The sequence below is a fragment of the Haliotis rufescens genome, unplaced genomic scaffold, assembly GCF_023055435.1.
Source record: "Haliotis rufescens isolate VD_foot unplaced genomic scaffold, xgHalRufe1.0.p SCAF_20, whole genome shotgun sequence".
NCBI lineage: Eukaryota > Metazoa > Mollusca > Gastropoda > Lepetellida > Haliotidae > Haliotis > Haliotis rufescens.
In genome coordinates, this window is record NW_025963891.1 from 1,885,444 (window position 1) to 1,947,040 (window position 61,597).

The 61,597-nt window shown below is 42.9% G+C and overlaps 1 protein-coding gene across 2 annotated transcripts; it reads left to right on the forward strand.

Moving 5' to 3' along the window:
- Positions 1–15,320: 15,320 nt before the first annotated feature.
- On the forward strand, positions 15,321–40,718 carry LOC124151035. 2 transcript variants are annotated; one of them, XM_046523277.2, is made up of 2 exons: positions 15,321–16,312; positions 39,015–40,718. In XM_046523277.2, exon 2 carries the CDS (start codon positions 39,059–39,061, stop codon positions 39,482–39,484), a length of 426 nt encoding a protein of 141 aa, XP_046379233.1. In that variant the 5' UTR covers positions 15,321–16,312; positions 39,015–39,058; the 3' UTR covers positions 39,485–40,718. The 2 variants fall into 2 exon arrangements, with proteins under 2 accessions (XP_046379233.1, XP_048256690.1); XM_048400733.1 differs by lacking the exon at positions 15,321–16,312 and adding an exon at positions 30,463–30,649.
- Positions 40,719–61,597: the final 20,879 nt, after the last annotated feature.

A 61,597-nucleotide genomic window follows, 5' to 3' on the forward strand; every position in this document is an offset into this window, starting at 1 on the left:
CAAATGACGTTATGGCAAATGGACAGGGGCTTCTGGGGGATCGTTTTTTGACAAATGCAAATTGTTCCTGAAAATGCAAAAGAAATATTTGTCCTCGGTTTTACCCCAAAAATGAAACAATATTGTTCACTGGACTTGCTGTATGTGATAAATAATATATTGCCAAAAAAATGTTTGGTTCTTTCTTTTGGAGACAAAAAAAGAATGGTATGTCCTGAAGCGCTGACTGATATTTCCTTCATGCTATTATGGGGAATGCCACTCCTAGCACATGCTGTCAATCCATCAATAGGTTAAATACTGAACGATTGTCCTAAAAGATCTGTGCCAGCAGGCAGTTGCCTCAACAGACCTTATTCCAGGCTATACCTATCACGACTGTGTGTCCAATATACTGGCTGGTGACAACAAACACTTCTGTGTGCCCCAAGACCTTGCTGTGTTGACAACACACTCTTTTGTGTGCCCCAAGACCTTGCTGTGTTGACAACAAACTCGTTTGCGTGCCCCAAGACCTTGCTGTGTTGACAACACACTCTTTTGCGTGCCCCAAGACCTTGCTGTGTTGACAACAAACTCTTCTGTGTGCCCCAAGACCTTGCTGTGTTGACAACACACTCTTTTGCGTGCCCCAAGACCTTGCTGTGTTGACAACACACTCTTTTGCGTGCCCTTAGACCTTGCTGTGTTGAAAACAAACTCGTTTGCGTGCCCCAAGACCTTGCTGTGTTGACAACACACTCTTTTGTGTGCCCCAAGACCTTGCTGTGTTGACAACACACTCTTTTGCGTGCCCCAAGACCTTGCTGTGTTGACAACACACTCTTCTGTGTGCCCCAAGACCTTGCTGTGTTGACAACACACTCTTTTGTGTGCCCCAAGACCTTGCTGTGTTGACAACACACTCTTCTGTGTGCCCCAAGACCTTGCTGTGTTGACAACACACTCTTTTGCGTGCCCCAAGACCTTGCTGTGTTGAAAACAAACTCGTTTGCGTGCCCCAAGACCTTGCTGTGTTGACAACACACTCTTTTGTGTGCTCCAAGACCTTGCTGTGTTGACAACACACTCTTTTGCGTGCCCCAAGACCTTGCTGTGTTGACAACACACTCTTCTGTGTGCCCCAAGACCTTGCTGTGTTGACAACAAACTCTTTTGCGTGCCCCAAGACCTTGCTGTGTTGACAACACACTCTTCTGTGTGCCCCAAGACCTTGCTGTGTTGACAACACACTCTTTTGCGTGCCCCAAGACCTTGCTGTGTTGACAACACACTCTTTTGCGTGCCCCAAGACCTTGCTGTGTTGACAACACACTCTTTTGCGTGCCCCAAGACCTTGCTGTGTTGACAACAAACTCTTTGTGTGCCCCAAGACATTTCTGTGTTGACAACAAACTCTTTTGCGTGCCCCAAGACCTTGCTGTGTTGACAACAAACTCTTTTTGTGCCCCAAGACCTTTCTGTGTCGACAACACACTCTTTTGCGTGCCCCAAGACCTTGCTGTGTTGACAACAAACTCTTTGTGTGCCCCAAGACATTTCTGTGTTGACAACAAACTCTTTGTGTGGCCAAGGGCCAGGATGTTGACATGGCACTCTTTTGTGTGCCCAATGTCCTTCCTGAGCGAGGGACACAAATCTTTCTGTGTTTCACATCCTGGTTGTGATGACAACAATAACTCTTGTCAGCTCCATGTCCTGGCTTTGTTGACCGGTGGGTGGTTTCTACATGAGAATAAAGGTTAAATGAGGTTGATTGACAACAAACTCTTGAGTGTGCCCAATGTATCACCTGTGGTAACAACAGGGTCTCTCGTGTGCTCAATGCACTCTAATCAACACGATCGTTGATCCCAAGGGTCAAACATGCTTTACATCAATGCATGACAAATCCAATCCATCACACAACCACCTCATCACCTTCTGATACACATCAAAATTCACTTAGTCACATAAATGTTTTAACAATAATACTTTCGTTGAGCGAAATATGTGTTTTTAGTTAATATTTCCATTCAATGTGAAAATGCATATGTGGACCTAACAATATATTTCTGATGTATTACGGTTACCGTATGTTCGATACTGTGGCATAATTCATACATATCTTGAAGTGGGGTGTGGGGATGTGCTAACATAGCCTTTTACGTCCAATGGAATCTATTCCGGCAGATAATCTCGTGAGTTCGTGAGTGATTGAGTGAGTTTGTGATTGAGTGATTGATTTCGAGAGTGAGTTCGTGAGTTTGCGAGTGAGTGAGGTTTTATTTTGTTGTTTTTTAGCAATATTCTAGGAATACATCGGCGGGAGAAACCAGAACTGAACTTCACACTTTGTACCCATGTAACGAATACAACTCGGGCCTTCAGCTTGGCGAGCATTTTGTACATCACCGGCCAGCGCCGTCCCTATGTGACTAAAGATTCATTCTTTCAACGTAGTGCCAAAACAGATACATCAGATCAATGTGACATGTATAGTGTAAGACGTCATGCTCCCCTTGAACAAAGTGTCACCGACATTGTATTTCACTGCACACATTTGACCATTTTGACATTTTCCACATGCGTCGTCTGTAACAGCTTTTTATCCGTTGTTTTGATAACTGTGCAGTGCCTGTCACCTTACGTGGGCGTAATGTGCCAAAGGCGTATCCGACCAGTTGCTAGATTTGAGAACGTTTTTTATCATCTGCAGCCCAGCAATACAGCTGCTAATTTGGACACACTTTCAGCGTCCACAAATTACTTCAGAGAGCTCTATTTCCTGCACCTCGACGGTCGTGGAATTATTTCTGGCCCAACAGTAAAGTCACACTGACCTTCACGCACGAAAGAAGCTACTGGTAGAGCAGGGTACATTTCACTTTGCGAACTCCTGGTGTCAACGTTGAAATTTTTGCAGTGAGTCAACATTATCTTCTTTGATTCCTTTTTTTTTGCGTGCTTGTGTGTGCGGGGGTGGGGGATGGGGATGGGGGAGGGGGCTGGGTCATTCGAGAGAGACACCAACATGAAAACCCCATTGGCATTGCTTGTTTTGAATAGGTATTTTTTATTGAATATCGCTGATAATACGCTCTGGGACGTTTCCATTTGTTATATGCGATAGTGTCTTTGCTCTAGGTTTAAAGCGATGTCATTGAATTAAAAATATCTGATTATCCATGGCCACTGCAGGCAGTCAGCGCTTCTGTGGTGATTTATGATTTCACCCCTATCTGTGGAACCTGCTCGGAGGATTGGTGCGTGATGCAAGTATATTATGCGCGGATATATCCGTCCTGTGTAATTAACGAGCCTGCCGCACCTGGGAACCTACCCACCACCCCGATATTGCAGGAAGTCTGAGTCAACCTTACATAAAACATTAATTTGATAAACTGTGAGGAGAATACTGTATTGAACATATTCTTCATGTCACGACCAAGGGAGCGTCCATTCGATTAGTATGGGGAGATTGGAAATTGTTTTGGGAACAAATTTATTTTTTCCTCAGCTGTATCCAACAAAATATTTTTTTGGTGCGCCTCATTAAACTATCTATTTTTTTTTTACTATTAACGTAAACACGTTTGGGTATTTTCCACAAAACAAACTATTTATTTGTTACATCCCCGCCAACAAACTACTGGGCCCACTTGCATAAAGCGATCTTAGCGCTAAACTGATCTTAACTCCCATACCTTAACATAGGCTTACAATGGTCTTAGCGCTAAGATCGTTTTGCGCAAGTGGGCACTGGTTTTCATTATGGGCGCATTAACCCCCGCCGAATGTTCGAGTCGTTCCGTGATTCCCCGACATTCACCCGACCCGACTCGGCATAACGCAATTGAGAGGGAAGATTACAGGTACACGGAGTCAGGTTGGTTTAACACCCCTTTGAACAGTATTCCATTATATCACAGCTTGTCTTAGATGTTTACCACATTGGTGAAACCCACGAGCACTAGTATAGTGCTGGCAAACCTAGAAAAATAATCAAGGTGATCAAGGATTCGAACCCACAATCACAGGTTTTTAGCAAACCTAAGGGTTGCAATTCTGCATGTTGCAGCATCCCAGACGAATGTCAGTAACATCTGCGTACTTTCGAAAGGTGGTTTTATTGTTTTCGGAAAGTACAAGGACAGATAAAAAGAAATAAAAGCGACAAAACCCTGTCCAAATTCATAAGAAATCTTTTGATTTGTTCCACATATTATACTACTGACAATGAGAAATGCATATAAAACTTTTCGAACTGATCTTGAAGAATTTGGAAAAATACAAGCAATAAAATACAACATTAGCAGAGCGTTGTGGACCATTTCGAAGGCATATTGTCATTAACCTTTGCTCTTATTCCCCATCACCACATCTTTGGTCTGTTTTTGCTAAATGGGCTGAATTCGTGTGTACTTAAAGCTTTGAATCAAGCCCTTCCATGTTCCGTTGAACGTTCGAGTGCGAACGTTATTTGGATTTGTTAGCCACTGAGACGAACACAGCCGTCTACATTTCAATCAAATTAAACATGTTCTTCGGACGGGAAGAGATAACAGAAAGCTAATCGATAAGTACAAATACGAAACGCGATCTTTTTGCCCGCTTTACGTCCCCAAATGAATTGTGGCCAATAAGAGCATCAAAAAACTTTATTAATTGTGTCTCTCTTTATAACTCTTCTTTACAATTGAGAGTTTGTAGCGGTACTTTCGTAGCTCCATCGTGTGGTCTGTTCGGCTTAGAGGCAGCCTCTGAGATGAACCTCGCTGATTTCCCGAGAGAGAATGTCACGTGGTCAGGTGTATTCTGGATCAAAGACCCAACTGATTGACTTATTGTCGTTAATCACTCATGTTTTCGCTTTTAATCTGATATCCAAGGTAAACTCAGACAAGACACAATATAAATAATTCATAATCTGATCATGTAATAGGTTGTCGTCAATACTGCTCAAAGATTAATAGGTACAACACGGGCAGGATGATGTACAGCACCCAGCGTGGAATAACAACAAACAAGAACAAACAGTTCTCCTTTTTCTGGGGCTTGTGGGAGGTAGCGTTATTGACAGAGGAGAAGTTGACTTGTAAGCTGTATATAGACAAAAGCGACATTAACATTTCCATAATCATAATAAAAGCGACACAAAAATCATAATCTCAAGAAATCCATGGTACGATTCCGACAATATCATGAATATATGAATCACAAGGTAGTTTTGTTCAAGGTGACGTCAGGAATGCAGGCAATGGATTTAGGTTTGTTTCTGAAAATTGTCAGGAATGTAAGCAGAGGAGTGTTTTGTTCTTTGAATTGTCAAGAATGTATGCAGCGGATTGTGTTTTGTTCTAGGAATTGTCAGGAATGTATGTAGCGGATTGTGTTTTGTACTAGGAATTGTCAGGAATGTATGCAGCGGATTGTGTTTTGTTCTAGTTAGTGTCGGGAATGTATGCAGCGGATTGTGTTTTGTACTAGGAATTGTCAGGAATGTATGCAGCGGATTGTGTTTTGTACTAGGAATTGTCAGGAATGTATGCAGCGGATTGTGTTTTGTACTAGGAATTGTCAGGAATGTATGCAGCGGATTGTGTTTCGTTCTAGGTAGTGTCGTAAATGCAGGCAACGGATTGTGTTTTGTTAATGTGTGTAGTGGATTTTGTTATTGTTATAGGAAGTAATGAGGGACTTCTGCAATGGCGACTCTTTTGCAATGCGACACGATATACGTAGTGGAAGGTTATGGTAAATGGTTATAAACGCGACTTAACCCTTTCCCTAATCTTAAAAGGCCAACGCCAATAGCCAGTCTCGATGAACCGCCGAAACAGATTACATTTGGCGTAAAAGGCGAAATAGCGATGGAACTTATATGAACGGATCACTGAAAATCAGTGACACCAGATGTTCGCAAAAACGTAAGCATGTCCCCTGCCCGATAGGAATTCTGTGAAATCAGAGTCCATTGTACAATTACAACTCAATAATTATTAGATAGTGATGATACCGGGTGTTCGTAATCCTAGTTGGAAATGTCTTCCATATGTCTTCCTTAAAACCTTTTAACAGCATTACTGAGGCATTGATAGTTGTGCTCCTGATCAAACAACTTCTAAGCAAGAGTCGTAGGATGATTTTTGAAACCTTGTTAGAAAGAGCATGCTCGATTGTGCCTCAAACGTTTTGAAAAGTAGACACCAAAGAATATTAATGATCTGCTGCAATATTGCTCGTCACGAAGGGAAAGTCATTTAACTGACTCTCACAGTCCAGTTTCCACCCTTGCCGAACTAGGCTGGATTTTCTGGGTTCGACCGTAGCGCCACCAGTGGCTATTACGAGTTATGTCCCTTCTATGCCCCTCCTATTGACCATTCAGATTCCACCTCTCATATTACTTGCATTAGCTCCAAACAAAATGGCGGCCCCGAGTCAAGACGATCTGATCGATGATCAAGATATATATTGTAATAAAACGGGGCTTACTTCGTGAAGTGCATCAACTCACGTGAGCACCTTGATTAAAAACATGAAAAGGTTTGGAAAATATCTGTCGACGCCCAGTTAACAGTACACATCATGTGCAAATCTTGCAGTCTACCGAAATCTGTACGTTGAAAGCCATGTTGTTTACGAACCGGATGTCGTTTTGGTTACTCGGTTTTGATTGGTCTATGCATAGACTCGTTAGTCCAGCCAAAATTAACTCTATAACTGCTACCTAGTTCGGCAAGGGTGAAAACTGCAATTTACAGTCAGTTAACTCCCTTGCCTCGTGAAGATGAGGGAAAGCTGACTATTGGAAAGTTGATGTAATCCCTCTTGTCATCCGGTTTTGTGGATAGGGTTTGGCACTCTGAAGCTTTATGCATAGATGTGGTGGTTTCTGTTGATGTTTTAACGAAATATGTCTTGATTATACACAGGACATTGCTGAACATATCCTTTGGCTGAAGATAGAGCTGAGTTGTTTGAGGTTTGTTGATGTAGGACTCATGAAAACATTCCTAAATCTTGCTTTAGGGTTTACCCAGTGTGTAAACACATGGTGATCAATGTTCAACTTGATAGCTGGCATTACTCCTGAGTCATCTCGCATAGCAAGATACATGCACTGCAGCATTATACAAACAAACAAGCATTAAATATACACAGTAGTTAAGGTCTTGACACGTTCAATCCTAGATTCCCTGCTCATGAAAAACACGCAGTTGTCTGATGTATTGAAAATTAACGCTGGATGAAGATTTTGTCGTTTACGGATTCTGACTACATGATAATTTTCTGCTGCACAGGAACTGGTCTCTGAAGGTACTGGGTAATATGGGGATGCGGTCCACACTTAGCACAGATTCTCAAGCAAGTCCTCTGGTGGTGTCGTGATGTGGAGCTATTAAACAGCAGCGGATATGAAGGTGTTACCTGTGTCTTTGGTGACCTTCCACTTCTATTATTCATTAAGCAAGGTCATGCCCTTATAAACAATTGCTGCCATGCTCATCCCGATCGTAAAGTAACGCCAGGTACATGATACAAACATGAGCTCGTATTTGGCATGAAACCAACATGGCTCTATTTAATGTATATAACATGTGAATCCAAAGTAAACTCGTATTACTGTCAAAGTGGGTTGTTTTACGATGTTACCCAACTGACCAATGTATATAGTTTAGAAGTAGTGTGTAATTTATTCTAAAAGACGTTTTGGCCACCTTAACAAAATTTATTCAACTTTCAAAATGGTGTTTGAGATTAGGCCATACCACAAAGGCCCGCAGCTTTACATTATCTCATTGTCACTGAGAGTAAAACTAAATCGACATATATACCATTGTCCATCCATTTCAGTATTAAGGCAAATATTAATAAAGTCATGAGGCACCTGATTAGTGGAATGTTATATCTTTAATTCCAGTAAATAGCAACCAAACCAGAAAGAGGCTGTCCAAATCGGTCGAATCATATCTTGTGGCTTAACCCTGCCAGAGTTTATTTTACTACACAGGGGTTTTGCATTTGGCTAGGTCGTCAATGACACGTTCACCAGTCACAAGATAGAACCTCTCGTGTTTCTATTTCCTGTCTTAATAATCAACTAAGGGCACACTCTTGTGGTAATGTGTTGTATCGGACATGTCTCCGATTACCTGCATATTCTCTGAGTTGTCGCTTTGATGAGGAGATTAACTGCTCGTTCGGTTCCAAATACAGTTCAGTACTCTAGCTCCACATTTAAAAAATAAATATGTTTGTCTCCATTCTACCACGGCCAAAGTAAAAGAGTGAGTGAAGCGGCGTTGGTTTAAGTCCAACGTTGTGTGTGGAAATTCGAGTTGAAAAGAAATTGAAAGCAACAAAAACCTGCATTATTATACCATTATTATCGCCATCATGGCCTTGTGTTTAAGAATTACTATCAAATAGTGACGATAAAACAAAAAATAGTTGTGTAACACCGATAATAGCCTTTAAAAAGGTATGTCGCCATCACGGCCTTGTGTTTATGAATTACTATCAAATAGTGACGATAAAACAAAAAATAGTTGTGTAACACCGATAATAGCCTTCAAAAAGGTATGTCGCCATCAGGGCCTTGTGTTTAAGAATTACTATCAAATAGTGACGATAAAACAGAAAATAGTTGTGTAACACCGATAATAGCCTTTAAAAAGGTATGTCGCCATCACGGCCTTATGTTTATGAATTACTATCAAATAGTGTCGATAAAACAAAAAATAGTTGTGTAACACCGATAATAGACTTCAAAAAGGTATGTCGCCATCACGGCCTTGTGTTTATGAATTACTATCAAATAGTGACGATAAAACAGAAAATAGTTGTGTAACACCGATAATAGCCTTCAAAAAGGTATGTCGCCATCATGGCCTTGTGTTTATGAATTACTTTCAAATAGTGACGATAACACAGAAAATAGTTGGGTAACACCGATAATAGCCTTTAAAAAGGTATGTCGCCATCAGGGCCTTGTGTTCATGAATTACTATCAATTAGTGACGATAACACAGAAAATAGTTGTGTAACACCGATAATAGCCTTTAAAAAGGTGTGCCGCTTTATATGTTGAAACATTATTAGTTTATACATTATACCTCACCTACATAAATTGCAGCAGCTGAATGTGTGACGCGCAGTTACTTCGTAAGCCATCATGAAGTGGGCACCCCTAAATGACATTAAAGGGCGAGTTCACACGGAAATGAACCTATTTTTCTTGTACTTTTTCCACATTAAAAGTGTTAACATAGAAGTGTCATAGACAAAAATATAAAAATATCACAATTAATTAACATATTTTTCGCATTAAAACGATTTATATTTTTCACATTTACCAAGTGTTCTATTTCCACAACAAAAACACCATGGCTTATGCCCCTTGCAATATGACGTCATTGGTGCCAATTGATAAACATTATGACGTCATCATTTTCACACTATTGTGAGCTTCCTACGTTCACTGTGAAAAAAATGAGTGTATATTGTCAAACACAGATACTAATTAATTCTAAAATTGCGTTTTGTTTAGAAAAAGAAAGAAAGTGATTTTTGCGTGTACACTTCCCCTTTAAGTAAGGATTGAGCGATTAGGTTCCACAACGTTCGTCGCTACTATGACGTCATACTAATTATTGTGACGCAAGAGATATGACGTCAGAGTCGGATACAGAAAAGCAACAACTTCCTCAAAACCTGAATACACTCACTGTGTTGATATGAATCGAGTATTTTCCCCCAGCATGTACTGCCAAATATAATTACTGAAAGTGTAGTCACCTCAACTGTATTTTGTAACATACTAGTGAACACGTCATTATGTCAAAATGCTTTTCGACACAGAAGACCTTATGATGCGAGTGTCAAACCAGTGGTTTCCATCAGAGGTGGTTATTGTGACTTGAAACCTCTTATTGACAAATATTCTGGGTTGGGGATGTCTAAGTCTACATAAATACATTGATAGCTTTACCAAGGCCTTGAATGCTGTAAACCTGATCAAACAATTGTGAGTAAGAACCACATGATGCTCTTTGAAATATTATTTGTAAAACATTTCCATAATCATAAGAAATGTCTGCTAAAAAGAGGTTCCATTATACAAATCCGACTATATCATAAGGATGAGTTTATGAACCACCATCACATATTAATGACAGCATCTATACGCGAACAGGCGAACGTATCCTGCCCCACCAGTAGTTCCCGTCGCAAACACATGCAAAGTCAATTGTTCCCCTGAAAAAAAACACGGAAATATATCGTATTCATCAAAAAACATCATTGTGTGACTGTTGCGTCAAATTTGGAAAAGTCCTCCACACGGCTTAAAACGTTTTGAAGCTTTACAGAGGCCTTGAATGTTGTAGCCCTGATCAAACAACTTTTGAGCAAGAGTCATTATTATGACGCTATTTGAAATCTTCGTAGATATTGCTGAGATATTGCTGGACATAAAAATCATAAATAGTTCAGCTGGAACATCAAACATGTTTAAACCAGGTACAGATGCCACAATCAGAGGCTGGAGATGCTGGAATATTGCTCGACATAATGAGACAGTTGAAGTAATCTTGTTACACAGTCTTGTCTGAGAGATCTGTTTTATCACTTTGAATCTTTATGAACAGATCTAATAAAACAGATTTTACTGCTTTCATTAATTTCTAGTTCAGGTGGGTAAATCAGTGCTATTACTACTACTATCATTTACACTTCTTGGCCAAATTGCCATGCTTACCAATCCGAGCAGAAGTTCCTATTCGTACGCATACCGATGGATTAACAAGGAGGGGACCACAGTAGGTGCCAATGGGTGAAGGAATGAAGTTTTCCCTTAAGTTTGTCGTGTGGAATAATGCTGTACAAAGTTGAAGAATCAAACTTTTGACAGAATTGAACTTGGTTCTGTGATTTAAGAAATTCCAGATTTTGAGAATCCACATTTATTGATTTCACTTGTCTCAAAAAACCTCTGTTGACATAAAGAAAGTCCTTCCTTGATCGTATTGATGGATTCTGGGTAGAATGGGGCCCAAGTTACCTACATGGGGATCGTGTGGTTACAATGGCCGCCGGGTGTTATAATGTGTTACCATGCAGAAAGATAATGTTTCAGCGAAGACCAAACTCATTACGATAATACAATGAATTCTGCAGCGGGACTGATGCTCCTCTTATCGATCACTTGTATAGTGCGGAATGCAGGTCATATTAATCCGCCACACTATAACTCAATCATTCACTCAAACTCAATTAGACCCATTTCAATAATGTGGAATCATATTTGGAAAAGATAACTTCTCTTGCAGAACGATTAAACGTAATAACTCAAATAATATCGCTATAATTAGTTGTGAGGAAAATGTGGTAACGCATGTGCGCTGCCATCCTATTCCTCCAACCCATGACACCTAATTACCGATACTGTTAAATATTCACCAGCGGTCATAACTGACCTGCCAAGTCGATATCGGCCTACGTTAACAGCTTTTCTTCATTAATATAAGCAACCCATGGATGGAGTTTTGGCCTACCACTGTGCGAGTAATATAATGGACACTTTATGAGTTTCTTTTATCTCTACACAAATAAAAGGGAAAATCGATTAATTTTATCACACAAGAAGAATAACGCGCTGCTGACGAGAACCTGCTTGTGTTATAGTTATGTTGTAAATCAGGGAGACACAATACCGTCATTATACAGAACTGTTGTCCTTTCAGCGTTAGCCTCTGAGCCATTTACATCTGAATTAGGTTGTTTGTTTGTTTGTTGTTTAACGCCATACTCAATATTTCAGCTATGTCACTATTGTCTGTAAATAATCGAGTCTGGATCAGGCAATCCAGTAGTTGATGTTATGGGCATCGGTGTACGTATAGCAGGGCGTGGAGTCATCCCACAGATGACATCCTTACCTTGTCAGCTTGCTGACGGGGATAACCTCTTTGGTCATGTGGACAAGGCGTCCGACCTCTGATCAGAAGGTCCGTGGTTCGAATCCCATCACGGGACACGGAAATGGTATGGCCGCTACATACGCATTCGGTGCGAATGGCAGACCACAACCAAGTCACTGATCCTGACCTTCCGATCTATTTGGTCGCCTCTTGTGACAAGCAAAAGGTTGCTGTGACCAATAACAATCAGGAATTACCACTGGGTTCTTTAATGAGTACATGATAGTTGATATATACTTAGGTATAGGTACATGTATGGAGAGTATTTGTTTAGAAGACGTTTATAATTTATCATGGACATCCACAAAAAGCGGTGTCAAACATACAGAAGTACGGTATCAAACGTACCGAAGAGCGGTATCAAACACACAGAAGTACGGTATCAAACGTACAGAAGTGCGGTATCAAACGTACAGGAGTACGGTATCAAATATACAGAAGTACGGTATCAAACATACTGAGTACGGTATCAAACGTACAGAAGTGCGGTATCAAACATACAGAAGTACGGTATCAAACGTACGGAGTACGGTATCAAACGTACAGGAGTACGGTATCAAACGTACAGAAGTGCGGTATCAAACATACAGAAGTACTGTATCAAACTACGGAGTACGGTATCAAATGTACAGAAGTACGGTATCAAACGTACAGAAGTACAGTATCAAACGTACAGGAGTGCGGTATCAAACGTACAGAAGTACAGTATCAAACGTACAGGAGTGCGGTATCAAACGTAAAGGAGCACGAGTATCAAACGTACAGGAGTACGGTATCAAATGTTAGAAGTAAGAACATCTTGCAAGTCGATATATTATCTAATACAACTTGAGCGACAAACTACACTGATTGTCCCATTCACATACATCAACGTTCAGGTATCTATGTACACATGTAGCAACTGTTAATCAATGTTTTGTAATTTGTTAGAGTTAAGAGTGTACATTGGTACAAGTGGCTGCCGATTGATGGTGGTATCATTGTCCTGGGATAATTCGTGGGTTAAAATAGAAACGTGATTAACTTGGGATTTTCAGCTTCAATGAACGATTGACAAGATCCCTTGATTGCAGTGAAATGAATGCTGGATACCAAATAAAAACAGCTAAGTCATCTTAATAGGTCCTCGGACTTGAAAATTATTACAAAAACACCACTCCGTTGTGATTAACAGCCATTATTGATTGTTTAGAACCGCTGTGTATTCCGCTTGATTCATTTCAATGTTGGAACGAATTCGGCGCCATTGCAACATCTAGCAATTCTTCTAAATGACTTTAAACTGTACAGGCGTATAATGTATCAGTTTCAAGGTTACGGACAACGACATGTAACACATGTGTATTTCCCGTTTGTCCCGTCCGCCTACAGAAGCCTGACAATATGTCCCCGGCATGTGTTCTATCTTCTTTGTCACTGATATAATGGCGGTCCTGATCATCACATCATAACGGTATATCTCAGGTGCTCGACCCTGCAGGTGATCCTAATTGTTGCTATGCTACGACGTTGCACGTGCTCGTATTTCACTTTCGATCTATTGTTGGCTTCGTCAGATGCTTCAGAAAATAGTCATGTTACGGCTTATGGATATTTGTAATGTACGTACACGTACCTGAGTGTATATGTCTTTAAAACGTCACAGGTAGGCCGGTGAAACTACATCATTGGATACATGCGCTAATACATCACACAATCAATATTGCTGTCAGAATTGGCATTTCACAAAGGTGACTTCTGTTATTAAAAGTGGAACATCAGGTTGAAGTTAGCAGCCGATGAGTTTCTCCATTTCAGAAAAGAAAAAAATATTATGCCTGGACGCTCCATGTTTATTTTTTCAAGACTGCATTTCATGTTCAATTAAATACTAAACACGCCCAGTCAAACCCATATGCGTCCAGACGAAGTCCTGCTGCGAAGCATTCTTATGAAGTTCATTTCAGCCGAAAACCATGTTCGGAATTCCCTTTTTTTAACGCCCAATATGCTACACAGAGCAAGGAATTAACTACATATTTCGGTGTTGATAGTGATTCATAAACACGTGCATATGATAGAGTTTTTTATGATTATGGAAAGGGTTTTGTCACCTTGTTTACTTATGAAAAAAAAGAAAATGTAAACGAATGTAATCAGAGCTTGTACCTTTCAATTTTACGAAAATATAAATAAATCTTTAATATGCAGGATGGGTGTTTATTATGTTCGATTGCATGATCAAGTCGTGATATGCATTGAACACACGGCGCTAGCTACGTTGCCTAGCCTACACTGAAGATGTGGTCGGGTCAAGGTGCAGTTCTACCACAACCTTAACGTGCCCTGTTCCATAACATGAGCTGCCTCGCATTTATTTATAACCTGATTTAAGGCAGCTTTATTATGTCAAATGGTTACAATCGAGATTTCATCTTTCACAAAGAAACACAAGACATCCATTATAAAGATCATCAAATATACTTAAGTCGTGTGTGCAGTCGAGGTCCACTTAAACAGTGAAGAATTTCTATACTAAAATTAATTTATTGAATATCAAGGTCAACCGGATTCAAATCAACAAATATCTTCGGGACGGATGTGACCAAGGCGGTAGAAATAGGTGCATGTAGATTCTGTATTGTTTGTGAACATTTTTAAAAAATGAGTTCTATTTGAGCAGCACAAATCCCCACCTCGTAGCCTAGTAGGCTTGTTAGTCCTCACAGCCGGTAAGTGGTAATCAGGGTTGGTAATGTGGTACTATGAATACACCATTTACCGTTTTTCCACAGTTCTAATCGTTAATCGCATACATGTTCCCTCGTTACATTACTACAACACTTAACGGCAAGCTGGCTGCGTGGCTCTCTCTGCCAGAGTAGTCTTTCAGTCGTTCACCTTCAGGACCTGCTCCTCTGTCATGCATTCAAGAAAAATAGCGATATGCGATCTAATATTGATTCGAGGCGCCATAAGTTAGAGGCGGACACAGAATGAATGATTTATCGAAGGCGGGGAGAAAGAGGGAAATGATAAAGTTTGTGAAGCGTCTCTTGTGTAGAACCCTTGTCCTCCAGCTCACGATAGAGATGCGATATTCCGACATGTCTCAGAAATGAAATTCTGTCTGGTCCGTACGACCCATCGATCTTTGCAGCAGCCATGATATTAAATAGGCTTTACTGTGAGTTTGATGAGAGTCGATGTCTCAGGAGTAACCCGTTCAGACCCGAGTTTGGTTGCTTTGATCGTGAGGCTAGTGCTGAAGGGATTCAACAGCGCCAACCCAACCATACAAATGCCCCAGTAGTTTGGCCCTGTGGTATTATGAATGAGTCCAAATGTCCCGGTGTGTTAGGATAAATGTATTACGTCCATACAGTAGAAGGCACCGCGTGGTAATGACATAGAATGATTGCTTTCTACATAGTCTTTTAAAACACCGCCGAGAAACTCCCAGCAATCGATGCAATAATTGGTACAAAGGTTTCAGGCGGGAGTCACATGTTAAGGTTCTTACAGCGAGGAGGATATGAAAGAGGAAGATGGAAACACACATGGAAGCTGGCTGTGGAAGTGGTGTTTACTGTGCCCGATCTGGCACGTCCACTTCATGACGTGTTGAATCTCGGACTCACGTTCATCATATTGTTTTAGCTTTAGTCGGAAGGGGCGAGGGATCAATATTTGTGCATTTCATTTGCCCGTAATTGGCACAAATTCCCGCAGCACAGATAGATCCTTGAATCGAACTGCCTTTAATCTAATCCAAGAAGTGCTGGTGTCCGCGCCCCTGTGTACAAGACAGCCACCTCGTTCCGAAGAGAGCACGCTGCCTATCAGATAGAAAGCTGGGGTCGATCGCTCCCAAATTCACCCCTTTCTACCTACGTTCATCAATTTGATTCCAGTCTTGTTTAATGGAGTAGACTTCTAATTAAACGCTTGCCGCAACAAGCGCTACTGGAATATCTGATCTCGATCGGCGGGCAGTTTGGTTTGTTAGAGATAGCTCATTAGCTGCTGGAACGTCCTCAGTCGCACGAAGCATCGCCAGCAAGCTTGGATGGTTGTTAGCGGGAACTGTTTGTGTTCGAAGATAATTATGCACAATTGCATGTAACATTGAATCCCTAACGTTGCTGTCGACTGGATAAGGGAGGGTCTATCCTCTACCCCACAAGTGCCATCCCTTGGTCGGGAAATGGAAGCACGCCATTGGTCGATGGACAATGTGGACTACAGTATCTAATATATGAGGCAGCTAGTGTAACAGAAAGTGTAACGCCGAGGGCTGAAGCAACGAGTGAGGACCAGGCACTACCACGACCAAAGATTGAGCCATCTCTCTCCCACTCCTCGAGGTAAGGCTGTCTTTGATGTATCGACTCGCGTTTTGCTGTGGATGGGGACTAGGGAGGTTAGGTTACTGCTTCATCCGCGCCCACCATGCATCGTATCATTGTTTTCCTCTCACAAGTAATTAACTTGTCGTCGTAGTTTGTATCGATCTTGAAAACTTTCCCAGACCTTGTCTGAGCGAGACAATCTAATTACAAGGTACAATTGTTCACAACAAAACAATTGATGAATGCAATTCTCTGGATACTAGGGTGACCTTTCCGTGTATATTGGCTAGATTCTTATACAGGCTGGTCGTGGTGTTCTGGTTCCTATATAGGTTGGGGAAATTGTTCATAAGATTTTCAAAAGCTTATTCAACTTCAAATGTTCTGTAGCTCAAGGATATATTGGTATGTGTTTATTAACAAAGTGTCGGCGTGTCTTCACAAGAGTCGAAGTGTTAGTGTACAGATTATAGGGCTGAAACAGGAGATATACATAGGGTTGCCTGGACAACTTACTTAAATGACGCCTATGATTCTCAAACAACATCTTGATATCTTTTGACGATTCGGTTACGGGTAATGTCAATGATAATCTGTATATCAAGACTGCCAATGACTTATTATTGTCGGCGAGCTGATTCTGGCCTGACATGAAGCAATATGATCTTTGCTTCCTTCTCGTTGTTTGATACTAGATGATACAGTCCGTCCATGGATGATCACAGCTGATGACGCTGTATCTGTGGCCAGACACGACGTCCCTCTATCAGGTGCCTACTGGATATGAACCGGTAGTGTATGTCTAGAACCTGTGTTGATCCATTACGTCACTCCTTACTCTCGTCTTGTCATTCACTGGTACTCATGCCTGTTCCTGAACAGGTTAAGTGAATATTATATTATGGAATCTAGATCCGTCACTTTTCGAATTCCTGTTTAGAGGTAATAACACACTTGTATTTTGTATAGATTGTACGGTTGGGTAGAGGCTGGTGGGTCCAGGTTTGCGGATAGGTTGACTTATGTTTGTTTCTTCATGATTTCATATCTCTTTTCTAATCCCTACCAAAGATTTCTGCATTCATCTGACGAGGTTTCTGAACACCTTGTGTAATCGCTGATTTCAGTTATCCATATTGTTATCATCGTGATCTTGCCCAGTGGAATCTGTTTCAGCGGATAATCGAGGGTGGTTATTCTCTGGCGTTGGCATGTGATATTGCTTGGATCTCTCCTTGGATGTCTCTATTGGTCCAATTGTCAAAGGCTTTTAGTTCTTGACTTTTCTGCTTGTCGAGGTTTCGGACCCCAGATTCTATCAGAATGTGGTCCTTAGTTTGCCAGTACTATATCATGGGTTGTGGTCCTTGGTTTGCCAGTACTATATGGCGGATTGTGGTCCCTGGTTTGCCAGTACTATATCACGGATTGTGGTCCTTGGTTTGCCAGTACTATATAGTGGATTGTGGTTTGCCAGTACTATATAGCAGATTGTGGTCCTTGGTTTGCCAGTACTATATAGCAGATTGTGGTCCCTGGTTTGCCAGTACTATATCACGGATTGTGGTCCTTGGTTTGCCAGTACTATATCACGGATTGTGGTCCTTGGTTTGCCAGTACTATATCACGGATTGTGGTCCTTGGTTTGCCAGTACTATATCACGGATTGTGGTCCTTGGTTTGCCAGTACTATATAGCGGATTGTGGTCCTTGGTTTGCCAGTACTATATCACGGATTGTGGTCCCTGGTTTGCCAGTACTATATCGCGGATTGTGGTCCTTGGTTTGCCAGTACTATATCACGGATTGTGGTCCTTGGTTTGCCAGTACTATATAGCGGATTGTGGTCCTTGGTTTGCCAGTACTATATCACGGATTGTGGTCCTTGGTTTGCCAGTACTATATAGCGGATTGTGGTCCTTGGTTTGCCAGTACTATATCACGGATTGTGGTCCTTGGTTTGCCAGTACTATATCATGGATTGTGGTCCTTGGTTTGCCAGTACTATATGGCGGATTGTGGTCCCTGGTTTGCCAGTACTATATCACGGATTGTGGTCCTTGGTTTGCCAGTACTATATCACGGATTGTGGTCCTTGGTTTGCCAGTACTATATCGCGGATTGTGGTCCTTGGTTTGCCAGTACTATATAGCGGATTGTGGTCCTTGGTTTGCCAGTACTATATCACGGATTGTGGTCCTTGGTTTGCCAGTACTATATCACGGATTGTGGTCCTTGGTTTGCCAGTACTATATCACGGATTGTGGTCCTTGGTTTGCCAGTACTATATCACGGATTGTGGTCCTTGGTTTGCCAGTACTATATCGCGGATTGTGGTCCTTGGTTTGCCAGTACTATATCGCGGATTGTGGTCCTTGGTTTGCCAGTACTATATAGCGGATTGTGGTCCTTGGTTTGCCAGTACTATATAGCGGATTGTGGTCCTTGGTTTGCCAGTACTATATCACGGATTGTGGTCCTTGGTTTGCCAGTACTATATCACGGATTGTGGTCCTTGGTTTGCCAGTACTATATCACGGATTGTGGTCCTTGGTTTGCCAGTACTATATCACGGATTGTGGTCCTTGGTTTGCCAGTACTATATCGCGGATTGTGGTCCTTGGTTTGCCAGTACTATATCGCGGATTGTGGTCCTTGGTTTGCCAGTACTATATAGCGGATTGTGGTCCTTGGTTTGCCAGTACTATATCACGGATTGTGGTCCTTGGTTTGCCAGTACTATATCACGGATTGTGGTCCTTGGTTTGCCAGTACTATATCGCGGATTGTGGTCCTTGGTTTGCCAGTACTATATCGCGGATTGTGGTCCTTGGTTTGCCAGTACTTTATAGCGGATTGTGGTCCTTGGTTTGCCAGTACTATATCACGGATTGTGGTCCTTGGTTTGCCAGTACTATATCGCGGATTGTGGTCCTTGGTTTGCTAGTACTATTTGATGGATGCTGGTCCTTGGTTTGCCAGTACTATTTGGTGGATGGTGGTCCTTGGTTTGCCAGTACTATTTGGTGGATGCTGGTCCTTGGTTTGCCAGTACTATTTGGTGGATGGTGGTCCTTGGTTTGCCAGTTCTATTTGGTGGATGGTGGTCCTTGGTTTGCCAGTACTATTTGGTGGATGGTGGTCTTTGGTTTGCCAGTACTATTTGGTGGATGGTGGTCCTTGGTTTGCCAGTACTATTTGGTGGATGGTGGTCTTTGGTTTGCCAGTACTATTTGGTGGATGGTGGTCTTTGGTTTGCCAGTACTATTTGGTGGATGGTGGTCTTTGGTTTGCCAGTACTATTTGGTGGATGGTTGTCCTTGGTTTGCCAGTACTATATCTTGGATTTTGCCAAAAAGGAAAAAGCCTACAACCTTTCCTCTGTCATTAAGCCATCACGCCTGTGTATCTGTAACCCCGTGGCGTCAGACTCAATCCACTCACTCACTCATGCCAGACTGGGTTTTCTCACTGTTGTGATGCAGTGCTCGTTTCCACACTGCAATAACTGACTAGTTTCATGCTGAAGACTGATTAGATAAGAGTAAATGTGCCTCACTGTTTGTTCTACAGATTAGGTGTCTCCTCGGACGGTTATCCCAATCGTACATATTAGCACTAGCTGAGACATGACGTGTTTGTCTAGTCAGTCTTGTCAACATGGGGCAGAGCTTTGGTCGTACATACCGAGGATAACGATTCATGGAACTATCTGGGGGATCGGTCGACCGAGGGCATTTGTCATGGTACATGTTCAACATTATGGGAACAATTTCACATCACACATGTTCGACATGGCAGGGGACAGTTGTACAATTCACATATAGTTCATCTTAATACTGCATGTTTCGGCCAACATTTCCCAACTGGGTGAATGTGACCCCGGGTTCGACACTAGGAACTCCTTCTGTGGCTAATGCCACGATGTGATAACACTAGGGCTACATTTGAAGCAGAGTATGCTGCAAATGGCTTTATGTGATGGAGGAGCTACAAAAGATGCATGAATGCTCCAGTATTTTACAGCTCCCACTAGATCTACTCTCATAGTTACACTAGACTTGGTAATACAATGCTCCTGTATTTGACAGACCTTACCAGATCTATTTACATTCTGACACTATAGACCCGGTGTGCACCTGTATTTTACAGTCCTAACCAGATCTATTCACATTCTGACACTATAGACCCGGTGTGGTCCTGTATTTGACAGTCCTAACCAGATCTATTCTTATTCTGGCACTATAGACTCTGTGTGCTCCTGTATTTGACATTCCTGACCAGATCTATTCAAATTCTGACACTATAGACCCTGTATGCTCCTGTATTTGACAGTCCTAACCAGATCTATTTACATTCTGACATTATAGACCCGGTATGCTCCTGTATTTGCCAGTCCTAACCAGATCTATTCACATTCTGACACTATAGACCCTGTATGCGCCTGTATTTGACAGCCCTAACCAGATCTATTCACATTCTGACATTATAGACCCGGTATGCTCCTGTATTTGACAGTCCTAACCAGATCTATTTACATTCTGACATCATAGAACCGGTATGCTCCTGTATTTGCCAGTCCTAACCAGATCTATTCACATTCTGACACTGGAGACTTGTACTGTTACAGGGGCGAGACCTAAAGGTATTTCTTTAACTAGATCTGACCGCATTACAATTGTGATTCTATAGTCGAGATCTTGTGCAAGACTCGAAAAGCTGAACCTACTTCCAACACTAGATCTGACTCATCTGGCGTAAAGTACCTGATTAAGAGCTACATCTGATTCTTTATATCCTTAAGTCCTTCATCGGATGACGAGAGATGGGTTCCGGTTCACAATGAGATCTATAGTCGATGGAAATGAATGAGAGTTTGTCGTTTCTTAAATGCAAGGGGGGCGGTCGGGTAGCCTAGTGGTTAAAGCGTTCGCTCGTCACGCCGAAGACCCGGGTTCGATTCCCAACATGGGTACAATGTGTGAAGCCCATTTCTGGTGTCCCCCGCCGTGATATTGCTGGAATATTGCTAAAAGCGGCGTAAAACCATACTCAGTAAGTCAGTTAAATGCAAGGGTCACATCAACTGCTACTTCCTTCTGTCACCAAGGCAAGAAATGTGGGTCCCTTCTTACTTGTCATTCGACACTGCAAAATGTGACATTCCAGGCTATATCTAAATCGTATTCATAAACCTACTTGCTTCTAGGATCTCTGACATTAACGTTACATGTGAACGTGTTATACCATACAGCAGGGGTCGTATTCTGAACCTACATGTTTCTATGTTTGACATTAAGGCCACACGTGAACGTTATACCATACAGCAAGGGTCATATTCTGAAGCTACTTGTTTCTATGTATGACATTAAGGCTACATGTGAACGTGTTATACCATACAGCAGGGGTCGTATTCTTAAGCTACTTGTTTCTATGTATGACATTACGGCCACATGTGAACGTGTTATACCATACAGCAAGGGTCATATTCTGAAGCTACTTTTTTCTATGTATGACATTAAGGCTACATGTGAACGTGTTATACCATACAGCAGGGGTCGTATTCTGAACCTACTTGTTTCTATGTTTGACATTAAGGCCACACGTGAACGTGTTATACCATACAGCAAGGGTCATATTCTGAACCTACTTGTTTCTATGTATGACATTAAGGCTACATGTGAACGTTATACCATACAGCAAGGGTCGTATTCTGAACCTACATGTTTCTATGTATGACATTAAGGCTACATGTGAACGTGTTATACCAAACAGCAGGGGTCGTATTCTGAACCTACTTGTTTCTATGTTTGACATTAAGGCCACACGTGAACGTGTTATACCATACAGCAAGGGTCATATTCTGAACCTACTTGTTTCTAGGATCAGATTGGATTCTATGTATGACGTTAAAGCTTATCCGAACTTTCTTATACCGTACACCAGAGGTCACTTTCTGAACCTAGGGGCTTCTAGGACCAGGTCGGAAATGAATCTCCTCCTAATCACTGATGACTGCTGCACAGAGAGGTAGTAAAGCTGGGAACTCTTTCAGCCTACTGACGCCACAAATTCTTATGCCACTATCAGTGAAATACATTAATGGACCATTTCTATTACAAAACCACATCAGCTCTAAGTTTGAGTTACATAATGGCGAAATGTGTCAGACACCAGAACACGTGTTCTAATTCATCGTGGCAGTGAATGCGGGGGCGAGAGAGAACCTATTATAATCCAATATAGGAGAATTGAAAGCGTCACTCGACTTAAATCGCCGTGCATCTGCTTCTTGACGACTTCAGACATGCTGGAAGCAGTGATGAAACCCATCACATTGAAGAATTCGTTTAAAACTCATTCGACACTGACACTTCCTTCAAAAGAACCACTGGCAGATGTTGAACTGTTGAAACATAAAAAGAAATCTGTTGAAACTTTGACGAAGCATCCTTTCAAAAACAACGAGACGTTTGAAATGTGCTGCAATTACGCACTGACATGTGAACATAACTGTTTGGCTATTATTGCAGTGTGATATCAGCGTGTCCAACTATAAGCCTGGAGTCTGCAATATTTCAACAGCTGTTGATACAGCTCCAGCAAGGCACCGGGCTGTACTGCTGACAGACATGGTTCTACGCTTATACAAGGTAGAAAGCCTTGGGCAGAATTTCTGTCAATGGTATAAGCATCTTTTATGCGATTCTGTATCGGAAGGCGATCCTTAGCGTATATTTATTAACTATTTTCGTCACCTACCGCCCAAGGGTACCGAAATCAATCATTCTGATGGACATCCAACTCATTGAGAATGTTGTCGTAGAGGGTTTTTAATGGTTATGGTTGCAGTTTTAATGGTTTAATGGTTGAAGTCATAAGCAATGCTGCTAGCAGAGAAGGACATTCTTGCCCATGTGTCGATCCCCTGGTGTCTTAAACGTAGGATAGGACAGTCTTGCCCATGTGTCGATCACCTGGTATATTAAACGTAGGATAGGACAGTCTTGCCCATGTGTCGATCACCTGGTGTCTTAAACGTAGGATAGGACAGTCTTGCCCATGTGTCGATCACCTGATGTCTTAAACGTAGAATAGGACAGTCTTGCCCATGTGTCGATCACCTGATGTCTTAAACGTAGAATAGGACAGTCTTGCCCATGTGTCGATCACCTGATGTCTTAAACGTAGGATAGGACAGTCTTGCCCATGTGTCGATCCCCTGGTGTCTTAAACGTAGGATAGGACAGTCTTGCCCATGTGTCGATCCCCTGGTGTCTTAAACGTAGGATAGGACAGTCTTGCCCATGTGTCGATCACCTGATGTCTTAAACGTAGAATAGGACAGTCTTGCCCATGTGTCGATCACCTGGTGTCTTAAACGTAGGATAGGACAGTCTTGCCCATGTGTCGATCACCTGATGTCTTAAACGTAGGATAGGACAGTCTTGCCCATGTGTCGATCACCTGATGTCTTAAACGTAGGATAGGACAGTCTTGCCCATGTGTCGATCCCCTGGTGTCTTAAACGTAGGATAGGACAGTCTTGCCCATGTGTCGATCACCTGATGTCTTAAACGTAGAATAGGACAGTCTTGCCCATGTGTCGATCACCTGATGTCTTTAACGTAGAATAGGACAGTCTTGCCCATGTGTCGATCCCCTGGTGTCTTAAACGTAGGATAGGACAGTCTTGCCCATGTGTCGATCACCTTGTGTCTTAAACGTAGAATAGGACAGTCTTGCCCATGTGTCGATCACCTGGTGTCTTAAACGTAGGATAGGACAGTCTTGCCCATGTGTCGATCACCTGGTGTCTTAAACGGAGGATAGGACAGTCTTGACCATGTGTCGATCACCTGGTGTCTTAAACGTAGGATAGGACAGTCTTGCCCATGTGTCGATCACCTGATGTCTTAAACGTAGAATAGGACAGTCTTGCCCATGTGTCGATCACCTGGTGTCTTAAACGTAGGATAGGACAGTCTTGCCCATGTGTCGATCACCTGGTGTCTTAAACGTAGGATAGGACAGTCTTGCCCATGTGTCGATCCCCTGGTGTCTTAAACGTAGGATAGGACAGTCTTGCCCATGTGTCGATCACCTGGTGTCTTAAACGTAGGATAGGACAGTCTTGCCCATGTGTCGATCCCCTGGTGTCTTAAACGTAGGATAGGACAGTCTTGCCCATGTGTCGATCCCCTTGTGTCTTAAACGTAGGATAGGACAGTCTTGCCCATGTGTCGATCCCCTGGTGTCTTAAACGTAGGATAGGACAGTCTTGCCCATGTGTCGATCCCCTTGTGTCTTAAACGTAGGATAGGACAGTCTTGCCCATGTGTCGATCCCCTGGTGTCTTAAACGTAGGATAGGACAGTCTTGCCCATGTGTCGATCCCCTTGTGTCTTAAACGTAGGATAGGACAGTCTTGACCATGTGTCGATCCCCTGGTGTCTTAAACGTAGGATAGGACAGTCTTGCCCATGTGTCGATCCCCTTGTGTCTTAAACGTAGGATAGGACAGTCTTGCCCATGTGTCGATCCCCTGGTGTCTTAAACGTAGGATAGGACAGTCTTGCCCATGTGTCGATCCCCTTGTGTCTTAAACGTAGGATAGGACAGTCTTGCCCATGTGTCGATCCCCTGGTGTCTTAAACGTAGAATAGGACATTCTTGCCCATGTGTCGATCCCCTGGTGTCTTAAACGTAGGATAGGACAGTCTTGCCCATGTGTCGATCACCTGGTGTCTTAAACGTAGAATAGGACATTCTTGCCCATGTGTCGATCCCCTGGTGTCTTAAACGTAGAATAGGACAGTCTTGCCCATGTGTCGATCACCTGGTGTCTTAAACGGAGGATAGGACAGTCTTGACCATGTGTCGATCCCCTGGTGTCTTAAACGGAGGATAGGACAGTCTTGACCATGTGTCGATCACCTGGTGTCTTAAACGTAGGATAGGACATTCTTGCCCATGTGTCGATCCCCTGGTGTCTTAAACGTAGGATAGGACAGCCTTGCCCATGTGTCGATCACCTGGTGTCTTAAACGTAGGATAGGACATACTTGCCCATGTGTCGATCGCCTGGTGTCTTAAACGTAGAATAGGACATTCTTGCCCATGTGTCGATCCCCTGGTGTCTTAAACGTAGGATAGGACAGTCTTGCCCATGTGTCGATCCCCTGGTGTCTTAAACGTAGGATAGGACAGTCTTGCCCATGTGTCGATCACCTGGTGTCTTAAACGTAGGATAGGACAGTCTTGCCCATGTGTCGATCGCCTGGTGTCTTAAACGTAGGATAGGACAGTCTTGCCCATGTGTCGATCACCTGGTGTCTTAAACGTAGGATAGGACAGTCTTGACCATGTGTCGATCACCTTGTGTCTTAAACGTAGGATAGGACATTCTTGCCCATGTGTCGATCACCTGGTGTCTTAAACGTAGGATAGGACAGTCTTGCCCATGTGTCGATCACCTGGTGTCTTAAATGGAGGATAGGACAGTCTTGCCCATGTGTCGATCACCTGGTGTCTTAAACGTAGGATAGGACATACTTGCCCATGTGTCGATCGCCTGGTGTCTTAAACGTAGAATAGGACATTCTTGCCCATGTGTCGATCACCTGGTGTCTTAAACGTAGGATAGGACAGTCTTGCCCATGTGTCGATCACCTGATGTCTTAAACGTAGAATAGGACAGTCTTGCCCATGTGTCGATCACCTGGTGTCTTAAACGTAGGATAGGACAGTCTTGACCATGTATCGATCACCTGGTGTCTTAAACGTAGGATAGGACAGTCTTGACCATGTGTCGATCACCTTGTGTCTTAAACGTAGGATAGGACATTCTTGCCCATGTGTCGATCACCTGGTGTCTTAAACGTAGGATAGGACAGTCTTGCCCATGTGTCGATCACCTGGTGTCTTAAATGGAGGATAGGACAGTCTTGCCCATGTGTCGATCACCTGGTGTCTTAAACGTAGGATAGGACATACTTGCCCATGTGTCGATCGCCTGGTGTCTTAAACGTAGAATAGGACATTCTTGCCCATGTGTCGATCACCTGGTGTCTTAAACGTAGGATAGGACAGTCTTGCCCATGTGTCGATCACCTGATGTCTTAAACGTAGAATAGGACAGTCTTGCCCATGTGTCGATCACCTGGTGTCTTAAACGTAGGATAGGACAGTCTTGACCATGTATCGATCACCTGGTGTCTTAAACGTAGGATAGGACAGTCTTGACCATGTGTCGATCACCTTGTGTCTTAAACTTAGGATAGGACATTCTTGCCCATGTGTCGATCACCTGGTGTCTTAAACGTAGGATAGGACAGTCTTGCCCATGTGTCGATCACCTGGTGTCTTAAAAGTAGGATAGGACAGTCTTGCCCATGTGTCGATCACATGGGGCATAAACGAAGGACAGGACATTCTTCTTCACGTGACGTGTCATAGGTAGGACAGGACATGCTTGCTCACATGTCACCCGAGTGTCATAACCCTCATTTGATAAATTCGCATGTCATTTGTGCCTTTTTGCGAACACCTGGCGTCATCGCTGGTTTGTGGTGGTTCGTAAACGCGCTTATGGTGTGTGGTCGACTATTGGCGAAGATTTTTTGTGAATGTGGAGGGTCTTTTGTAGCTTTTGTACATGTTCTGAAGGATGTTAATGGAAGCAGTTAATGTCGTATGTACTAACTGTGGATACACCTTTTTGAAACAGGAGAGATACTTTTGTGATTTGGCAGTCCGTGTTGGGTAGTCGTGGCATTTGGTTGGATGATATGCAGTCATTTATAGTATCAGTTCAACAGAGAGACGTTATCCAAAGTTACAAATGCTAATCAGTGTACAATATTCACAACACGCATCTGAAGTGAATAAAGACATGAAAACCATGACGAGACAGGCAGCCTACAACACGAAGGGATACACAAACCCTTGCCTAACCCCGTCACTCAGGCTATAGTGTTTGACGCCTCACCCCGTCACTCAGGCTATAGTGTTTGACGCCTCACCCCGTCACTCAGGCTATAGTGTTTGACGCCTCACCCTGTCACTTGGGCTATAGTGTTTGAGCCTCGTCCCGTCACTCAGGCTATGGTGTTTAAGCCTCAGCCCGTCACTCAGGCTATAGTGTTTAAGCCTAACCCTGTCACTCAGGCTATAGTGTTTAAGCCTCTCCCCGTCACTCAGGCTATAGTGTTTAAGCCTCACCCCGTCACTCAGGCTATAGTGTTTGTCGCCTCACCCCGTCACTCAGGCTATAGTGTTTAAGCCTCACCCCGTCACTCAGGCTATAGTGTTTGTCGCCTCACCCCGTCACTCAGGCTACAGTGTTTAAGCCTCACCCCTTCACTCAGGCTACAGTGTTGTCGCCTCACCCCGTCACTCAGGCTGTAGTGTTTGAGCCTCACCCCGTCACTCAGGCTACAGTGTTTAAGCCTCACCCCGTCACTCAGGCTATAGAGTTTAAGCCTCACCCCGTCACTCAGGTATTAGTGTTTGAGCCTCACCCCGTCACTCGGGCTATAGTGTTTGAGCCTCACCCCGTCACTCAGGCTACAGTGTTTAAGCCTCACCCCGTCACTCAGGCTATAGTGTTTAAGCCTCACCCCGTCACTCAGGCTACAGTGTTTAAGCCTCACCCCGTCACTCAGGCTATGGTGTTTAAGCCTCAGCCCGTCACTCAGGCTATAGTGTTTAAGCCTAACCCTGTCACTCAGGCTATAGTGTTTAAGCCTCTCCCCGTCACTCAGGCTATAGTGTTTAAGCCTCACCCCGTCACTCAGGCTATAGTGTTTGTCGCCTCACCCCGTCACTCAGGCTATAGTGTTTAAGCCTCACCCCGTCACTCAGGCTATAGTGTTTGTCGCCTCACCCCGTCACTCAGGCTACAGTGTTTAAGCCTCACCCCTTCACTCAGGCTACAGTGTTGTCGCCTCACCCCGTCACTCAGGCTGTAGTGTTTGAGCCTCACCCCGTCACTCAGGCTACAGTGTTTAAGCCTCACCCCGTCACTCAGGCTATAGAGTTTAAGCCTCACCCCGTCACTCAGGTATTAGTGTTTGAGCCTCACCCCGTCACTCGGGCTATAGTGTTTGAGCCTCACCCCGTCACTCAGGCTACAGTGTTTAAGCCTCACCCCGTCACTCAGGCTATAGTGTTTAAGCCTCACCCCGTCACTCAGGCTACAGTGTTTAAGCCTCACCCCGTCACTCAGGCTACAGTGTTTAAGCCTCACCCCGTCACTCAGGCTGTAGTGTTTGAGCCTCACCCCGTCACTCAGGCTATAGTGTTTGAGCCTCACCCCGTCACACGGGCTATAGAGTTGGAGCCTCACCCAGTCACAAAGGCTATAGTGTTTGAGCTTCACCCCATCATTCAGACTAGTGTTTGAGCCTCACCCCATCATTCAGGCTACAGTGTTTGAGCTTCACCCCACCATTCAGACTGTAGTGTTTGAGCCTCACCCTATCATTCAGGCTACAGTGTTTGAGCTTCAACCCACCATTCAGACTGTAGTGTTTGAGCCTCACCCCGTCACTCAGGCTACAGTGTTTGACGCCACACTGTTATTGATTCTGAACAATTGCCAATTGCAAGACATCTTGTACCTTTAAAATGAAACTTTTGATTGTGCAAACTGAAACTATTGAGGCGATTATTCAACGTAGTATATCGATGTGTTGACAAATTAAGAGATATTGACGTACATACATGAATTGCGTACCGAGGTTCGAACTCCTTGGGATATTTCTAATTTATCACAAAAGAAGAGACCACAGAAAATAGAACTCATTGTTGTTATTACAGTAATGGCTCCAGGTGTCCAGGGAGCGGGTGACCATCACCCTACGCATTAAGTGATCGAGTCCCTGGGGTTCTGGGTGCAGATTTTCATTTTGATTTCGAATCCAATATTCTCCCTCAATATGATCCTTGGTCGTGCACCTTACCGGGGCTGGTTTGTTTGACCAGAGTGATAAACGTCTGCGACCTGCATCACATCAGACGTTCCCCGGTCGAGCTGACATGTCATGGTATGTTTCATGTTACGATAATACTGCGGCGTTAATCCAAACTGATGCAAGGAGTATTCGTATTCGAATCAAACAGAAACCGTTACAGTCATGTACTGTTACATGTGCCTTGAGAGAATGGTTTGGTTCGATGTGGTTGTGATGTGGTTGTGTTGTGCTTGATGTGCTAAGCGTGTCAAGCAATATTCCAGCAGCTGCAGCCTTTGGTGTCTAAATTAAAACCCTCCTCATCTGTTTCATATTTAGATCTATGCAGAGTGACACACACAAAAACTATCCACAAGACTATGAGAAGAGAGTTAAAGGTTAATAGTCAACTTTCCAATATTCCAGCAACCCCAGCCCTTTAATGATGTATGTGTACCTGGTTTAATCATGTTTAATGTTCCAGCTGAACTTATCATGAATTGTATCTCCAGCAATACTCCAGCAGCTCGAGCCGTTATGTCTATATTTTACAACTTTAGAGGCACAATCAAATAGTCAAAGAGCATCATACAATGCTTGCGTTTGATGATGGTTCAGTGGCTTAGTAAAGCTTGAAAACAAATTCATGGTAGACATGTGAAAGATATTTCCAAATTTGACGTATCAGTGACAACAATGATGTTTGATGCAATTCCCTGTTTTGACTTGTACCATATGTTCCCTTGTTCAGGGGAATATTTAACTTGCCTTTGCGTGTGTTTGTGACGCAGGCTACCGGTGGGGCAGGATACGCTCACTTTTTCGCGAATACCTCCTCTCATCATTATGTGATAGTGATTCATAAAAACATGTTCATGATAATGTCGGAATCGTGCAATCGACTTTCTTATGATTACAGAAATAGTTTTGTCGCTTTATTCACAAGGACGTCTGAAGCGAGGTATCCCTAGAGTCGCCTTTCTAAATCTGTCAAATCAGACCCAGACGCTGATCATCAGCAGGACGCGAATGTGTTCTGGTCTCCTTCTGAAACCAGCCTTGAATACAACAAATTCCCAGTTTACAATTGGTGTTGAAGTTTCAGTATTGATCCGTGCTGAGTAGGCCCCATTGAGCACCTTGGCGAATACCCGCCGTCACCAGCATCCCCATCACGCTGATGCAGCGTGTGACCGACATCGCGACCCTCCCGGGGGACCAGCATTCCTGTTAGTAATGTGTTGCGCTGGTGTGTGTGCAGGCAGCTGCCGCTGCTTTACAAGGTCGGGGAATTACTTACAATCACTGTGAATCAGTGAGTTACACTACAACAGTAGATGTGAATACATCCATAGCGCGGTCGGCATAAAATGTCTGGACAAATCAGAGACTTCCGGTAAGGGCAATGTCTCGCTAGGTTATCAGTGTGTCGGTTTGTGTGACTATATGTGTCTGTGTGTCTATATGTGTTTCTATATGTGTGTCTGTATTGGGTCTGTGAGTCTGTATATGTGTATGTATGTGTGTCTATGTGTATGTCTGTGTGTCTGTATGTGTCTGTGTGTGTCTGTTTGTGTGTGTATGTGTTTCTCTGTGTGTGTGTTTGTAGCATTGTCTTTAATTACTGTTTTTCTCATTGTTCATCTTTCTATTGTCTTATTCTCGATTCCTCTCTGCCCTTTGCTCTGTCTATTTGTATGTCTTGTATTCTTCATGTTAAACTGTTTCTCTCTACATAATATACTTACGCTGTGTAACTGTATACACATCTCTCATGTTCGTATATATATACACACACATATATATCCTTATTGTGTATGTCTGACTGTCCATATACCATGCCTGGCATTCGGCAGTCAGACTATGTGAACTAATCTTACAGGCAACATAAAACCCTGTTCCACCTCTCCTAACTGTTTTTATCTCTGTCGTCTTTCTGTCTATCGATCTGTCCTATACATATATTTTGAATCTCTCTGTTCTTATGCAGTGTATATTTCTTCACGATGGGGTAGGCTCGTGGTTAAAGCGTTCACTCGTCACGTCGCTCGGGTTCTATTCCTTACATGGGTACAAATAGTGATTATATTATAAAATGATAAACAGAATTGCACCAGATTATCTGTGTAATCTTGTTCTGCGTCAGATAGATATAGATAACCATTACAAATTACAAAACCAATACAAAGAAATGGTATGCAGTTACACGAAATATTTTGAAAGACTTCGTTTTGCAGTAAGTCATTTCTTTCAGCTACTACCCGCCTTTGGAATCTGTAACCAGATGATGTTAAGCATTCAAGCACGTACACGTGTCTTAAAAAGGCATTGGATACTTCTAAAAGTTGTATATACTTGACTTAAATTACGGTACTCGATATTTTCTAATTGTCCATGCTCGTGTAAGACTTGGATGCAGTGATCTCAATAGTCATAGCGTTGAAAGACATTATACAAATATTGCAGCATGTCAGTGTGGTTTTCATTTGGAGTCTCCGCATCACTTCCTCTTTGCTTGTCCTACTTATTGTAACGTTAGAAGCACTATGTACTACTACACAAAGGGTTTTGATCTGAAACCAGCATTGTGTGGTAACAAGAATTTAACAAGAGATACTTCTGTCCATATCTTTCTGTCTTTTTATAGAAAATAGTGGTAGGTTTGTACATTGAGTATTAATATATCTTACGCTTACACGCACATGACTGTAGTGTTGGTTACATGAGTGGTCTTCTTATTATATAATTTGTATTGTTTCTTGACCTTAAAGTTTTGATGTTAACACAAATGTAATATGGTAACAGGGAGCGGTATTGACATAAGCCAGTTGGGCCTGCTTACCAATACCTTCCAAGTTAAGTTGAACTCAAAATGTTGAAAGTAAGTAGTAAAGCCCATTGTTGGTCTTCTCTGGCATCGAAATGTTCCCAGACGTTTCTTAAAAACAAGCGGCGTAACACAACACTCACTCACTGTTTGCTTTGTGCTGCTGTCTTGCTATCCACCCCTCGGTCATCACGCGTGTCTGAATGTCCATACACCGGTCATAATTGTGTGCGCCGTATTGTTCTCAAAATGTCATTTACATTTACTCTCAGCGTCTATCAGTCTCATTGTCTGTCTGACCAGCTGTTTGTGTCTCTACCCGTATTCCAACATATTACATTCCGACATTCCAGAATTCTGTTTCCATTATTCTGACTTGGCGTGTCTCGCTGCCTGTCTTGCTGTCTACGGGTATATCTATAATTGTGATTTATTCTATTCAGTCCTCTGTATTTGTGTCTCTTTCCGCCCTTAAATACCCTCATTGTTCATCGAACTCAGCCCTTTCCATCGTCTAGCATATATTCCTTGTGAGATGGCTTGTTAGACGAAGCGTGTTGCTAACGAAGCTCATGGCACCAGTGGATACGACACTAGTGAGTTGTTAAAGCAACCCTTTGGTGTTGATACCGACGTGTTTCACGTCAAATATCAAGCTTGTTTCATTCCATTGATCAGGGAAACCACGATGACTCCACAAATCGATGTCTCCAGATACTGTTTCATAAACTTTCATGGACAGCGTCTGCTTTGTTCATATTGGTATTTTAATAATTCATCTAACATATGGAACAGATACTCATTCAACATGGTCAGCTTCAACTATATTGGGAGTGCACATATTACCCTGAAGAACCCGCTGGACGGATGCTGGCGTCTTCTGTGTGACGTCTTCATTGGACATCCTTTGAGAGCATTCACTACATGTGTCAGTGCTACCTATAGATGCTATTCCATCTATATTTCCGTAGACGTTGTAATTATTATATATAGAAAAGTGCGACAGTGAAAGCCAATATTCCATCATATGATCCCAGTGGGAGCATTGTGTTGTTACATCCTGAATCGCCGATCTAAATTCCTTTTGATCATGCATTGCTGACCATCATCCCGATCCAAAAACATCTTAGCATCACCAGAACACAGTAAATAGGCCAGGAAGCACCCAAACGCTGCACACGATAGGCCTGTGTATACTAATGAAGCCTTTTATCTAAGGAGCCATTATGAAAGCATGTTTGGGCCATTATGTTCTTATGGAGAATCAATAGCGAGAAGAGGGGGGCCTGGGAGTGCATGGATGGTTTGGAGGATGCTAGGCAGTGTGCGCCTGCAGGGAGCTATAGTGGCCGACGTGTGCATACACTTGCATCATGTCTGGTCATTAATTATAGACGGGCTCTGGCCAGTAATCAGCCTGACACGGGAAGATGGCAACAGGCAAATTAGGCTGTATTGTCAGCAGTACAGGTGCTGTGTATGTGTGGATGTGGCGAGAGAAAGAGGCGGCAGACACTGTGGGCATGTGTTTTACAGTACACTGTATTGGGCCTGTCAGATGATGACGAGACTCTTTGTCATAGTCCCTTCATGCACTGTATTGGGCCTGTCAGATGATGACGAGACTCTTTGTCATAGTCCGTTAATGCACTGTATTGGGCCTGTCAGATGATGACGAGACTCTTTGTCATAGTCCGTTAATGCACTGTATTGGGCCTGTCAGATGATGACGAGACTCTTTGTCATAGTCCCTTCATGCACTGTATTGGGCCTGTCAGATGATGACGAGACTCTTTGTCATAGTCCCTTCATGCACTGTATTGGGCCTGTCAGATGATGACGAGACTCTTTGTCATAGTCCCTTCATGCACTGTATTGGGCCTGTCAGATGATGACGAGACTCTTTGTCATAGTCCCTTCATGCACTGTATTGGGCCTGTCAGATGATGACGAGACTCTTTGTCATAGTCCCTTCATGCACTGTATTGGGCCTGTCAGATGATGACGAGACTCTTTGTCATAGTCCCTTCATGCACTGTATTGGGCCTGTCAGATGATGACGAGACTCTTTGTCATAGTCCGTTAATGCACTGTATTGGGCCTGTCAGATGATGACGAGACTCTTTGTCATAGTCCCTTCATGCACTGTATTGGGCCTGTCAGATGATGACGAGACTCTTTGTCATAGTCCCTTCATGCACTGTATTGGGCCTGTCAGATGATGACGAGACTCTTTGTCATAGTCCGTTAATGCACTGTATTGGGCCTGTCAGATGATGACGAGACTCTTTGTCATAGTCCCTTAATGCACTGTATTGTCAATGTTAGTTTCTTGCCCACGACATCACTTGAAATGGGTTAAATTAAGCAGGTGATATGCAGGTTACGCATAATACTTGTGTCTTTAGTTGTATTAATATGTGTTCAGCAGATAGTAGGCTTGTGTTCAGCAGGTTGTGTGTGTGTTCAGCAGGTAGTAGGTGTGTGTTCAGGAGGTTGTGTGTGTGTTCAGCGGGTTGTGTGTGTTCAGCAGGTTGTGTGTGTGTTCAGCAGGTTGTGTGTGTGTTCAGCATGTTGTGTGTGTGTGTATTCAGCAGGTAGTAGGTGTGTGTTCAGCAGGTAGTAGGTGTGTGTTCAGCAGGTAGTAGGTGTGTGTTCAGCAGGTTGTGTGTGTGTGTTCAGCAGGTAGTAGGTGTGTGTTCAGCAGGTTGTGTGTGTGTGTTCAGCAGATATTAGGTGTGTGTTCAGCAGGTAGTAGGTGTGTGTTCAGCAGGTTGTGTGTGTGTGTTCAGCAGGTAGTAGGTGTGTGTTCAGCAGGTTGTGTGTGTGTGTTCAGCAGGTAGTAGGTGTGTGTTCAGCAGGTAGTAGGTGTGTGTTCAGCAGGTTGTGTGTGTGTGTTCAGCAGGTTGTGTGTGTGTGTTCAGCAGGTTGTGTGTGTGTGTTCAGCCGGTTGTGTGTGTGTGTTCAGCAGATATTAGGTGTGTGTTCAGCAGGTTGTGTGTGTGTGTTCAGCAGATATTTTAGGTGTGTGTTCAGCAGGTTGTGTGTGTGTGTTCAGCAGGTTGTGTGTGTGTGTTCAGCCGGTTGTGTGTGTGTGTTCAGCAGATATTTTAGGTGTGTGTTCAGCAGGTTGTGTGTGTGTGTTCAGCAGGTTGTGTGTGTGTGTTCAGCAGGTTGTGTGTGTGTGTTCAGCACATATTAGGTGTGTGTTCAGCAGGTTGTGTGTGTGTGTGTTCAGCAGATATTAGGTGTGTGTTCAGCAGGTTGTGTGTGTGTGTTCAGCAGATATTAGGTGTGGGTTCAGCAGGTTGTGTGTGTGTGTGTGTTCAGCAGATATTAGGTGTGTGTTCAGCAGGTTGTGTGTGTGTGTTCAGCAGATATTAGGTGTGTGTTCAGCAGGTTGTGTGTGTGTTCAGCAGGTTGTGTGTGTGTTCAGCAGGTTGTGTGTGTGTGGGTGTGTTTAGCATATAGTAGGCGAGTGTTCGGCAGGTTGTGTGTGGGTGTGTTTAGCAGATAGTAGGCGTGTGTTCGGCAGGTTGTGTGTGTGTGGGTGTGTTTAGCAGATAGTAGGCGAGTGTTCAGCAGGTTGTGTGTGTGTGTTCAGCAGATAGTAGGTGTGTGTTCAGCAGGTTGTGTGTGTGTGTTCAGCAGATATTAGGTGTTTGTTCAGCAGGTTGTGTGTGTGTTCAGCAGATAGTAGGTGTGTGTTCAGCAGGTAGTGTGTGTGTTCAGCAGATAGTAGGTGTGTGTTCAGCAGGTCGTGTGTGTGTGTTCAGCAGATAGTAGGTGTGGTTTCAGCATGTTGTGTGTGTGTTCAACAGATAGTAGGTGTGTATGTAGCAGATAGCAGATTAGTGGTCAGAAGTTAATGGGTAGAGAGGAATAATGACCTCAGCAGCGGTCAGGGAAATTACAATTGTACGTGACACAGTTAAACAATTTGAAGAACTTGTGTTATTTGTGTTGTTGGTGACGTATGTAGTTGTTACCATGGAAACAAATGTTGGTAGTTATCTGCCGTTTGATGTTGACATTTCGGGTCATTCCAGGGATGAAAAGATCACCTGGCCCGATGCTTTACGTGCCGACGACTGTTTGAATTGTTGTTTATGCAGCCAACCACTCGAACTAAACTGTAATAATTCTATACTTAATACTTAATATCTGCCGATACGGCTGAAATACGAGGTGAAACAAGTCAATCCCTCTAAGACATACCAGACGCTGGTTTTCAGTGATCCATTCATATAGTTTTCAACACTAGTTCGTCTTTTTACGCCCATACTCGCGACTGCTTATTCTGGGGTGCTGACATTTTATATTATGACGTCATGTTGTTTCATGGAATGTAATGTGGATCCTGTTGAAATGTGGTACTCTGCTGTAAAGACTGATTTGTACTACAGTAATTAGTACTGCAGAGATTAGTACTACAGCGATTAATACTACAGCGATTAGTACTGAAGCGATTAGTACTGCAGCGATTAGTGCTGCAGTGATTAGTACTACAGCGATTAGTACTACAGCGATTAGTACTACAGCGATTAGTGCTGCAGCGATAGGTACTACAGCGATTAGTGCTGCAGCGATAAGTACTACAGCGATTAGTGTTGCAGCGATTAGTACTGCAGCGATAAGTACTACAGCGATTAGTGTTTCAGCGATTAGTACTGCAGCGATTAGTACTACAGCGATTAGTACTATAGCGATTAGTGCTGCAGCGATAAGTACTGCAGTGATTAGTACTACAGCGATTAGTGCTGCAGCGATCAGTACTGCAGCGATTAGTACTGTAACGATTAGTACTGCAGCGATTAGTGCTGCAGCGATCAGTAGAACAAGAATTGGACTTCTGTGCCACCTGTGAGAGCAGTACTATATTATATATTATGTCATTTTCTATAATTGATGTTTTATATATCTAGCTTTAAATGAAGACATGTGATACGCTACTGGTTATATATTACTGTCCTTGTCAACTGTTTCCTTTTCATAATGTGTAAAGATAATATTCTATTCACAATATGGCTGAACTATTACTAATGTCACTATTGTATTGACTTGCTCACTCACTCACTCACTTCCTTCTTACATACATATACTATAACCGTGTTCCATACTTCTTAGATACACATACTGTTGTCGTGATATTGCAGTGTTCCATACTTCTTAGATGCACATACTGTTGTCGTGTTATTGCAGTGTTCCATACTTCTTAGATACACATACTGTTGTCGTGTTATTACCGTGTTCCATACTTCTTAGATACACATACTATTGTCATGTTATTGCAGTGTTCCATACTTCTTAGATACACATACTGTTGTCATGTTATTACCGTGTTCCATACTTCTTAGATACACATACTGTTGTCGTGTTATTACCGTGTTCCATTCTTCTTAGATACACATACTGTTGTCGTGTTATTACCGTGTTCCATTCTTCTTAGATACACATACTGTTGTCGTGTTATTACCGTGTTCCATTCTTCTTAGATACACATACTATTGTCATGTTATTGCAGTGTTCCATTCTTCTTAGATACACATACTGTTGTCGTGTTATTACCGTGTTCCATTCTTCTTAGATACACATACTGTTGTCGTGTTATTACCGTGTTCCATTCTTTTTAGATACACATACTATTGTCATGTTATTGCAGTGTTCCATTCTTCTTAGATACACATACTATTGTCATGTTATTGCAGTGTTCCATACTTCTTAGATACACATACTGTTGTCGTGTTATTGCAGTGTTCCATTCTTCTTAGATACACATACTATTGTCATGTTATTGCAGTGTTCCATTCTTCTTAGATACACATACTGTTGTCGTGTTATTACCGTGTTCCATTCTTCTTAGATACACATACTATTGTCATGTTATTGCAGTGTTCCATTCTTCTTAGATACACATACTGTTGTCGTGTTATTACCGTGTTCCATTCTTCTTAGATACACATACTGTTGTCGTGTTATTACCGTGTTCCATTCTTTTTAGATACACATACTATTGTCATGTTATTGCAGTGTTCCATTCTTCTTAGATACACATACTATTGTCATGTTATTGCAGTGTTCCATACTTCTTAGATACACATACTGTTGTCGTGTTATTGCAGTGTTCCATTCTTCTTAGATACACATACTATTGTCGTGTTATTACCGTGTTCCATTCTTCTTAGATACACATACTGTTGTCATGTTATTACCGTGTTCCATTCTTTTTAGATACACATACTATTGTCATGTTATTACCGTGTTCCATTCTTCTTAGATACACATACTGTTGTCATGTTATTACCGTGTTCCATTCTTTTTAGATACACATACTGTTGTCGTGTTATTGCCCTGTTCCATACTTCTTAAATACAAATGCAATTTCCGTGTTCCTTCTTTCTTATATACAGATAGACTACACATTCTTTCTTACATACAATACGTTTTGGCCGCTGCTTTTGGCGTTTCCCTCCTTCATACATGTAAATCTTAGTGCCCATCTCTCCCTATACATGCTGTGGTCGTGTTCCTTCCATACATATATCAGTGTCGTGTTCAATATTTGTTACATACACAAATACCGTGCACCACCCGATTTATATACAGATATGTTTCATCTCCGTTTTACACATGTATGTTCCGTATATATATATGGCCCATCTCTCTTATATACAGATACAAGTGTTGTCTTTTATTTCTCTTATATATCGGTACTAAAGCCGTTCACCTTCCTTCATACACACAGCCGGATACACGCTCCATGGTGTTAGGGCCTTCAGGTCGGCGACAGTTCGAATATCTTTAAGGTTGTAGATCGGTTTTCAATCGATGAGTTATTCTTAATTCATGAGTCATCTCATGTGTCGAGATTGTCTTGAATATGATCGGCTTATGACGACGTCTTATGGCTAATGCTGCCTGATCTTTGTTTCAGAATGATGTGAGCCGACCAGGAGGAGTCCAGGAGACCAAACAACAATGGTTCAACTGTTCTACTACGAGACCCGGGGGAAATGCTGCCGGAAGGTGTTCAACTACGAGGGCTACCCCACCAAGGTCTTGCTGTTTCCTTACGAAGGGTGGGCCCAGCCTGCTCTCATCTCCTACTGGACACTTAAAACTTACTGGTGGAGTCGATCCAAGTGTAAAATTGTGGAAGTGATAGGTTCCAAGAAGTCCACGACGAAAGGCAAGATGGTTGACAAAGGTAACGGAACAATGATGATCCAAGGCAAGTTCAAGGAACAGCCCCAGCCCGATTTCCGGATGCATCTAACGACGAATGTGAGTCAGGCGGACTTTCAGTTGGGATACTGTGTGACCGGGACACTAGAGCGTGGGGATAAGAAGGCAGGGGGGCTTCAGCTCACACACTTTGCCATGGTCAAGAGAAGAGGCTATTGATTCGCCATGCTCTACTGAAGACGTGTTAAACAATTCCGCCTCTCGTATCGGCATTATTGATATGTAAGCTTTCAACCTGGACAGAACCGGCTACAGCTTCCCACACCATGGAGGTCATGTCTACCTATTCAGACTGCAGGACACGTAAACTTTCCCAGCCTGTATTCACCAAATACAGGATTCGAACCTGGTACAAATAGGACAACTAGTTGTCTGTTTCCAGAAAAGCATAAATCACCCAATACCAACAATTTACAACTGTTGATGCGGACATACAATTTGCGTCACTTTAATAAGATTGGGACTGTTGTGTTATAGAAAGCGTGCCTGCCAATAGAAGCATGTCCGGATACCTGCATGGTGTTGTGCTTGTACTCATCGCCAGAAATGTTGTGCACAAGCAGTGCTTCTACCGGCCAAACGGGGCCCAGTCCTCTGCTGCTCCGTCTACTGTGCGCGTATCATTCCATTGCTCATCTACAGACAGAGACAAGTTATTTTTGTCGACAGTTTGTGTTGACCATCATTGACATCCGAGACATTGTTATGGCGCCCAACATGGGCTCCAGTCGTTGTGCTTCATCAATCTTCCATCTACTAAGGGACTTTTGACATATACTTTATTCGTCGACAGAAAATAGATATTTTCTATTATAGCAAGTTTGTATATGTTTGCTTAGCTCCTGGTGTTCATCAAGAGTGTACCAGGCGGTACACATGTCGTAATCAAAATCACCAAACTCAAACTTGATCCATCTTCGCTTGGTGCTCCTCGTAAGCCCACCAATCAATGGCGATCTGGGAATCTTATCGACGTGATAGCCAAGACAGTATCGATCACCTCTAATTGCAAATCACGTTAGTTTTTCCGTCTCGTCATAGTACGATTCACAATCTGGAAAATCTGTATTCATTTGACTGCAAACACTGACTATTACCGTGTGTTATCTTCATTTGAGACACGAACCATGAATACGATGTCGTCCCTATTGGAGACATACAACCATTCCAACTATATTCTTACTATTCGTTAATGGTTTATTGATTATTCTGTGAGTATTGTGTGTGTTCTTCTCCTTTCCTCCTATCATTCCAGCTGTGTCCTTTGTTAATTTTGACTTGTTTGTGAATGTCACTTAGAGCCGACCAATGTATACTTAGAGCTATGAAAGGCTGTGAGATTGAAAACTGTGCCAAACGGTAGTCGATTATGGTATAAACCCAGTTGTTATCATACATCGTCTTGTCTGGTTCTTCCGCCTAGATCTCAGTCAACTCCTTTGGGGCAACTTGACATAAGAGTGTGTAGAACACCGAATAAGACAAAGGGCATATAGAATAGACAAAGGAGTTTTAGTAAAACTTAGATCGATATACATGTATAAACACGATCTAGGGTGCAGAACGGCTTTTGAACATCTCACTAGGCGTAAATATTATTTTTAAGAGTGAGTTTTACAGAGTGATGAGTCATACGCATTCTTTGTAAAGCCAGTTGGTCAGTATGTATGTCGTGTTGACGAGATTCCACTGTACACCATGGTGAATAATGGCCGCAGTCAATTGTGTGGCGCACCTGGCTGTCGTGTCGACACAATCCATCCCCGTGTTACAAGTGCCTCCTTAAACACTTGAAACACCGGAAGCAGGTCTATCAAGATGGTTGCCAGACTTGATAATGCCCCCTTATACCACCGTGTTTACGTCACTTCCGGTACTGTGAATAAATATACACCATTGATGCAAAAAGTCTGCAGTGGCGGTATTGGCGAGCAATACCCAGGGGCACCTGTGTACATTTGTACCATCAGCTTAAGCTAAGCCCTTATTAAATCCCTAAAGGTGAAAGCATGCTGGTAGGGTTAGGGCAGTGGTGGGATAATTACACCTCTCGTCTTCACCATAGTGACAGTTGTCATACAAGGCAAATGGCTGTCTTGTCCGTCATGTTTGACAACACTGCGATAGCAGATGAGTTACTGACAATTTGCACGCGATGCCTACATTTTCTTCATCAATATTCCATGGCCCGGATTTATTGAGGTAAATACAGGGGTACTTAATCCATCATCATGTCCCTCTGATTGTATACACAACAATCACGGGTGAATCATGAGGACGGTGCTCCGTCACAATTTAGACTTCTCACCAATTGCAGTGGGTTTTGTCCAATCAGTTCAGCAGTTTTGTTGGTGTTTAATAAATCAAATTGTTATTGATTAATAATTGTGATAACAATTACACGAGTGCCTTTTAACAGCTGTGACAATTCAGAGTTTGGGGAACAACTCAGTAACTGTGCTTTGATGTAATGGCTATAGTATGACAATACCTACTTGAGTGTCTAGCAGCATGCTGATAATAAGGAACTGAAGGCACAACCCATCACTTATTATATTATAACAATACTCTCCAGGGAAACTAGATTAACAGTCGTCTTGCAACAGGCACTTGTAGATCAACAATTACATATACCAATAGGTTCTTTGAGGAAAAAGGGATGGTTGGGGTAGCCTAGGGATTAAAGCGTTCGCTCGTCTCGCCGAAGACCAGGGGTCGATTCCCAAAATGGGTACATTGTGTGAAGCCCATTTCTGGTGTTTATCGCCATGTTATTGCTGGAATAATTCTAAAAGCGGCGTAAAACCTCACTCACTCTTTGACGAAATGCAGGTAAACAGTTGCATAATAACAGATATATTAATTTAATAAGTTTATAGTTTGCGTTTGGTAAAATAGGTTTGATAATATTCACTTCAAACTATAAAAATATGAAATTTTGTAAAAATAATCTGAATAGTCGTTGTCGTGCTAAATTTAAGATTAATCATTGTGTAACAGTGGCGATTATGAATAATGTATTCCAAATTTCCCACCGAATGAGTACAAATGAGGTCAGCCACCAGGCGAGTGGTGAATAACTCAATCCGGCCGTCCCACACGCTAATTGCTTGCGTTTTATGGCCATCTTCTGTACATTAATTGTAAATTATGTTTACCCATCAGAATGTTTTTATGGTATGGCGTATTGTGGGTTATGCATCGGACTTTTCCACGGCCAATGCAGAAAGACCAAATACTGTTATATCTGTTAGCTATTCCGTGTATAACTACGCACACATTCATCCTCGTTGATGTTACAACTGAAAAGATTGCATTGGATAATATTTATTGCATCGCTCTTAAATTTGATTCTATAATCATAAATTGGTTGATTATTTCTGAGATGGGAGCCATCATGATATCATTTCATCTCGTTTCATTCCGATTGCTTCAGCGGTTGTTGTGGACCTGTCTGGATTATTGCGTCACGGCACATTTTAGGAGAAGGTAATTCTCATGCCCGATAGGACTTTGGTATGTCGTTGTAACTGATTGGCTTGGTATGGGGAAGTTGGCCTGTAGCCCAACAATAAAGGCATTTGATAATATGAACTAAGAGAGTCACGAGGCACATTTAACACTGATGTGCTTCATCAGATAGGTTTCTGCGTACATTTCTGAGTAAATCTTCAGTGCTCGACCATGCGTTATTTCTTAAAACCCCGATGACAATTTTTAAAAAGTTTTTTATTTAATCTTATTTCGAGCCGCTGAAAGCTCCTCATTCTTAATGCACCAGGATGAACGTGCCCTGTGAGCATGAAACACGATTTAAGCATTAAATCGAAGATGCTATTTGAATGAAAACATATTAAAACTGGTATGAATTCTTCCGAGCTTATTGATGAAAATATATTTCTAAAAGACATAAACAAGTCGACCTCTAATGGAATAAACCCATGAATAGTTCACGTGATGTCTAAAACACACTTAATTCACTTAACATGCCCTGCAAGATCAAAGTTAATCTCTGCTGTTATGAACCAACGAAGGCATTGTTAGTCTGTTCCGATGCACTGCGCATATTTCCTGTCTTATCAGACATCTTCTAAGCATTGGTAGGCTTCAAAAGCTTAAACATTGTGTCCTTGTCTCCATAAATAGAGACAAACCCATCCCTTGTTGTGTTAGTTCTGGTCTTATTGCAGTCTTGACGTTACAGCTCATATCACCACACGTTGATAAATCAGCCAGCGCATCGTCATCAAAGAACTGTTTTCCAATACTAGACCATCATTACCAATCCCTGGGGAATTATGCAAAAAGGTAATCTATATTGCGCTGCAAGAGTTCGCCTGAAGATGTATGTAAGGCTATTGCTGTATGTGGTGCTGCCGATGAGGTACAGCCCAGCACAGCTGGTTGCATTCGTGCTCAAGACAACAGAAAGATCAGTTTACACAGATTGCTCTGTCAACAGAAATAGATGTATTGTTATAGCCTTACGTACAAGATATGTCGTTGGTAAGAAACAACGGGCGGTAGTAGCTTTAAAAAATTACTTGTGCCCGATTGGTTCTTTCCAGAAAGCTAATCCAATTCTCCCGGACATTCGGTGATACTGAAGACAGGGATGACATAGGTTTCAAGTTCAGTATTCTGTCGACGTGTCAGTTCATGTGCAGATACCTCTATAAAACCTTTGAAAGAATAATGACGTTGAATTTCACGTAACCTCTGTGTTCACTGATACTATTCCTTCAGTAATATAATTAAACTGATCTGGCTAGAAAAGTTATTTATAGTTTATATTTGGAACCGAGTGACCATTGCCCAAAACAAACATTTATGTGTTGACTGTTGTCACCAGAGAAGACTACTGCCGCTGAATTTCAGATTTCAGATAAACCGTATATAGTAATTTCGACAAATACCCACCTTCGGCTTAAGGAAACAGTTTTGTATGGACATACCTGGTATCTATAGCTAATCAATTACGAGTAATCACCATTTCAACGTAAATGGTTTCAATAATGATATAGATATGACAAGCATACATCTGGGTCAAGTCGTGCGAATTAATAGCATGATAGTTGTTTGTATGCAGTATGTATTCAATCGGTAGTATTGTACAATATTGCTATCAGTTGGCCACGGCGGTATTGTGCAATACCAACCAGGCCAGTACACCTTTAAATAGCTCGGACACCAACACGCCAATATTTGTCCAATGCCACTAAACCAAGGCACCAATATTCCCATTCCAGGGCCAGCCGTCGGCGACTACAGGTCAGAGGTTCCTTCGGTCTGACAGATTCTGCAGCCAATAAAGACATATTCTGGAGGTAATGGAACGCTGGAAGCGATGTCTGAGGATTGTACAAACCTGTATTCTTCACATCGATTTTGGCCTCACAGCATATTTACTGATCCAAGGATGCCTTATATATTAACAATACGTTGACTTGTCTGGACAACAGGGCTACAACATTGTATATGGTTAAACCATGCTTATGTTAATGATACTAATGGTGTTTAGTAATGTACGTACACGAATACGTACAAATGTTCGATATTAACTTCAAATTGTGAATATTTAAACGTTTACAGAATGACGGTGCAACAAACAACAGCCGGTCTCATTTCGCCTGATCATCGTCATATCAATTATATGGTATAAAACGAAGCTCCACATTTAATCTCGGAACCTGTTTCTTATCAAGCTGTCCTCCCCTCGGCGCATGGCAGGCCCACTACATCAAGCATTATATTTGAATTAAGTGTGCACGAAGTGGCCAGTCAAATTACCCAGTCGGGCTCCTGCTGGTGAATATCACTGACCACCCAGCCAAGCCTCACTGACGATCAGCCTTTTACGATCTTTTCCTGGCGCCAGTTCATAAATTTTCCCATAATTAATCGAAACCCTTCAGTTTTATTGCAGGGGCTTCACGGGCTTATTAAACATGTAGTGATATCATATCTCATTTCGGGGTTAGTCATCGATACGACAAAATTGCACCTCAAGTCGATGGTTATAGATGATGTTCATCTGCAGTTGTGAATCATTTATTCGATTTTAATTACAGGCTTATCGATCGTGCCCCGAACTTCAACAACCCTGAACCAACTGGAAACATGTTTTCCTTTTTCCGAAATTCTCTAAATAGATGAATACATGGAGCAGGGATAAATTTGGTGATATAGGGTTCACACGTCTGTAATCAACGTGCAGAAGGTGGGGGGATTTATTTGTCTGAACGCAATTTCTTATTTCGATCCGTACTTACAACTCTAGGACTGCGGCATACGGCGCCAGTATCTGCCTCATCACGGCATCTTCAGCAGCAGCATGTGAGGAGACTATCGTGCATCTATTACGTCAGGGCATACAACTACGACATATACTCCACAGCAGGGGCTGTGTAGTACGGCACGGTAACAGCATCACAACCCCACACAACCTTTGTAAGATGCATTATCGATTTTAGAAAGCAAGTGAAATCATCTGTTGACATTTGAGAGTGAGAGAGAAAGAAGCATCTGCTGGGTGACTCAAGGATACCAACTGAAGAAGCGGAATTGTCATCTGTGGCCTGGGCAGGGCGGCGAGAAGCTGGTATTGCATGTTGATATCGTTTCTCACCGTGAAGATTCAGGGTAATAGTTGGTAATGAGAAGCTGTACTTGTGAGAGGCGACTTAATGGTTTGGATGGTCACACTCAGTGACTTGGTTAAGTGCGAGTCGACGCACACTGATGGCGAGGATCGTTGCTCATACTATCAATCACTGGATTGTGTGGTCCAGATTCGATTATTAACTGTCGCTTATATATAGATGGAATAATACTGAGTGAGTCTTCAGATCTCAAGTAAACGTCCTTTAAAACTATTTTAGGCAACACACATTGGCAGACTTCGGATGATCATAAATTTCAATATGACACATCCCATTAAATCCATCTTGCTTCCTGCTTAATATTTCCTGCTCCCCAGAATACGAAAGACATTTCTGATTAAAGAACATCTAATCATATCCTATTTGAAGTCGTTAAGTGAGTTTAATCTTCAATATATCATTTCCGGTAGCGATATTTGAGTTGGATGTATTATTTCGCGAACACATCCCCGCGCTTTAGCTGTAGTTAACGTAGTTTCAATCAAATAAATGCTGCATAACGTTTTGTCTCCGTGATATTTCTCATGGGATCCATTCTATTCTTCTTGTAACATTATTCTTAAGCACATGAAATATTCGAGAAGTACTTGGATCAGTATTAATCCAATATTATTCTCTATCAGGCGGAAACCAAAGGCATTCCCCAGACGGTTTTGTATGTAATAGAAACTTCCGTCGAAAAGGAATTTGATATAAAACTTTCGTGAGAACGATAATGAAATTTCCATGCGACATTACCGCGACTGGTATTATGCTATGTAGATATGAATCCATTTCTTTGAGGATTTCAGCCTCTTAATTTCGCCTGACCGATAAAGCACTCTGAACATCATCTAGAAAATCACTTAGGCTGATTGGTATTATACCACAAGCAAGGATGGATGAATGATTCCAGAGATGGTATTTCACCTTCAATGGAATAAATCATTTTGGATGTTTGAAATGCTCCATCATTTAATTCTGGCCATGTTGGTATTTCGATAGCATCAGGCCAAGACTTCTGACAGTGTGATCCTGGCGGAAAACTTCATATTGATTACTGGTCAGATCCCTCCGATCTGCACCAAGCCGAGTATTGAAGGTCCAGTAGCGTCAGATAGGGACTTACTTTAGCCGTGGTCATAGATTTGTGTAATATACATAATGAAAAAACACTGGAAATCGCTTTTCATTTGTCGATTCTTTTGAGAGTGTTGTTGGTTTAATGGACAGAGTGAGATTAAAATAAAATATTGCCTGGCGTGTTTTAGTTCCAAATCCAATTATACTCAAGTAACGTCAACAGAAGGTTAGAATTACGAACTTTTTGCGTGTGCTGTTTCATTGCATTAGAAGGCTGGAACACAACACTGACATTCTGCACCTGGTATGGGGTATCTCTTATCAGTGGACTCTCCAGGGGTCTGACTACAACAACGTCGCTTGTGATGACATCAGTCCTACTGACTTTCATTGTATAAGGGGACTAGCTTTTTTATGGCCATAGATGAAGGCGTTAGCCATTTTTACGTGTTTAAGAACCAAGTGAGGGGGGAAGCTGAATTTGCGTGACGGCGATCTATAGTTAGATGAAGATGACGTTGAGGTTGTCACGGTTAATGATCAGGATATCACGTGGCGTATGCGCGGATATTAAACAGGATATGAAATCAATTGGGCGCGATCCGCACTTAGAACACAACTTCATTTGGGTGTGGCTCATACTTAGGACACGAAGTCCAGTAGACGTGGTTCACACTTAGGACACGAAGTCAATTGGGCGTGGTTCACACTTAGGGCATAACGTCAACTGGGCGTGGTTCACATTTAGGACACGACCTCAATTGGACGTGATTCATACTTAGGACACGAAGTCCATTGGGCGTGGTTCACACTGAGGACTTAAGGTCAATTGGGCGTGGTTCACATTTTGGACATGAAGTGTTTTGGACGTGGTTCACTCTTAGGACACGAAGTCATTTGGACGTGGTTCACACTTAGAACACAACGTCATTTGGGTGTGGTTCACACTTAGGAAACGACCTAAATTGGGAGTGGTTCCCACTTAGAACACGAAGTCAATTGGGTGTGGTTCACACTTGAGTACGAAGTCAATTGGACGTGGTTCACATTTAGGACACGACCTAAATTGGGCGTGGTTCACACTTAGAACACGAAGTCAATTGGGCGTGTTTCACACTTACGACAGGACCTAAATTGGGCGTGGTTCACACTTAGAACACGATGTCATTTGGGTGTGGTTCACACTTGAGTACGAAGTCAATTGGACGTGGTTCACATTTAGGACACGACCTAAATTGGGCGAGGTTCACACTTAGAACACGAAGTGGGCGTGTTTCACACTTAAGACAGGACCTAAATTGGGCGAGGTTCACACTTAGAACACGAAGTGGGCGTGTTTCACACTTAAGACAGGACCTAAATTGGGCGTGGTTCACACTTAGAACACGAAGTCATTTGGGTGTGGTTCACACTTGAGTACGAAGTCAATTGGACGTGGTTCACATTTAGGACACGACCTAAATTGGGCGTGGTTCACACTTAGGACATAACGTCAACTGGGCGTGGTTCACAATTAGAACACGAAGTCAATTTGGCGTGGTTCACACTGAGGACATAACGTCAATTGGGCGTGGTTCACACTAAGGACACAACGTCAATTGGGCGTGGTTCACACTTAGGACATAACGTCAATTGGACGTGGTTCACACTTAGGATACGAAGTCATTTGGGTGTGGTTCACACTTGAGTACGAAGTCAATTGGGCGTGGTTCACACTAAGGACACAACGTCAATTGGGCGTGGTTCACACTTAGGACATAACGTTAATTAGACGTGGTTCACACTTAAGATACGACCTTATTTGGGCGTGGTTCACACTTAGGACATAACTTCAACCGGGCGTGGTTCACATTTAGGACACGACCTAAATTGGGCGAGGTTCACACTTAGAACACGAAGTCAATTGGGCGTAGTTCACACTTAGGACATAACGTCAATTGGGCGTGGTTCACACCTAGAACACGAAGTCAATTTGGCGTGATTCACACTGATGACATAACGTCAATTGGGCGTGGTTCACACTGAGGACACAACGTCAATTGGGCGTGGTTCACACTTAGGACATAACGTCAATTGGACGTGGTTCACACTTAAGATACGAAGTCATTTGGGTGTGGTTCACACTTGAGTACGAAGTCAATTGGGCGTGGTTCACACTAAGGACGCAACGTCAATTGGGCGTGGTTCACACTTAGGACATAACGTCAATTGGGCGTGGTTCACACTTAGGACATAACGTCAATTGGGCGTGGTTCACACCTAGAACACGAAGTCAATTTGGCGTGGTTCACACTGAGGACATAACGTCAATTGGGCGTGGTTCACACTGAGGACATAACGTCAATTGGGCGTGGTTCACACTTAGGACATAACGTCAATTGGACGTGGTTCACACTTAAGATACGACCTTATTTGGGCGTGGTTCACACTTAGGACATAACTTCAACCGGGCGTGGTTCACATTTAGGACACGACGTCAATTGGACGTGATTCATACTTAGGACACGAAGTCCATTGGGCGTGGTTCACATTGAGGACTTAAGGTTAATTGGGCGTGGTTCACATTTGGGACATGAAGTGTTTTGGACGTGGTTCACTCTTAGGACACGAAGTCATTTAGGCGTGGTTCACACTTAGGACATTACGTCAATTGGGCGTGGTTCACACTTAGGACACACAGTCAAGTGGACGTGGTTCACACTGATGACATAACGTCATTTGGGCGTGGTTCACACTTAGGACAAACAGTCAAGTGGACATTGCCCTACATATACACTGCCCACAGAGCCACACACCCCTCCTGGTTCATATGCAGGACACACAGTTAGTGCGTGTGATGGCAAGTGAGTTCATAAAGTTTAGAAGGCATTACACTTGTCTTGACGATGGAGTTCAATTGGCGTGAAACTGTCCTGAAGATAAAATTCGAGTAGACGTGGTAACTGCATTGAAGATTAAATTCAGTAAGTGTTTGACGAACTTCGGGAAGATAGCTACCTTAATATGTTCAATATGCGTGTGATTGCATTAAAGATGAAGGCCGCAGTCAAGTCATCAAGTGGGACGGGGTCACTGGTTTATGCCTATAAACTCAGGTTGGCGTGGCGACTGTCTATAGGTTAAATGGCTGGGGAAGATGAAGTCTAGTGGATAAGTCCTCACCAAGACGGTGAAGTTCCATAAGTGTGGGGAAGTCCTACAATAAAAAGTCGCGTGGTGCGACATCCAAGGATGCTGTCTGGAAGATGAAGGTGGTTGAGATACACAAGGTTATTTGTCGATGGCGTAATCTAGATATGACTCCACGTGTTCCATTGATATTTCCAATGGCATATGGATGACTGCCCACGCATACAAGGTAGCTCTTAACAATATTTTGTGAGGCAACTATGACGGGTGGCGTGATGTCTCCTGTTGTAACGATGTGCACGGATTTCCACATGACATGGTCCTCCTGGTTAATTCAGTGTCTCTAAACGTGCGCCGGCCACGGGGAACCTTTACCTCTGTAATTGCTTCATACTTTGACTTTACACAACAACATGTTTATTCTTTGTATTGAATATAAAACCCACGCTGCCAAATGATATGCTCAGGCACGGTTCTATGTTTTATGGGTTATGTTGTTTTTTTCTCTCGCTGTTCTATTTCCTCCCTCCTGCCTGTTCAAGGGATCGCCGGCAAACCGTCCCCTCGGGGCTCACAGTACGTCTGTGCTGCTCGCGCTTTAATACCACTCCGCAGGTTCGCCATAATTCCTCTGCACCACAATCGATCGTATGGCAAATCTGGATTTTTGTTGCAATCAGGCCCATTTCTCGTGATTTAGCCATGTGAGATTTTCTGAGAGCCCCATTAATGCGACATTATGACACATCTTAGTCCAGTTCCTCAGACAATCTGTGTGTCTGTAACAAACTCCGTGTGTTGACACAAGTGGGTTTCCTCTACTCGCCCTTTTGCATACACAAAGAAAATCTGTGAAGCTTCAAACATTGATTTTTTGGACGATACTAACGCGAAAAAATCTCGTATTTTGTTCTTTCACCAGTACTGTGACAGATTGTGAGCAAATCGGCTTTGAAGACGTAATGATCGCGAAAAGACCTTGGATGAGGGAACACGGCAGGCTGATGAGCCTCAGGTGGCAACACAGAGAGGACAAATATGCTCATGATTAATTCTAGGTTCACAATTTCAACGGCTACAAATACATTTATACTGCTACTGTGTTGTTTGAGCGCAGTGGGGGTGGTGATGTAACATGAACATGGTGAAAGTTGATAGTGATAAACAACAATGACAGATCTTGTAGCATTGTCCCATTCTGCCTGATGTAACAGGGAACAGGTTCAGATTGTTGTAGCATTGTTCCAACATGTCTCGTGTCAGAGGGAACGTGGACAGATTCCTGAAGCATTGCCCGACCTGGCAGGGTACAGTGACAGGCTATTGAAGCATTGCCATATCTTGTAGGGGACGGGGACAGTTTGTTGAAGCATTGCCACATCTGGCATGGAACAGTGACATATTGTTGAAGCATTGCCAGTTCTGGTAGGTTGTTGAAACATTGCCACATCTAGCAGGAAACAGTGACAGGCTGTTGAAGCATTGCCCGACCTGGCAGGGTACAGTAACAGGTTGTTGAAGCATTCCCCGGCCTGACAGGGTACAGTTACAGGTTGTTGAAGCATTGCCACATCTGGCAAGGGGGCGAGGGCAGGTTGTTGAAGCATTGTCACGTCTGGCATTGAACAGTGACAGGCTGTTGAAGCATTGTCCCACCTGGCAGGGCACAGTGACAGGTTGTTGAAGCATTGCCATATCTGGCACGGGGGCGAGGGCAGGTTGTTGAAGCATTGTCACGTCTGGCATTGAACAGTGACAGGCTGTTGAAGCATTGTCCCACCTGGCAGGGTACAGTGACAGGCTGTTGAAGCATTGTCCCACCTGGCATGGAACAGTGACAGCTGTTAAAGCATTGTCACATCTGGCAGGAAACAGTGGCAGGGTGTTGAAGCATTGCCATATCTGACAGGGAACAGTGACAGGCTGTTGAAGCATTGTCCCACCTGGCAGGGTACAGTGACAGGCTGTTGAAGCATTGTCCCACCTGGCATGGAACAGTGACAGCTGTTAAAGCATTGTCACATCTGGCAGGAAACAGTGGCAGGGTGTTGAAGCATTGCCATATCTGACAGGGAACAGTGACAGGCTGTTGAAGCATTGCCATATCTTGTAGGGGACGGGGACAGTTTGTTGAAGCATTGCCACATCTGGCATGGAACAGTGACATATTGTTGAAGCATTGCCAGTTCTGGTAGGTTGTTGAAACATTGCCACATCTAGCAGGAAACAGTGACAGGCTGTTGAAGCATTGCCCGACCTGGCAGGGTACAGTAACAGGTTGTTGAAGCATTGCCATATCTGACAGGGAAAAGTGACAGGTTGTTGAAGCATTGCCATATCTGACAGGGAAAAGTGACAGGTTGTTGAAGCATTGCCATATCTGACAGGGAAAAGTGACAGGTTGTTTAAGTATTGTCCCATCTGACAGGGAAAAGTGACAGGTTGTTGAAGCATTGCCCGACCTGACAGGGAACAGTGACAGATTGTTAAAACATTGCCCGACCTGACAGGGAACAGTGACAGGTTGTTGAAGCATTGCCACATTTGACAGGGAACAGTGACAGGTTGTTCATGCATTGCCCGACCTGACAGGGAAAAGTGACAGGTTGTTGAAGCATTGCCACATCTGACAGGGAACAGTGACATGTTGTTCATGCATTGCCCGACCTGACAGGAAACAGTGACAGATTGTTCATGCATTGCCCGACCTGACAGGGAACAATGACAGGTTGTTGAAACATTGCCCGACCTGACAGGGAACAGTGACAGGTTGTTGAAGCATTGCCACATTTGACAGGGAACAGTGACATATTGTTCATGCATTGCCCGACCTGACAGGGAACAGTGACAGGTTGTTGAAGTATTGCCACATCTGGCATGGAACAGTGACAGGTTGTTGAAGCATTGCCACATCTGACAGGGAACAGTGACAGATTGTTCATGCATTGCCCGACCTGACAGGGAAAAGTGACAGGTTGTTGAAGTATTGCCATATCTGACAGGGAACAGTGACAGATTGTTGAAACATTGCCACATCTGACAGGGAACAGTGACAGATTGTTGAAACATTGCCCGACCTGACGGGGAACAGTGACAGGTTGTTGAAACATTGCCCGACCTGACGGGGAACAATGACAGATTGTTGATGCATTGCCACATCTGGCATGGAACAGTGACAGGTTGTTGAAGCATTGCCACATCTGACAGGGAACAGTGACAGATTGTTCATGCATTGCCCGACCTGACAGGGAACAGTGACAGGTTGTTGAAACATTGCCCGACCTGACGGGGAACAGTGACAGATTGTTGAAGCATTGCCACATCTGACAGGGAACAGTGACAGGTTGTTGAAACATTGCCCGACCTGACGGCGAACAGTGACAGGTTGTTGAAGCATTGCCACATCTGACAGGGAACAGTGACAGATTGTTGAAACATTGCCACATCTCACAGGGAACAGTGACAGGTTGTTGAAACATTGCCACATCTGACAGGGAACAGTGACAGATTGTTCATGCATTGCCCGACCTGACAGGGAACAGTGACAGGTTGTTGAAACATTGCCACATCTGACAGGGAACAGTGACAGATTGTTGAAACATTGCCACATCTGACAGGGAACAGTGACAGATTGTTCATGCATTGCCCGACCTGACAGGGAACAGTGACAGGTTGTTGAAGCATTGCCACATCTGACAGGGAACAGTGACAGATTGTTGAAACATTGCCACATCTGACAGGGAACAGTGACAGATTGTTCATGCATTGCCCGACCTGACAGGGAACAGTGACAGGTTGTTGAAGCATTGCCACATCTGACAGGGAACAGTGACAGATTGTTGAAACATTGCCACATCTGACAGGGAACAGTGACAGATTGTTCATGCATTGCCCGACCTGACAGGGAACAGTGACAGGTTGTTGAAACATTGCCACATCTGACAGGGAACAGTGACAGGTTGTTGAAACATTGCCATATCTGACAGGGAGAACACACACCCGACCGGGAATATGAGGATATGTTATCACTGTTAAAGGATCTAGGCTTAGGAACATTTACAGTCGTCCAGGAAATATTAATTCTACAAACACAAATGGTATTATGCATATCAATCTTACAATTAAGTGCAACTCTAATTACACAGAAACAAATGTCACAGTTTCATAGTTACAAACGCTAGTCATTATCTGAAAGTAGGCTAATGACAGTGGAGGCCTTCATTAATCGGGTACAGGTGCGTGGGGTTGTTTCAGGAAAAGGCCATGCATTAACTCAGCCCCATGCAATCTCGACCAAATGAATGAGAGATATACATAGCCGCCCCCTCCCAGTGTGGCAATTGTATTTGTCTCACCATGATGCTAAAACCCTTAACGTGCTTGCTGACATGGGAAAAATTATGTATTTTAAAGTTTATTCTACCATGACTTTGCAAAATACTCAAATTAATTCAAAGAAAAGGTAAGTTCCAAACACTATAATAGACCCCTGACTGAAGTAGTTTTTTTCATACAAAACATGTGCAGTTTCACATCACAGTTTATGCCAACCGCTACAACGTTTTGAAGTTGTATACTTTTAAAATATAATATTCCACAAAATGCAAGTGCCTTTTTAAGCTGATGAACACAAATGCAATTGACTCATTTCCCAAAGTATGTGCAATGTTCTGATCGGACATTTTGACATTTGAAACATCCGGCTAACATCGTGGATTTCAAATAAATCGAACATCAATAACATCCTCAAATCCAAAAAAATCAACTTGTATCCACTAAATACATCATTTTTATAGTCCCCTAGCTACTCTCTACTTGAAGGTGGCAACATAGGATGCCGTATGCTCATCATGGCGGCAATGCCATCATTGGTATGCAGGTAGCATTTACATGATTTTGTTATTTTTGAAAGAAACTCAATATTGTCCACAGGTGAACGTTACCAATTTGTTTAAAGAGTTAAGCTACTCCCAGAAGCAGAAGACATCTCATCTACACTACAACACACAACAACCGTATTAGCATTGCAATTGTACAGACAGTGTCCTCAGGTCATACACGCTCGTAATACGCTTATATAATGGAGCTGAACATCGTTAAAAACACATACGTGACATTATGACTGATAGCGCTTGTGGTTTATGTGAAATATTCAGATCATTCTTGATTTGTGCCAAAAGAAATGGATCTCTCTTTAAAAGTGTATCGACATTATGGAATACATAATTGCCAAAACGCCTTTTTAGTGGGAAACATTAAGTTTGATTTATACTGCTAAAGCTAAATAGCATGAGGTAAATTCAGCATATGTCTCCAGATCTGTCCCTAAGGAACGCATTCGTGCAATATGGATAACTAAACAACACGTAAAACAAATAACACAGACATATAGACTATTTCCCTGTATTTGCTTGTATATTTCATGAGTATACAAGTATAACCAAATGGAATTCAGGGTAACATTTCTCGCTCGAGGAGCCACTATATAAATGTATTTGCATTCAAACGAATAACAACACAATATTGGACCACAACAAGCGTGGGTTCGAATTCTTGGTCTCCTTGGTTAGTATACATGGTTTGTTAGCGCCTCACCCGTGCTCTTAGGTTTCACCGAAGTTTTAAAAATCGACGACTTGTATCTTCTCGGGCTTTCCTATTATTAATCTAATTTAGCCTGCACTAGTGTGTACATCAAGTATCATACACAGTAGTGCCAGCAATAGGTCGGATTCTATCCAGGGAGTCATCAATATTAAAATTTGGGTAAATATTTTTAAAGCTTGTACAATTCATGAACGTCCGGAAAGAGGCTGTACATCATGTTGATATCTTATAAAAGAAATAAACGACTCGAGGTCGTTGTTTATTGTACAATAAAACACTGCAGGGAGAATAAACCACTTGAGGCTGCGCCCTTCATGGTTAATTCTCCCTGCAGTGTTTTATTGTACGATGAACAGCTCCCACTCGTCGTTCATTTCTTAAATGTAGGTGAGACATGGGCGGCCCATTCATCCAAGGGGCCGCAATTTGCTGTCTTCCATGGGAGTTTCTGGGTTTGTGGACACCAGGCCAAAGCTCACAAAAGACCTGTATTACTTCCTACATTATGGTGACACGCCTTGATGGGACTGAAATACGTTTCAAGTGATGTTAAACAAAACTCACTTACTCATTTCTAGCCTGGTGTCCACATAAACATGCCCTGACAGGAAACAAGCGAGTACACATTCATCCTGCTGGAGAGTGTCCATGCTGTCTTCAGTGCTGCGGCTCCTGACATCGACATAGGTCTCGCCATGTAGAGTGAGTGAGTGAGTGAGTGAGTGAGTGAGTGAGTGAGTGAATGAGTGAATGAGTGAGTGAGTGAGTGAGTGAGTGAGTGAGTGAGTGAGTGAGTGAGAGGTTTGACGCCGCTTTTATTAATATTCCAGCAATATCACGACAGGAGTACCAGAAATGGGCTTTACACATTGTACCCATGTGGGGAATCGAACCGGGTCTTTGGAGTGAAGAGCGAACGCTTTAACCACTAGACTACCCCACCGCCCCTCGTCATGTAAAGGGCCGGGTGGGGTAACCTGGGGGTTAGTGTTGACTCGTCATGAGAAAGCCCCGGGTTCAATTTCCCAACAATGTTTCCACCCCATTTTTGTAATATAACTGGAGTATTTAAATTGCTAAAAGTGGTGTAAAACTATTTTCACTCACTAACTCACTGTGTCGCATGCTAGTATTGGATGTGTTTGTTACAGTGCAGGCTGGATCGAGGCTTAGAATAAGCCCCTAGTTCTGTAGTGTGGGTCATTACAAGTGGTCAGGCGGCTAAAGGCGGATGGTCAGGTCAGACTTGGAATGTTACTCTTTCTTTCAATCACTAGTTTGGCTGACCCAGAATAGATTATTTATAGACCGCCGTAAGAAAGCTGGGGGGAGGTGAAACCAACAGCCAAACAAATATTTACAGAGCAAGCCAATCCCTTGCTTTAGATCCATACACAACGCAAAAAAATAATTCGATATATAGATGTTCCATTATATAACTATATACGCCATTTGGAACACATGCTGCTTCTCCGTACGACCTTGAAGATGTTTATGACAAACACGCTGTCGTATCAGTTAACAAAAAGTCACAGTTGCCGGATTACGCTTTCAGTGCATAACTTTGGGATTGGGGATTTAAATGTCATGGGCAATTCTTTGTCTGGAATAGTTTTTCGATCGTGGCAATTATTCATAGAAACGCAACTGGACACAAAAGCCCATTGCGTCAAACATTATTACCCAAATAATTCTTGCGACATCATACAAACACATGAATGCAAAATATTAATTTGAAATTCAAATATTATCTCCAGGAATATCAATGGTTGAAATTTTATTTCATTTGAAGCATTGCCAGCAGTTAAGAGCCTATCAATGGCACATTACATGGAGTCCGACGTCAGCCGGAAGGACAGTCATTTGTAAACAATGGTCGTCGTGTGGCCGTGGTATCCCCATGTCTATGGAGTAATGCAAATATCCAATCACTTGTCAAATTAACGTCAAATCCGTACGTGTAATTGCAGAGGAGATAACGACGGTGCAATAACAGCACGTGTGTGTTGGTCTTGATAAGATTTACGTAATGCACTGCGGGTTTTTTATTCCCGTATGTCAATGAAATGGAATCTGCATGTTCTGGAATGTCTTTAAGGGCACCGGTTGCATGAGATTAATGCTTAAGTTCCGTTCATGTCGATGTTGCAATGTGCTAACACCTCAATTACTTCTGGTAATTCCGTTCGCTGTCACTGTAATCCCCCATCCCCAACTAGCAGTGGAGGACTTGACGTATAAATCGCCTGTCGAAGAGGAGACTCAGTCTCAGGCATTTTGTTTTCGAATGGCCAGACACGCGACCAAGGCCTGTTGTCGTTGTTGTCACGCCACTAACGTATTAATCGTCGTTGTTACACCGTCGTGTTGTCCCGGACGCCGGAAACACCACTGGTTAAAGGCAGCAACATTCAACACTCTCGTGTTGTCCCCGACCACGAAATCACCACTGGTCAAAGGCAGCAACATTCAACACTCTCGTGTTGTCCCCGACCACGAAATCACCACTGGTCAAAGGCAGCAACATTCAACACTCTCGTGTTGTCCCCGACCACGAAATCACCACTGGTCAAAGGCAGCAACATTCAACACTCTCGTGTTGTCCCCGACCACGAAATCACCACTGGTCAAAGGCAGCAACATTCAACACTCTCGTGTTGTCCCCGACCACGAAATCACCACTGGTCAAAGGCAACAACATTCAACACTCTCGTGTTGTACCCGACTACGAAATCACCACTGGTCAAAGGCAGCAACATTCAACACTCTCGTGTTGCCCCCGACTACGAAATCACCACTGGTCAAAGGCAGCAACATTCAACACTCTCGTGTTGCCCCCGACTACGAAATCACCACTGGTCAAAGGCAGCAACATTCAACACTCTCGTGTTGCCCCCGACTACGAAATCACCACTGGTCAAAGGCAGCAACATTCAACACTCTCGTGTTGTCCCCGACCACGAAATCACCACTGGTCAAAGGCAGCAACATACAACACTCACGTGTTGTCCCCGACCACGAAATCACCACTGGTCAAAGGCAGCAACATTCAACACTCTCGTGTTGTCCCCGACCACGAAATCACCACTGGTCAAAGGCAGCAACATTCAACACTCTCGTGTGGTCCCCGACTACGAAATCACCACTGGTCAAAGGCAGCAACATTCAACACTCTCGTGTTGTCCCCGACTACGAACTCACCACTGGTCAAAGGCAGCAACATTCAACACTCACGTGTTGTCCCCGACCACGAAATCACCACTGGTCAAAGGCAGCAACATTCAACACTCTCGTGTTGTCCCCGACTACGAAATCACCACTGGTCAAAGGCAGCAACATTCAACACTCTCGTGTTGTCCCCGACTACGAAATCACCACTGGTCAAAGGCAGCATCATTCAACACTCTCGTGTTGTCCCCGACCACGAAATCACCACTGGTCAAAGGCAACAACATGCAACACTCACGTGTTGTCCCCGACCACGAAATCACCACTGGTCAAAGGCAGCAACATTCAACACTCTCGTGTTGCCCCCGACCACGAAATCACCACTGGTCAAAGGCAGCAACATTCAACACTCTCGTGTTGTCCCGCACGCTGCAAACACTACTGGCCAAATGCAGCAACTTTCAATACTTTAGATCTGTGCATAAATATTCAAAGTGACAGAAGTCTATCCACATGAATGTATGACAAGAGCGATTACTCCGCCATTATGTCGAGCAATAGCTAAGCAGCTCCAGTCTTTGGTATTTTGACTTCACAAACTTTGAGGTACAATCGAGCATGCTATTTCAGCAAAAATGTCTTAAAATTTTTTTGATCAGGGTAACACATCCAATGCCTTGCAAAAGCATTAACACTTTATATATGAGACATGTGGACGCCATTTCTAAATCTTACGCATCAGTGACAACAATGATGCCCGCTCTAAATTCTTAATTTTCCTAGTACCATATGTTCCCGTGTTTATGTCGTGAGAACAATTGAATTGCCTTTGCATGTATTTATGATGGGTGTCTCTGGTGGGGCAGGATACACTCATCTCTTACATACACCTGGTATCGCCAAGTCTTGCTAGTGATTCATAAACACATGCTCATTATATAGTCGGAATCGTACAACGGCTTTTTTCCAGAGATTTCTTATGATTATGGAAAGGGTTTTGACGTTTTTATTCCAAAGTGGAAGCATTTAAATTGTGCATAAATTGTATTTGAAATGTATAGCCTAAGCTGCATTTATAATTGCGTTCTACGTACTGTTTCCTCCACGTCATCTTACAGAAGGGTGACAAGTGCACGGTCAACTGGGTGGGATTTTTGAATTACTCTGCTTGCGAACCATGTGTATACCAGGATGTGATCAGTGTCAAAGACATGAGCTGCCACAAGCTTCGGCATTAGTAGTTGCCATTGTTCAAAGCTTTACAGAACGTAGCTCTAAATGTGTTCCATTATGGAATCGTGTTGGCTTTTCGGCCATCCTGTTCACCGTCAACGGGGGATGTAAGGATTGTTGACTCATCCGTGAAATACAAGAAGATGTACAGTGTGGGAATTCCCATCAGATAGAACCAGACAGTGACTGTTACCAGGGAAGACATCTACTGCGTATATACAGACAGATAAGCTTTCAAGTGTTGAATCATTATTTTCAACTATTCTCAAAAGAATGAAACATACATCTGGAGTTCATAACCCGTTTGAAAACTGCTCACAATAACCCAATCATGAAAACGATAGAATGAATCATTGTCACGTCGGTTAGTTGTGCAGAAATTATAAAGATAGACCAACCAGGAACCTGCTCTTAGACTTGAAAACTATCAACATGTTTAAAACTGTTGATTTCAGGCACATGTTGAAACAAGTCACGGATATTTCATCAAATATATTCTGAAAGGTTGTAATCGCGGAATAACCAAAAGCAATAATTCAAATTCTGTATATATTATACGTTGTTTGTATGTCAGTTGGAGATGCTGGCTTCAACGTAGACAGAGACTGTCATCGCCAGCTGCAGAGTTTGACGACATCACTGCGACGTGTTTCCCATTTCCCACCAAGCTGTTAGCTACCGGTTGTACCTTCTGCCACCGAGACCCTGCCTTCCCCACCCCCGGGCACCTGTCTGACCCCACGTGACATCCCAATCTCCCCGGGCAGGAGAACTCTCAGCCAAATACTGCTATTCCACTCAAGAACAAAGCCACCGAGAAGGGAACAGTCTGACGAGGCTGGAACATCACAACGAGGCTCCATCCTGGGTCAGAAAACATGGAGTATTCCTCATTATATTAGGCTCTGCACGCCCGAGGAAGCGCGGTAATAAGGAGCAATACAAACTATTAGTGGAGATTAGAAACTCTAATAGATATGGCCTTTCGTTCAGTGCCAGCTATATTGCCATCATCTACCTCGGTAAGCAGCCTCCTTGGCCAATGATTCACGATCCAGTGATGTTTCTACTTGGATGATAACGGAAATATGGCCATTTCCGAATTTGGAACACGTGATCGGCCAGATGACAGTCCCAATGCTAGCTATTGATTATAATGATTGCTACTTTATCAATTAAGTGTAATTATTAATATACCATTTCACTTCACAAACACAGTATGACGTGTGATCTTGGAATATTATTGTGGGAGGACATAGGGTATTCGCATAAAAAAGAATCTTATAGGATCTGAACACACGTCTCTCAGAGAGTGCTTATGAACTAGGAATGCAACACCGCTATTGGCTACCGCACATTTTGGTAAGGCCGAACTGGATTGGTTTTATTTGCGTCTTGTTTTTGCTTTTCT

Bases quoted from the DNA above. Each gene is read 5' to 3' on its own strand.
- LOC124151035 (XM_046523277.2), top strand. From the start codon at position 39,059: ATGGTTCAACTGTTCTACTACGAGACCCGGGGGAAATGCTGCCGGAAG.